Source organism: Vicia villosa, linkage group LG6 (genome assembly GCF_029867415.1).
Source record: "Vicia villosa cultivar HV-30 ecotype Madison, WI linkage group LG6, Vvil1.0, whole genome shotgun sequence".
Classification (NCBI taxonomy): domain Eukaryota; kingdom Viridiplantae; phylum Streptophyta; class Magnoliopsida; order Fabales; family Fabaceae; genus Vicia; species Vicia villosa.
In genome coordinates this window covers 23,054,487-23,126,575 of record NC_081185.1, presented here as the reverse complement: position 1 = coordinate 23,126,575, position 72,089 = coordinate 23,054,487, and the positions used below count along the sequence as shown (strand labels likewise).

General features: G+C 32.0%; 5 protein-coding genes across 7 annotated transcripts in view; 3 read left to right on the top strand and 2 right to left on the bottom strand.

The window, feature by feature from the left end:
• The window catches only part of LOC131608997 (fanconi-associated nuclease 1 homolog), a 6,403-nt gene extending 2,951 nt beyond the window's left edge, over positions 1-3,452 (bottom strand). The window contains exons 1-7 of one of the 2 annotated variants that reach the window (XM_058880612.1): positions 3,089-3,452; positions 2,621-3,015; positions 2,027-2,131; positions 1,283-1,538; positions 1,132-1,194; positions 949-1,023; positions 702-823 (exon numbers count right to left, since the gene is read on the bottom strand). In XM_058880612.1, coding sequence (XP_058736595.1) covers positions 702-823; positions 949-1,023; positions 1,132-1,194; positions 1,283-1,538; positions 2,027-2,131; positions 2,621-3,015; positions 3,089-3,314 — 1,242 coding nt within the window. In that variant the 5' untranslated portion in view covers positions 3,315-3,452. The remainder of the gene's footprint in view (positions 1-701; positions 824-948; positions 1,024-1,131; positions 1,195-1,282; positions 1,539-2,026; positions 2,132-2,620; positions 3,016-3,088) is intronic. The other variant, XM_058880611.1, reaches the window with a different exon arrangement.
• Positions 3,453-20,208: 16,756 nt separating this feature from the next.
• Positions 20,209-29,169, bottom strand: LOC131608996 (uncharacterized). Its single transcript, XM_058880610.1, has 14 exons — positions 28,901-29,169; positions 28,429-28,502; positions 27,080-27,157; positions 24,704-24,782; positions 24,433-24,491; positions 23,681-23,779; positions 21,734-21,823; positions 21,581-21,655; positions 21,467-21,499; positions 21,273-21,353; positions 21,088-21,141; positions 20,834-20,899; positions 20,671-20,742; positions 20,209-20,573 (listed from the first exon to the last, which is right to left on the bottom strand). The coding sequence occupies exons 1-14, from the start codon at positions 28,941-28,943 to the stop codon at positions 20,373-20,375; spliced, it is 1,104 nt and encodes a 367-aa protein (XP_058736593.1). The 5' UTR covers positions 28,944-29,169; the 3' UTR covers positions 20,209-20,372.
• An 11,335-nt stretch (positions 29,170-40,504) lies between these two features.
• On the top strand, positions 40,505-47,925 carry LOC131608995 (sphingosine-1-phosphate lyase-like). Of its 2 annotated transcripts, XM_058880608.1 has the most exons (15): positions 40,505-40,860; positions 40,957-41,002; positions 42,030-42,181; positions 42,322-42,381; positions 43,556-43,780; positions 43,864-44,005; positions 44,176-44,226; positions 44,325-44,416; positions 45,000-45,126; positions 46,514-46,529; positions 46,679-46,786; positions 46,898-46,952; positions 47,046-47,192; positions 47,295-47,373; positions 47,456-47,925. In XM_058880608.1, the coding sequence occupies exons 1-15, from the start codon at positions 40,658-40,660 to the stop codon at positions 47,576-47,578; spliced, it is 1,626 nt and encodes a 541-aa protein (XP_058736591.1). In that variant the 5' UTR covers positions 40,505-40,657; the 3' UTR covers positions 47,579-47,925. The 2 variants fall into 2 exon arrangements, with proteins under 2 accessions (XP_058736591.1, XP_058736592.1); XM_058880609.1 differs by lacking the exons at positions 40,505-40,860; positions 40,957-41,002 and having other exon boundaries at positions 42,032-42,174.
• Positions 47,926-56,369: 8,444 nt separating this feature from the next.
• LOC131613365 (furostanol glycoside 26-O-beta-glucosidase-like) lies at positions 56,370-59,332 on the top strand. The gene is made up of 14 exons (XM_058885040.1): positions 56,370-56,460; positions 56,562-56,638; positions 56,762-56,831; positions 56,981-57,039; positions 57,142-57,217; positions 57,318-57,395; positions 57,498-57,582; positions 57,678-57,915; positions 58,044-58,159; positions 58,310-58,527; positions 58,634-58,668; positions 58,767-58,869; positions 58,970-59,063; positions 59,149-59,332. The coding sequence occupies exons 1-14, from the start codon at positions 56,370-56,372 to the stop codon at positions 59,330-59,332; spliced, it is 1,524 nt and encodes a 507-aa protein (XP_058741023.1).
• An 8,472-nt stretch (positions 59,333-67,804) lies between these two features.
• On the top strand, positions 67,805-68,245 carry LOC131613364 (uncharacterized). The gene has a single exon (XM_058885039.1). It carries the CDS (start codon positions 67,805-67,807, stop codon positions 68,243-68,245), a length of 441 nt encoding a protein of 146 aa, XP_058741022.1.
• Positions 68,246-72,089: the final 3,844 nt, after the last annotated feature.

Genomic DNA, 72,089 nt, shown 5'->3' with positions numbered 1-72,089 from the left:
AAGATGGTAAAATGCATTTGACATGAAACATCCGAAATATTGACACGGTTCGCAATCGTGGAGCAAGAACAAAAAAGAATTAAAGAAACATGAAACAGCACTGATCAATTTGAGATTTGGATAGACCTATATGAAAGTTTCTTCTCCTTTCACTGTTTTTTTGAAAACCAATTCAGAAGACAGGGTATAAGCTTAAGGACAGTACAAACTAAAATGGCCAGGGGTGGGGGGAAGAAAAGAGAATAACTAGCTTGATAAGTTACTGAAAAGAACCTAATGTTTTTTCTTTTATTTGATAAGAAAAAAAGTAATAACACAATGGGTTTTACTCCTTTGATTCTTTATTTTCTGTTTTCAAAATTTCAGGATCCCATCAGTGTCTTGCCTCTCTGAAGGATCTGGGTTTTATTTTAGGGAATCAAATGGGAAAAGTCTTTCAATCTTTCTCTATCATAAATAATGTTATAGCTGGCAAATTTTCACTTTTCTCAGTCAATGTATATCAAAATTAGGGATAGAAATACTGAGATTATGAACTCAGAAAGCATGCAATTAATAAAGAGTAAGACCAACTGCTATACTACAGAAGAATTTTATCATTTGCGTAATCATGTAATTATTCACAGAATCGCTGAAATCTTTTCAGAACAGGTATGACATGAGAATATATTCTAGCTCAAAAACTAGTGATTGATTCCAACCTTTTTAAGCAAGAAACACAAAATTTCACGCAGCTCAGAGACAGTGAGCACATCTAATATATCATTCATGTCACTTTCACATAGTTGGTTTCCATCTTCAACAGTGCAAATGTATTCTTTCTCTGCAATAGGATCATCCCAAAGACACAGATCATTGAGGAGGCAATAAGAAGATTTACCAGTAGGAGAAAACCAATTATATTTGCAAGGAAAGATAAAAATAAACCTTACTATTTTATTAAATTACCCGCAAGTTCCTTGACTGCCTTTTGAATATCCAATATTTCAGGATACGATATACTAGACATGCGAAACCACGGTCCTACATAAGAGCACAATACAAAAAATATGTCAACTCCAAAACAAACCCCTTTATAAATATTGCAAACACTTGATATAAAAAATGATAAGTTTCAAATATTGCAATAACCTTTTCTAGTGTATATCCGAATAAAAAGCCTCTGACTGTCATTTGAGAGTGAAGTGAACGACTCTGTCAATGGATGAAACATTATTTAAATTATCTGATAAAAGAAAGTTCAAAGAAATAAAATTCACAAGTTTTATGTTAAAACTAATACCAATATAGGTTTTTTCATCTTCTGTTAAAAGGTGAATATTATTTTTTAAGGCCTCTTGTATAATAAGACAAAAATTCAGCTGGTACTTTACAGATGAAGGATTCTTGATAGCAGATTCAACAGCGTGCTGAGCATTTTTCCATAAACATTTAAAAGTCTCGTCTTTGGACTTGCTTTCACCATCTGGTGTTCTGTGGCACATAATCTGAATTGGAACTGCGTCACGAGAATGTTTAGGATCAGAAGTGACATGTCCCTGGAATAAACTCCAAAGAAAAAAAATAATGAGGACTTGAATCAAGTAGCTTAATCCATATTTTCTGGAGTAATTGCAGGAATCAAGTAATTTATTCGGAATAAATCACTAGCGGAATCTTTAAATATTGAAACCTGATAGTCTCTTGACCTCACTGTTTAAACCTAATAGGTGAATCTTCAAGTTTCTTCAAAACCCGTCAAATAAAAAATACTGCCCTTAATGTACCCATAAAAAATTAACCCTAAAAGGCTAAAAGTTAAAACCTTTTCCTATTGCCCGCAAATTCCTTTTACTCTCATGAACCCAATGAAACTTTAGTCAACAATTTTCACTGCTCAATTTAGCAACTCAACTATCATGTGCTTTCTATATAGATAATAATAATTCATTCTATAAAAGTAAAAAGTGACAGAGCAAAGGAGAATCGCGAAACAAAAGGGTACACAAATGCAGAGAGCAACTCATTCTCAAGCCAAACATCGTACCTGAAATACAATGTCATAGTTGTCAATTAGAGGAGATAGATACTGTGCCAACTCGCGAGGGAGATAACCTAGAAATTTAGAACACCCGGAATCTACAGAAACAACCTGAAACAATCAAGAGAGGCAACTAGTTCCTTAAAGTTTCACATTCAAAATCTGTCTCTCGTAACTTATTAGTTACAAGGCCATTTATCATGAAAAATAAAAAATAAAAATGGCAGTGTATTAGATGCATCAATCTATCCGTGTATGTTCCTAGATTAACTCTTTAGTTAACAATAGTTGAATCACTAAAATTATTTGAGTCCAACCATAGCTATCTTAAAAATCATACAAAGTGTAATTTGTGATTGGTTAATCAGTGAAAGTGTATTAAATTAATTTCATAAATGTGAGAAAGAATATACTTGAAAGAAAAATAAATGTACTCAATTATCAAGAAAAATAACCTATGTAGCACAGACACTTCAAATTGAAGTTGTGTCTAGTGTCAGACACCAACATACGACATAGACACTTCACATTGAAGTTGTGTTTAGTGGCCGGCACCAACATTCAACATATACAGATGAGTGAAGCTAGAAAAACAATAACCTTGATGGCATTTGGATCCTTAACATTTTGCGAATCTCTCAAAAGAGAGACCTTATCACCAGCACATATTTCCTCTTGATCAGCATATCTCCTACCAACAATCATAGTCTCAAGCTTTACTTCAAAAACATCACATTTATCATCAACATTATCAACAATATCATGATGGTTAGTATCAATAGGGGTGAATTCGGATGACAAAGGCGAAGATTCTGTTGTAATAATTACTGAATCCTTATCAGCAATGGGACTTTCAGTGAACTGTAGACATTTTTGGAGCGTGTGATCCGGCACGTGTGGATCAGGGCGAGTGAAGTTTAACTGAAGTAGAGTTTGCTGTGTGAGTTTTCGTTTTCGGTTTGTTCCGCTTAGTTTAGGTTGAGAGAGACACGAATCTGGAAACATAAATTGAAATTGAAATGAAATTTGAAATGAAATAAAACGGTGATGGTGATGATAGATGCATACCGAGATGAGTGTTGATGCGGTGGTTATCGGAGGGAAGTGTGAGGGAACAGATGGGACACTGTACGGCGTCGTTTTGGAGGTTGTCACCGGGTGTGGAAGGTTGTTGTTGTTCCGGTTGGTGGTTAGGGTTTGGAATGGGATCGGAGAGAATGGAAAGACGATTGGGAAGAAAACGGCGTCGTTTTCCGATTAATCGAATCAAACTTTCTCTGCCGGTGAGTACCATTTTCGGAGGCTGAGAAACGAAACCCTTCCATTTCCCGCCTCATTCTTCCTTTTTATACCAAAAAGTTTTTACTGGTTAGATTGGTTTTACCTTTCATCTTCATGTTTTTACCTTTCACCTTCATGTTTGTCTTCCATGTTTATGTTATTTAATATATCATGGATTTATTTATTTCAATCCTTCTCTCAATAATGTTATGGAAAGAAATATTATTGTTGTATTTTGATTTAAAAAATGAATTTTTCTTTACCCACCTCCCTATGGGGTCACCCCAGCGAAAACTCAAAACTGCCCTTGCTTCGGAGATGCATCTCCGAAGTTTTTTTTTTTTTGAATTTTTTTTTACTTCGGAAATGCATCTCCGAAAACACCAAAAAAGTGGTGTTTTCGGAGATACATTCCGAAGTCAAAAAAATTCAAAAACCGTGAATATTTTCGGAAGTTCATTTCCGAAAATATTGTTGCATATACAAATTTCCCTCCTTCACTATTTCATCATTTTTCTCCAAAACTTCCCCAAACCCTCTCCAAAACCCAATCAATCTCCATCTATTTTTCGTCCTAAAATCAAGTTTCAAACCGTTGATCACGTTAAAGGGAGCATAGAAAGCTACAATTTCAGGTAAACATCTCTCATTTCATCCCCTATTTCACTACATTGATTCAACAAATTTATGCTGAAACTGATATGGTCCGGAAGTTCATTTCCGAAATATATTACCTAACAAATTTCGGAAATGAACTTCCGAAATATGCCCTGGCAGTTAAAAAAAAACTGTTTTGGCCAACTTTTGCTAATTTTTTCATTTGTTAGGTATGGTGCATCCGGACAACATTGTGCAAGACGTTGACGCAATAGTTCCAGTAGTTGTCAGCGTTAATAACGATCCGATTATCGACGTTAATCATATGATCAATGCGGTTGATGTTCGGCAAGAATTTACAAATGATCGGAGCTTCGGTAGTCGCGAACAATTGATTGAGTGGGTTAGGAACGAAGCTAGTAAACTTGGATTTGGAATTGTTATTTTAAGGTCGGACAACGGAAATAGTAGGCGGAAAGCTTTTGTTGTTTTGAATGGTGAACAGGGTGGGAGTTATGTACAATCAAACCGGGTGCTAAAACACGACGACACGGGAACGAGAAAGTGCGGGTGCCCTTTTAAGTTGTGTGCTACTCGGAGGGTTGATGATTTGTGGCGGTTAACCGTAATTTGTGGAATTCATAATCATGCCTTGGATGTCAAGTTACACGGACATCCAATGGCGTGTCGTTTGTCCCGCGAAGAGAGGAATGTGATATCGGACTTAACGATAGTCAAAGTGGCGCCTCGCAACATACTTGCCGATTTGAAGCGTAAGAAACCGGATAGCGTTTCAAATATCAAACAAGTTTACAATGAACGACGCAATCTCAAAGTTTTGAATATGGGCCCTCGGTCGGAAATGCAACAACTTTTGAAACTACTAGGCGATAACAATTATGTTTCAAGCTTCCGAACCTCCGAGGACAAAGTTATGGTGCGTGATATTTTTTGGACTCATCCCGAAAGTATCAAATTATTCAACACATTTCCAACCGTTCTAGTCATGGATTCGACGTACAAGACAAACAAGTATAGGCTTCCTCTTCTAGAGATAGTCGGTGTGACCTCGACGGACAAGACTTATTCGGTCGGGTTTGCTTTTTTGGAGTGTGAAAAAGAAGACAACTTTACATGGGCCTTGGGAATTTGCAAGTCTTTGTTGGTTGATCAAGAGGTTATGCCAAACGTCATTGTCACCGACCGGGACAATGCTTTGATGAATGCGGTTGATACCGTATTCCCGACATCGACCGCGTTACTTTGTCGGTATCACATAACTTGCAACGTGAGAAGTAAGTTGAAACCCGCGGTTGGGACAAAAGATAGGCCGGATGAAAACGGTAAAGTTATCAAAGCCGGTGTTGTGGTTGAGAGGATAATGGCGGCATGGAGGGAAATTTTGGATGCACACTCCAAAGAGGTGTATACCGAGAAATTGGTACACTTTAGGTCTTTGTGTGGTTCCATTAAGACATTTTGTCATTACGTCGAATCCACCATTCTTGACAAAGTTAGAGAAAAAGTCGTGTGCGCTTGGACAAATCGAGTTAGACATCTTGGTTGCACCACGACTAACCGAGTTGAATCCGCACATGCGGTCTTCAAGAGGTGGTTGGGTGATAGCAAGGGAGATTTGTGTCGGGGATGGGACACCGTCAACCAAATGCTCCAAAATCAACACAATGAAATTCAAACATCGTTCGGTCGGAGCAAGACGGTTATGGAACACCGGTATAAGGGCCAAATTCTATTCACTCAATTGATTTACAACATATCCCGGACGGGTTTGAATTTTTTGTTTCATGAAGCGAAACGGTCGGAGACCACGGGCCCGAATAGTTCTTTATGTGGGTGTACCCTTAAAACTACATACGGCCTTCCATGTGCTTGTATACTTTCAAAAAAGAAGAAGTTGAATTCACCAATACGCATGGATGAGGTAGCCAACCATTGGAAGAAACTTCGTTTTGATGATTTTGACCCGCCGAAGGAAAATGACTCCAAAATCACCATCTCCGACGAGTTGGAAGTGATAATGGAGAAGTTTGCTAAAGCGGATGACACCACCAAAATGCACATAAAAGAACAATTGCGGAAAATTGCATTTCCGGAGACCACCGATTTGAAACCGCCATCTCAACCGGTTAAAACGAAAGGTGCACCAAAAAAGTCCAAAGTTACACAAGAAGACACATCAATAAAACGATCTCCATCCTACTTTGAACATGTTGATGCATCATTACCGGATTCACCGACACCGAAGTCCAAGTGTAGTGGTAACAAAGGAGCCCGTATTTCGAAAACATCGTTGATGTTTGCTCGGTAAAGGGGAAAATAATCACACTTTAGTCCGACGGCAATTGTTGATGTTGGAGGCGACGGCAATTGTTGATATCGGGCCGTTGCGGGTTTGCTCGGTAAAGGGGAAAATAATCACACTTTAGTCCGACGGGAACTCATTGCGGAGTTGACTTCGTATCGGGACATCTACGGCCGACTATATGAAAATCAAGAAAAGTTTGCGAAAATTCATGATGCACTTGTTCCATCACTTACCGGTATCGCTCTGGTTTCGAAGTGGATGTCATTCCCCGAGATAGGTCATCTAATAGCAAGTGTATATGATATGGTGTGCGTCGATTTGACGAGGTTTGGACTAAGTGAGATTTTCTTCCCACTTCATAGTCGACCGCCGTTGGACGCGTCGGGCCGCATCATATGCATCGGGTATCTACGATCGCGGCACTTCGTTCAAGTGTTTTTGAAACCGGGTTGTCTTATACCGGCTACTTCTTGTCAATGGACGGCACATCGTTCAAATGAGGCGGAGACTTGGCCGGATCCGTTCGTTTCGAGAATGGCAGAGTTTGAAGAAATGATGAGCAAAGAGCGCGAGCAAAATAGAGAGCGGTCGAAGAACGTACCTATTTTGGACTTAGGATCCACCGATTGGTTCGGTGAACTTTAGTTTGTTCCGGATCGTTTTTGTTTGTAATGATCATTTTTGTATGTATTGTTGTTAATCATGTAAAATCAGACCGATTCAATACATATATAATATAAGTATGTTTTATGTCATCATTGTGTAATTTAAGTCTATTTTGAATTCCATTTGTCCAATTTACACAAAACACTAAGCAATCAACAAAATGCAAAATTTATGTCTGTTTCTGCATAATTCGGAAATGAACTTCCGAAATATGCTTGTCTGCCTCCTATTTTCGGAAGTTCATTTCCGAAAAGTCCCCTGAGGCAGGATAAGGTTTGTTGGGCCATCATTGCTCCAATAAGTCTATAAATACAACACACTCTTCTTCATCCTCTTCACACCTAGAAACACAAATGACACAAACCTACCCCCCACCTAGCATTCGTCTACTTCACCACCGGCTACCCGATGCCGTTCCAATTTCGCTTCTCGCGCGACACGCCGTTTGCGGAGTTGATAACGTCGCTCAACACGCTTTTGCGCTATCCCGATAATCGAAAGGTTGTCAAGCTCGAGTACCGCTCGCCATCGCTTAACGACGAGGGAGCCATTGAATTCACACCTTTTGAGATCAAGAACGACGAAGATTTAGCGGTTATATGGACAATGTTCGACCGATTTTCTTCGATGGGCCCGATCGAGTTGGACGCGAAACTTCAAAGATCGGCGGACGACGTTATCAAAATGTTGACTCATCCCCACCTACCCGTGTTTAACAATATGTAACTTTAATCTTATGTAATGTGATCGATGTAATCTTCACCCAATTAAATAAAGTGAATGGTTCTTGTTTTTCATCTTTCTTCTGTCCAGACAATATTTCGGAAGTACATTTCCGAATTCCTCCAAGGGGGGTGAATTCGGAGATGAACTTCCGAAAACACCACATTTTCTGAAAAATAACTTTATTCCGGAGATGCATCTCTGAAATCAATATTTTATATTAAAAAAAACACTTTTTCGGAGATACATTTCCGAAAACAACTTTTTTTTCAAAAAAAGTACGTTTTCGGAAATGAACTTCCGAAAATAGGGGTATTGAGGTAAATTCACCAGAGGTGGCCAAGAAGGTTAGGAGGTGTGTGAAGAAATTTTCTAAAAAATTAGTTTTGAAAATGCCACCGAAGTAATTATTAGGGCGAGTTGTAGATTAAGTTGTTTTCTTTGAAATGTTTGCGACACTGTTTAAAATGTATAAGACATTTTATCAACTACAATATCTCTAACTCTAGAATAAAACAACTTAGTTCTTAATTGTATAACTACTATGTATGGTAAATAATCGATTTAAAAATATATGATGTATAATACAAAAATTACTCTAAATAATTTGTCATATGAGAAGAAATATAAAAATGATGTGTATATGGAGAATAATCCTGATACCTATTTTGAGTTCTGGAATATTTCAAAAACAAACATTTGATAACTCATGCACATAATTTATCGTGATAATAAAAGAGATCATGAACAAAACATGTAGAGTTGAACACACGAAGAAGGATAGCGTACAATGTGTCCTTATAAAACAATACTGAGTGAAAAATCTTATTATTCAGTGCAAAGAATGACAGATGGTTTATCCTATAACAAGTACTGAGAATAGCATCACCCAAAAATTTAAAAGGTGTGCGGATGTTGGTTAATCAGGTTCAAATTGAAGGTAGAGAAAAACACAAGAAAGGGAGGTTTGAATTGGGTTTTCTAAAAAAAATTCTTCTTAAAAAGATTATTCACAATAGTCAATAAGATGGTTAAGTGGGAGAAGAAAAAAACATGTTTGGTTATCCAGGTTCACCTTAGAAAAGGTTAATCTTGTCCACCCGCCAAGGTGATTTCGCCTTATAAAATGACTTAATTCACTAATATTTAAATATTACAAACAACCTCTAAGAGTCTAGTCACTTAAAGAATACAAATCTCAACAGATTTACAAATGATAATGTTTACAAGATATTGCTTCTAAAAAGCAGATTGAAACATAAACAGTTTAGTACAAATGTTAACATAATCTAATGAGCAACAATTCTTGTGTTTTAGATATTCTTAGAAACTATATTTATCACAATGGAGTGTTTAGTATAGTTTCTCTAAGATTTTTCTTTCTTTTTTTCTCTTTGAAGTTTATTTGTTGAGTTTGAAAATATAGCTTGAATAGCGTTGTGAATCGGCAGCGTCTTTAAATGAGAGTGTCTCTTATATATAGTCTCATGGAAAAGATGATCGTTGAGAGAGGACAAGACGTGGCTTTCCTTGAAGTAACGGCTCTAAAAAGTCGTGGGGAACAAAGAGCACACCTAATACGGAATCATACAATACGTCCTACAAAAGTGGAAAAGGTGATGTACTGTTGTACCATATTGCTTCTATTGCATATTTCTGATCATTCTTCTTTTGATATTTATTTCTTATCTAAAGTAGAGAGAGTAATGAAGAGATCATGTAACGTAGACGTTCCAAGAGAAAATATTCTTCAGAGCTAGAAAAAAATCTTTAGAGTTGTAAGCAGCAGCCTATCTGAACGACACATTCTAGTTTCTGAGATGGAGGCAAAAAGCATATCCGAGCTGAATTCTGATCTTGAGTAGTAGCTTAGCTTCAGAACATTTGTAAATCCTTTTTCTGATGAGTCATTCAACATTCTTCAAAATTGTTGATGTCACTTTAGAATTGAGACGAATAGTTCTTCTAATGTGTGATGACGTTGATTCTGATGATTTTCAGGACAACAATCCTAATCAACCAAAATAGTGAATTTGCACACTTAAGAAACTATTAGAGTACAAAATTGTTGCATACCAAATATATGTATTGTTATCTTCAAAACTTAAAGATTAAATGCAGAATCAAATCTTGTTCTGACACAAGTTATATCAACTAAATGATGATGTTTTATTTTAGCAATAGCATTTTGTAATAGTATGTGTATGTGGATAATTAGATTGATGTGTAATACCATGAGAAACTGTGAAAGAGTTGAATTGTGCAAAAAAAAATATTATTTTACGTTGTCACTTGGCAAAATTCGAATTACTTTTTCAAATCCGTTCTTTGTCTTAGAACAAAACGTCTAAAAGGCATCAAATAACTGCAAACGATTTTTCAATAAAATGGTCTAAGTGCATCTAAAATAACCATCAATTTAGTGATATAATATACGTATCTTAAAGGAAACAACACTCAACTAAAACCCTAAACATTAGAATGAACAAATTAAAGGGAGATGTGAATCTTTTGTTGGAGTTGCATGGATGTGGATCTTTTGTTGGAGTTGCATGGAAAATATGATCTGATATGTTTGCCAAGTTGACATGACTCACAATTTAGTGACTTTAAATATGAAAATTGAGGAACCAGCATCTTAAATTTATCTAAACTTGGATGACTCAAACAACAATGAATGATATCTGAAGATGCGGAAATGTATCAAAAGGTACATGGATCATTACAATGAAATATATATTTTCTAACAAATTTCACATCGATTATACATATGATTCAAGTGAAATCTTTAAAATTAGGGGTCTTCCTTTTTCTTATTTAGAAATTAAAAATAAATTACATTTCACCTCGGTTGACGTCTTTCTCTTTTTATTTGGAAATTAAAAATAAATTATATTTCACCTCAATTGGAAGGTCAAACCGGGAGAAAAAGATGAACAGGTCATGGGTTGGACTCGCAACACCTTTCTATTTTATTTTAAAATAAAAAATACATAACATTTCAATTTGTTTGCATCTCCCAGCCAAAAGAAAAAGCATAACAGATCATGGGTTCGCCTCCTAGCGACAATAATTATGTATTTTATTTATAAAATAGTGGTGTCTTCTTTTTTTAAATGAAAAATAAATCACATTCCTCTCTAATGAGACTCCTAACCGAAGGGGAAGTCAAGTTGTTTTGTTTTTTCAAGGTATATATAACGCTCTACATTCTTTAACATTTTCATTTTTATTAACAAAACCCTAGACGAACTTGTTTTCCTCTACCTCCAAACTTTATCTTCCATCAACCAAATCTTATTTTTGCACTAAACCAAACTTAAAAAATATCATTTAAAACATACACGAAACTCGAATATGAGATTGCATAGTTAGTATTGTTTATTTTGATGTTCTGTCAATTATTTGATCTCTGTTGTGTGTAATTTGATTTATCACGCTTGTATAATTTATTTGTAATCTTATCCGTCAATTGATTAGACATGTACCTTTGAGACATGTGTCGATTTAATATAATAGGATTGGATCCATAAAAATGTTTTTTTAGTCATTTGCAACTTGATATTAGTCAAAATAATAAGTGTAGCTTGAATCTCAAGTTAGAAGTCTTAAACCAAGTTTTTTTGTAAAAGCTCGATTCGAATCAGACAAGTTGTGATTCGAATCAAACAATTGCTTGGAAGTGAAAAATTTGTTTCTTCCAGTCTGACTCGAATAAGAGAAGTATGTGATTTGAATAACAATACTTCTTGAATCGAATCACATGAATGTTAATTTGAATCATGGTCATCATATTTTCCTTACAAAAATGTGTGATTCGAATCACATTTTGGTTGATTTGAATCACACGTCCAGGCATGATTAAAATCACAAATAACAAACCTTTTCACTTTACTATCTTGGATTCGAATTTTCCTCTCTTTGATCCAAATCACAAAACTTATGATTTGACTCGAATCACGTTCTTTTCCTATATTTTTTATTCCTTATCTCTAGTACATATTTAAACCATTTAGAAGTTGTTGAATTTTTATGTTCTAAAAACTCAAAATTCATCAAGAATTCAATCTTTCTTTGTCAAGAATCTTGAGAGAAACCATGAAAAGTTGTCTTCATTCATAAATACACTATATCCATGATTCAACCTTGTGAAAAACTTCCTAGAATGTCGAGCGTGCGAGAAGTTGTAGTTGTGTTATATGAGATCCTTTAGATAATATTCATCATCTTTAACCTTATACCAAGAAACCATTATTATGTTGTTTACCCGAGGTGATATAACTTCTGTGCAGATCATGATGAATGAGTTCCATCTGTTTTCTGAAGCTACAGGACTGTGTGCTAGTATGCCCAAGTGCAATGTGTATTATGGTGGGATCCCTGATCATGTTCAGCAGCAAATCCTGAGTGTCACTGGTTTCTCTGCTGGCACCATCCCTTTCAAATACTTGGGTGTACCCTTGTCCAGCAGAAAACTAACAATCTACCATTGCAGACCTCTTGTGGATCAGATTCTGAGTAAAATAAGGCATTGGACAGCTAAAATCCTAAGCTATGCTGGTAGGAGTCAGTTAATCAAAAGTGTATTATTTGGTGTCACTTCTTACTGGATGAATGTCTTCCCAATGCCAAAAGCAGTTACCAAACATATTGAAGCCATTTGTAGAGTTTTTCTGTGGAAGGGTACAACTGACATGAGTAGGAAATCTCTGGTGGCCTGGGATTTTGTATGCAATTCTAAGGAGACTAGGGGTTTAAGCATCACTTCTCTAAAGGAGTGGAACACTACAACTATGGGAAAGCTGTTATGGAACATTCAAGCCAAGGAAGACAAATTATGGGTTAAGTGGGTGCATATGTACTATCTGAAAAGGCATAGTGCGATGGATTGGCAACATAAGAATTGCTACTGGATCATTACTAATATCTTTAAGTGTAGGGACAAAGTGATGAACACTGAAGCATGGACAACTACGATTAATGCTAGGAGGTACAAAACTACTGCAATATACCGTGAGTTGCATGGTGATCGAGTCCAGGTGGAGTGGCATCATATTCTGGCCAGGAACTTTGCGAGACCTCGTTCCAGATTTGTTCTGTGGCTCAGCCTGTTAGGGAGGCTAAGTACAAAGGATAGGCTGCTTAAGATTGGTACTGTCATTGATTCAAAATGTGTTTTCTGCAATGGAAATGAGGACATGCATCATCTTTTTTTCGAATGTAAGACACCTAAGTATATTTGGAGAATGATTTTGCTGAGGATGAGATATGATAGAAATCCGTGTGGATGGACACTTGAGAAAAGCTGGATTATGGGGGAAACCAAGCGAAAAGGCTGGCGTAGGGATCTTTTAAAAATTGTTGTTGCTGAATGTGTGTATGGCATTTGGAAACATCGTAATGAAGTGATCTTCAGTCATGTTCCCATAGATCCACAAATTTGGAAGCTGATACTTTATGATATTTTTGTTAGGGGTGGTTTAAATAGGATAATTAGGAGTCATATTAATATAGATACCTTGTATATATCTCCTTAAGGATTGAGGATGCATAGTGCATCACCTGGATCTTCGGATCGGTTGTATCAACTGTTTTTGGTAATAATAATATCTTTATTCCAAAAAAAAACAGAAACCATTATTATGGTGCTCAAGTTTAAAGATTGAGTGTGAGAGGTGGATTAAAGAATCTAGTGTTTTTGTGTGAAGTTTTGTTGTTTGTATCAGGATAAAAGATCGCTTCTTGTTCACTCTGTTGGCTGGTGTTTATCAAGTAAGAGAATATTTTTTTTAATACTCTAAGGAAAACTTTAGTGGATCCTAGTAAAGGTTGTTGCATAACAAAGTTGGGAGTGGTCCTCATTCTTTGTTAGAAAAATCGCTCAAACAAGTCTTCGTCAGATTCGAGTAAAAGGTGTTGCATCAATATAAGAGATTATTGTTTTATATGTGTGTTGGCTAAGGCATTGAATTTTTAGTATTTGAATTAATAATATTTCGTTGTACCAAATACTTGTATCTTTAACTTTAATATAATGAAAAACGTTACTCCCTCCGTTTCTTTTTAATTGTCATTTTAACACAAAGCTCTTCAACCAAGATAGTGGATTGTTCGAGTTACTTTTCCTATTATACCTTTATTTATTTTTCTCTTTCCAAATAAATTTAATCATATACTCTCTTTTTTCAATAACTAATTGAAAAATGTGAGGTGAAGTTATTGAGAAAATAAGGTTATAATTGACAAATTACAACATTAAACTATAGAACGACACTTAAATAGGAACAAAAAAAATTCTTCTAAAACGACACTTAAAAATAAACGAAAGAAGTATCATTTTCGATGGTGAAAATCATCAAAGAGTAGAGTAGGAATAGTGAGGACAAATTGTCAAACCACTATATATCCGGCGAACTTTTACTCTCCTTATCTCTCTTTTTTTTTTGTGTGCATATTATCATATATGTGAGGTGTTGTCATTTAGAATTAGATCTTTTTGATAGTGTTTTATCATATAAATAGGTTTGTTGAACATTCATTCTTTGAATTAAGATGGTAGGATCTCTAAGTCGTTGGATTTAAATTACTTTTCAAAGCAACTTCAAGTCTTCTTAGTATTGATGATATTGATTAAATATTTGTTCCTATGATGACAAGAAAACATATAGTTTTTAAATTTATTTGTTACGCTTTTGCTTCCGCTTACTTATTTTGCTTCCGCAAAAGTAAATATTTTTGAAATTGAGTCAAAATACAATCATTGTTCAGGTTTAGCTCAATTGTTGTCCTCATGTATGAAGGGGAAGGCACAAGTGGGGTCAAAGATGTTCAGTATCTCTAACAACTGGAACGCAACTAGTAGAAAAATCATACCATTGTTCAACAAGAAACATACAAGAGTCTTAGTAATGTTCAAAATCAAACTGAACCTAAATAATTTGTCATATGAGAAGAAATATAAAAATGATGTGTATATGGAGAATAATCCTGATACCTATTTTGAGTTCTGGAATATTTCAAAAACAAACATTTGATAACTCATGCACATAATTTATCGTGATAATAAAAGAGATCATGAACAAAACATGTAGAGTTGAACACACGAAGAAGGACAGCGTACAATGTGTCCTTATAAAACAATACTGAGTGAAAAATCTTATTATTCAGTACAAAGAATGACAAATGGTTTATCCTATAACAAGTAGTGAGAATATCATCGCCCAAAAATTTAAAAGGTGTGCGGACGTTGGTCAATCAGGTTTAAATTGAAGGTAGAGAAAAATACAAGAAAGCGAGGTTTGAATTGGATTTTCTAAAAAATCTTCTTCTTAGAAATATTATTCACAATAGTCAATAAGATGGTTAAGCGAGAGAAGAAAAATAACACGTTTGGTTATCCAGGTTCACCTTAGAAAAGGTTAATCTTGTCCACCCGCCAAGGTGATTTCTCCTTAGAAAATGACTTAATTCACTAATCCTGAAAGATTACAAACAACATCTAAGAGTCTAGAAAGACACCTTAGTCCTCTCAAGTATGCAGACTAACAACCTAGTCACTTGAGGAATACAAATCTCAACAGATTTACAAATGGTAATATTTACAAGATATTGCTTCTAAAAAGCAGATTGAAACATAAATAGTTTAGCACAAATGTTAACACAATCTAATGAGCAACAACTCTTGTGTTTTAGATATTATTAGTAACTAGATTTATCACAATGGAGTGTTTAGTATAGTTTCTCTAAGATTTTTCTTTCTCTTTTTCTCTTTGAAGTTTATTTGTCGAGTTTGAAAATATAGCTTGAATAACGTTGTGAATCGGCAGCATCTTCAAATGAGAGTGTCTCTTATATATAGTCTCATGGAAAAGATGATCGCTGAGAGAGGACAAGACGTGGCTTTCCTTGATGTAACGGATCTAAAAAGTCGTGGGGAACAAAGAGCACACCTAATACGGAATCATACAATACGTCCTACAATAGTGGAAAAAGTGATGTATTGTTGTACCATATTGCTTCTATTGCACGTTTCTGATCATTCTTCTTTTGAGATTTATTTCTTATCTGAAGTAGAGAGAGTAGTGAAGAGATCATGTAACGTAGACGTTCCAAGAGAAAATATTCTTCAGTGCCAGAAAGAAGTCTTCAGAGTTGTAAGCAGCAGCCTATATGAACGAGACATCCTAATTTGTGAGTTGGAGGCAAAAAGCATATATGAGCTGAATTCTGATCTTGAATAGTAGCTTAGCTTCAGAACATTTGTAAATCCTTTTTTTGACGAGTCATTCAACATTCTTCAAAACTGCTAATGTCACTTCAGAATTGAGATGAATAGTTCTTCTAATGTGTGATGACGTTGATTCTGATGATTTTTAGGACAACAATCCTAATCAACCAAAATAGTGAATTTGCACACTTAAGAAACTATTAGAGTACAAAATTGTTGCATACCAAATATATGTATTGTTATCATCAAAACTTAAAGATTGAATGCATAATCAAATCTTGTTCTTACACAAGTTATATCAACTAAATGATGATGTTTTATTTTAGCAATAACATTTTGTAATAGTGTGTGTATGTGGACAATTAGGTTGATGTGTAATACCATGAGAAACTGTGAAAAAGTTGAATTGTGCAAAAAAAAATATTTTACGTTGTCACTTGGCAAAATTCGAATTACTTTTTCAAATCCGTTCTTTGTCTTAGAACAAAACATCTAAAAGGCATCAAATAATTGCAAACGATTTTTCAATAAAGTGATCTAAGTGCATCTAAAATAACCATCAATATAGTGATATAATATATGTATCTTAAAGGAAACAACACTCAACTAAAACCCTAAACATTAGAATGAACAATATCAAAGGAAGATGTGGATATTTTGTTGGAGTTGCATGGAAAATATGATCTGACATGTTTGCCAAGTTGACATGACTCACAATTTAGTGACTTTAAATATGAAAGTTAAGGAACCAGCATCCTTAATTTATCTAAACTTGGATTACCCAAACAACAATGAATGATATCCGAAGATGCGGAAATGTAGCAAAAGGTACATGGATCATTACAATGAAATATATATATTTTCTATTAAATTTCACATCAGTTATACATATGTTTGAAGTGAAATCTTTAAAATTAGGTATTTTCCTTTCTCTTATTTAGAAATTAAAAATAAATTATATTTCACCTCGAATCAGAAGTTAGAAGTCTTAAACCAAGTTTTTTTTGTAAAAGCTCGATTCGAATCAGACAAGTTGTGATTCGAATCAAACAATTGCTTGAAAGTGAAAATTTTATTTCTTTCAGTCTGACTCGAATTAGAGAAGTATGTGATTTGAATAACAATACTTCTTAAATCGAAACACATGAATGTTAATTTGAATCATGGTCATCATATTTTCCTTACAAAAATGTGTGATTCGAATCACACTTTGCTTGATCTGAATCACACATCCAGGCACGATTAAAATCACAAATAACAAACTTTTTCACTTTACTATCTTGGATTCGAATTTTCATCTTTTTGATCCAAATCACAAAACTCATGATTTGACTCGAATCACATTGTTATTTTCCTATATATTTTTATGCCTTATCTCTAGTACATATTTAAACCATTTAGAAGTTGTTGGATTTTTATGTTCTAAAAACTCAAAATTCACCAAGAATTTCAAGAATCTTGAGAGAAACCATGAAAAGTTGTCTTCATTCATAAATACACTATATCCATGATTCAACCTTGTGAAAAATTTCCTAGAATCTTGAGCGTGCGAGAAGTTGTAGTTGTGTTATATGAGATTCTTTAGATAATATTCATCATCTTTAACCTTATACCAAGAAACTATTATTATGGTGCTCAACTTTAAAGATTCAGTGTGAGAGGTGGATTAAAGAATCTAGTGTTTTGTGTGAAGTCTTGTTGTTTGTACCAGGATAAAAGATCGCTTCTTGTTCACTCTGTTGGTGGGTGCTTATCAAGTAAGAAAATATTTTTCTTAATACTCCAAGGAAGACTTTAGTGGATCCTAGTAAAGGTTGTTGCATAACAAAGTTGAAAGTGGTCCTCATCGTTGTTAGAAAAATCGCTCAAACAAGTCTTCGTCAAATTCGAGTAAAAAGTGTTGCATCAATATAAGAGATTATTGTTTTATATATGTGTTGGCTAAAGCATTGAATTGTTAGTATTTGGATTAATAATATTTCGTTGTACCAAATACTTGTACCTTTAACTTTAATATAATAGAAAACGTTACCATTTCCGATGGTGAAAATCATCAAAGAGTGGAATAAGGATAGTCAAACCACTATATATCAGATGAACTTTTTCTCTCCTTATTTCTCTTTTTTTTTTGTGTGCATATTATCATGTATGTCAGATATTTTTCATCACTAAAATGTCATTTAGAATTAAATCTTGTTTATAGTATTTTATCATATAAGTATAGATAGGTTTGTTAAACATTCATTCTTTAAATTAAGATTGTAGGATCTCTAACTCGTTGGATATAAATTATTTTTCAAAGCAACTTCAAGTTTTCTTAGTATTGATGACATTGATTGAATATTTGTTCCTATAATGACAAGAAAACATATAGTTTTTAAATCTATTTGTTACGCTTTTGCATCTGCTTACTTATTTGCTTTTGCATCTGCTTACTTATTTTACTTCCGCGCTTTTGATTTTGATTTCTTTTACTTATTTTGCTTCCGCGCTTTTGATTCTGATTTCTTAAAAGTAAATATTTTTGAAATTGAGTTGAAATACAATCATTATTCAGGTTTAGCTCAATTGTTGTCCTCATGCATGAAGGGGAAGGCACAAGTGGGGTCAAGGATGTTCAGTATCTCTAACACCTGGAACGCAACTAGTAGAAAAATCATACCATTGTTCAACAAGAAACATACAAGAGTCTTAGTAATGTTCAAAATCAAACTGAAACTGAAATTTGCCATTAATCATTTTAATATTTTCAAAAGTAACGCATCCATGTTGTACGGTCAATAATATCCTCATGTAAGAAAGTTTTTTGGTGCCCACTGAAATATAAGTAAGTCTCCCAATTTGAAACCCCTTTCCCTTGAAAGTCATGATCTTTCTTGAGGAAAATAAGTGAACTTTGTAGAAAATTTTGCATGATAGTTCTATACCTTCAACAAAATGTTACTAATTAGCAACAAATCAAGTAAGAATCATAGAATAACATCTTGAATTGTATCTATATCTTTAAAACTAATGTTGATTTTCTAAATGAATAGTTGAATGCCGAAGGCCACTTTTGATGAATACCAAAGACAAATTGACGCACTCGGAAGCCGCCCAAAGGAATAGCTTGCAAACCCTATAGATAAGTTCTAACTTTGGATTCTATTATAATAAAAGAGATAATCTTTATAGTCATGGCAAAGGTCTTTAAATACAGAAAATAAATAAACCCTATTGGGCCTTATGGGCCTTTAATCCAAAACAAAATTAAATAAACAAATAAAATAGAAATTACTTAAATATTAAAATTAAAATTGCTTAAATATTAAAATACTTTCCGACGTGCCATTTCTTTTTTGATATTCACAATCCTCCTACATCACAAATATTCACCAAACCTCTGACTTGGAGACACACAATCATAATATGTTTTGATTTCATCGATTGGAGGTACCATAAAGTGTTTCCACAACCATTAATTATATGTAAATTTGCTCTATCGTGTCTCTTATTAACATACTTGAATAAATACCTGCTAGCATTAAGTTGTTGCAATATTTAACATTGACACGAGATTGGTATCTCATTAAGATAAAAGATTGTAAGTGACAACACTTATATTGTCTAGTTGAACACTATTTTTAGTGACATAAACCTTATCATTAACTCTTTAATATAAAGATAGTCATCATTATCTTGTGGTATTTCTTTTGGGGGAAATTTTAAAACCTCTTGCATATCCCTATTGCATCTTTGAACATGTAATTTGGAGTAGCGGTAACTGAACCTGAAAGTATAACATGTTTTCCAACCATAGTTGCACCGTGTACAATCATGTCTCTTCCAATATCATAATGATCAAGATCATCAACAAATAATCCAGCTATTTCATCAACTATTGGCTGTCATGTATTCTTAAGTTGCAAGGACGGTTTGTAAACAACCCCAATGAAAATTTGAAAGACTTGGCATGATATGCATTCTTGAGTTGCGAGAATGGTTTCTTAACAACCTCAATGAAAATTACAAAGACTGACCATCAGCACAAATGTCATGTACTTAGGGAAAAAAAAAACAAAAAGAACCATCAGCACAAATGTCATGTAGTTTTACAAAAAGAATAACAATCGTCAAATGTGAGGTAATTTTTCAACAAATTTAAAAAAAAAAATTAAACTAAATATACTGTAATTTTTCAACAAAAGAATTCAAAGCCTCAAACATGTAAAATTCTTAACAATTTTGTGTTTCGTTCTTAATAATAAGGAGAATAAAGAGTTTACGACAATTCTGGGCTTTCTAGTTGTTAAATAATAGAGAAACTTTTATTTTAGTAACAATCTAAGGAAGTCGAAAAAATAGTCTGCAAAATTCACTGCTCAGTCGTTTCTCTAATAAGACTAAGACTGGCTTTGACATAACATACTTGTATGATGGTGCATACAATCTTGGAACAGCCACCGCTTATCAGTGAACACCATCCCCAAAAATATCTATTCGTTTATAATATACTGGAAATCAAAAAAGAAAAAATAGGTCTAGTGCTGTTATCAACTAGTTGGACGAGTTTGTTGTATTACTGAGTTGGTCGCACTGCGAGTTCTCAGCAATGGAGCATAGACGCTTGACAAGTTTATCCCAAAAAAGCCACCAGCACTAGATCCATTGGTTTTGTTTTCTGTGGGAGGAGTTTTCATAGAATTCACATCACTACTGGAGAAATTTCTCTGCTCTGATAGTTTACTGCTCTCCTGAAAAGACATGGCAATTCATCATGGTTTAAAATATATGAATATGAGAGGCCGGTCCTGTTTTATATGAATCAAGTAAATCAAAAATATTGCAAACCTGGTCAGATACAGCTGAATTTGATGGAGATGGTGATGGATCAGCTGACCTAATTGGAGGCATGGACCCGGTCTGATAAGAGAACGAATGACAGAAGGAATTAGAAACACATAATCGAAGCACGGTGGATAGGATGCAGGAAAAGCTTTCAATTGAAAGTTACCCTTGATATTACTGGTGTAATAGAAGGCTGCTCAAGATATAGCCTGGAAGGACCTGCCGGCAGAGCCTATATAATTAAGAATAACATAGCAATAAGTTACAAAAATGAAGAGGACTGAAGTATGAAGTCTAACTTTCGGAATGTGTAATCATTATTTGACTTATAATTAAATAAAATCTAAATAATATTATGTCTAAAGTGGAATACAGTTTTCTAAAAGGGCATAATAATGCCTGCAAAAGGAAAACGCTTACGCTGGAAGATGGTGAAACTGGTGGTAGCTCAAGGGCTGGCTTGGATGAGGGTCCCTATTTAATTTAAAAATATATTATGAATAAATAGCAAGTAAATAGAAAGAACATGATACAAAAATCTGATATTCAAATTATGAAGCCAAGCTACACCAAACAAAAATCCATTTGTAAATAAGCATCCATGCCTGAATAGACGCCTGTGCAGTGCCATTCTGCAAACCATCAGTAATTCGACATATTCCCTCGATTTTTAAATTTGTGGCAATCTAAGCAAACACAAAAAGTAAACCACTGGTATGATCAATATCAGACCCGTCAAATAACAAAAATGGTTATGATTAAATAAATGTAATAATGACGAGAGTTTGATTGAATATACCTGATTTCCTTCTATTTCACTGATTTTAGATTCCTGAAAAGAAAATCAGTCAGCTAAAGTTGGATATCCAGCAAATTTTTCAAAGAAATAATTGAATTCCTGAAAATGACTTACAATAACTCGAATAAAAGTATCAACACCGGTCATATCTCCACTTATTTTTTCTGTTTCGTTTCGTATTTTATTGATCTGTAACAGAAGTTATAATATTATTATTGAATAACAAAGAAGCCAAAAACAAAAATGCTTTGAAACATTTTTACTCACATCATCTTCGATAACTTCTACAATGACTGCAGATTCATCAATTATCTTTTCCACGCCATTAATTCTGGCAGATACATTCTTCTTGGCTTGCTGCAATCATAACAGATAAGTAAATCGCAAATCCTTAAGCAGTAACTTTGTTCACCAAGTCTTGAGAAAGTAAGAAGTAAGAAAAGTGAACTGAACAGAATGCAGAGATGAAAAGCAGCTCCTCACAAAATTAATTGTATCTTACAATGTAAATGACAACATGAGTAAAGCACTAAAATTTTCATGCAAATAGAATTAGAATTACACAAAAGCTTGCAGATAAATCAAGATGGAAGGTCAACTGGATGTGGTTATAAAAACAATAAAAATTAAGTCAACTGGTTTTTCTTGTGTATGTCAAATTAGAGTTCAACTGAATAGACTTTATTTAGTACTACCTCCGGTCCTATTTATAAGAAAATATTCTCTTTTTAGATACATTGAATAAATAATGTATCTGGACAATATATTGTCTAGATGCATTATTTATTCAATGTATCTAAAAAGTGAATCTTTTCTTATAAATAGGACCAGAGGTAGTATTTATTGAATGGTTAAAAAATAATTCACATTGTCATTGAAAAATATCCAACAACTACCATGACACATTTAGTATTTATAAAATGGTTAAATACGTCTAAATGTTATATTAACTTATTTAGTTTAAGCAATTTATATTGTTTCATAGAAATAACTTTATTATCTATTTCATTTTTATCTATTAGATTTGTTGCAATATTTTATAAACCATATAATTTACATATTATTAGTTTTTTAATAATAATTGTTTATTCATATACATATAGACTTGTCTAAATTCTTTTTTACATTAAAGCTTAGAGACAAGAAAGCAAACAGTTGAAAAGAAAAAATTGTTAAGACTTTTCCCTAGGTAGCAAAGGAGGATGCAGATTCCGGGAATCCCTCATTGACAAAGTTGGGGAAACACAAGCCATCCAATTCATCAAACTGTTCACATCCGTTCTTTTTCAGTTCCCAGTTATGCCATAAAATGGCGTTGACTAACTTAGAGAAAACCCACCTTCAAACACAAGATTTGGAGCCAGAAATCCAGAACACAACTTGTTTTGGTATTTTTCGTCCATCTTCAGTTTCGCACGGGCAGTTAGTTTTGCACACCATTTTCAAATCACTTGCTTTGGTTTGTTTCCTCCAAAACAGAAGCAGCTTTACAACATCAATTTTGTTTGTTTATTTTCTCTTAAGCCAAAATATGAACATCAATTCATGCGTTTGATACATACAATTTTATCTTTGACTGTCTGTTCGGTATGTAAAACGCAACTTCAAAAATAAAATATCTGAACCAACCTGAGAGAAGCTACAAGTGTATAGAAAGGCCTAAAAATTAAGATTAAATATCTGTTTCAAAAGGGGCTTGAGAGAGAACAAAATTATAACAAAATTTGGGATATCAACAAAACTGTCAAAAAGCTTTGTTCCACCGTGACTAAAAATGAATTAAAATAGGAAGAGAAAAACAAAACTAAAAGAGAATTGGACTTTCAAATGCGAAAATCATGTGGATAGAACAAATTTTGATAGGAATGTTGATTTAGTGAGCATCCCTCAGCTTCTCTGTGACCAAGACAGTGGCTTGGCGTCAAATGGAGTTTGACAAACGACGATAGAGAATGATGCAGTTAGGAATTTCTTTAGGTTTTCTTAATCTTAATCTCTTTGGATTATTTCAAAATACTAATATGACATGGCCAAAATATGAACATCTATTGGATGTCGGTGCAAAACTATTTTATGTGGACAGGGTAAATCCATCAAACTTCTTGATATATCGATGTCCTAGCTAACAAAAAGCTATCATTTAAGGTCAACAATAAGACAATATGTGAGGCTTATCGCAATCTAAGAAAAAAAACACCAATAAAATAAAATTACCTCGATTGATTCATAAACCTTCCCAAGCTGATTACCTATGCCTGTACAGGCATCATTTAAACTGCGCCTTGTTGCAAACATCATATTAGGAAGCCATCCCTGTATATATAGCAAGGCAGTATAACTCAATCATCTTCATAGAGAGAGGGGTCGACCTTCAAAGAAGTTATGATCATAATATATGTAACATGCACTGTTATGCCAGTAATTTTGGTGACTATCCACCATAGTTTTAAGAGTTATTTTTTATACTAAAAAGTTTATCCACAAATAAATTCATTGACTTGTGCTAACTAAATAATATCCAACTTCAAGTAACAAAAATATCATTACGCTCCAAATCACGATGAAAAATTAGTAGCAACTAGACTTGAGCTTAAAATGAATTGCATTAGACAATAAGAAAAGCCTACACTTGAAAAAGAATGGTCGATATAGTCCGGCTAGTCATATTGAATAATAGACAAATTAATCCAACCAGATAGATACCACAACAACTCAAACAGCCACAAATCACATTTAAACAAATCTCAATACAATTGAAAGAGAAACCCCTGGAAAAAAGTTCAGATATCTTGCATGATTTAATGAACATTCAAACACAACAATGATCATGTGATATATAGCACATAACGCTGTTAAAAGCACCAACATTTGAATTCAAATTTTGGCCACACAAACTTCCTACAGGGATGCATGGGTACAGCATCCCTTTACTCAAATCAACAATTCACAGAAGATAAAGGCAATACCTTCCACCAAAGGCATCCACATCCTACCCCAATAATGACCACTGTTACGTATTTTCTTCCTGATGTACATTGTCAAAAATGTCAGAAAATTACACAAAGATAAGGAAAAATTTTATAGCTCAGACAAAAATATGGACACCATCTTGCAAACAAGGCACAGTTTAAAATCCAGTGATTGAAAAGTCAGTAAGCAACATGTTAGCATTGATTAAATTCCTGAAGAATAATAGAAGGGCCCTATAATATGAGAAAGGGAGTAGATAAGCATAACCTGTTCCACTATTATTTAAAATAATGAATGGTTGTCTATCTCTTGCTAGAAGTTGTAATTCCTGCCGAAGACTATCAACCTGTAGATCACAAGTATAAGCAGAAATCTCAATTACCCTACAATACAACTAGCATTGGTAATAGTAACCAAATAAAACTTTAGTTTCTGCATAAACTATGAAACATGGTCATGCTTTTACCATCCATTAAAAGTGAGAAAAAAAAATGCAGCTAATATCTGAAGATCTGTGACTAGCATACCTCATCTTACCTCATTTCCAAATGATACATATCAAGTTTAATACGAAAAAACATGCCTCAAGTACAAAGGGAAGAATAGTAAGATACACAAATGTATATTTATTTCCATTTCCAATATCAACAAGTAAATTTACAATTCTTAACTTCTTAAAGATTATCAGATTTTCCACGTCGTACAAAAACTTTAATAATGAATATTAAAATTACTAGATATCAAAATTATTTTTTTAATTTATAACAAACGAATTTTAAATAACTTCTATTATTTTTCACGAAGTACTCATAAAAATCATTTTTGAAAATATCGATAAAACCACTTTTTTAATCTATACAAACAGGTCCTATATATATCAAAATAACTTATATGATACAAATTTAAAAAGTTCATATCTGATTAATCTAAATAACTAATGGAAAAAGCTAACATGTGCCCAATATTTTCTTGGAACACGTGCATTCAATGTATCGAAACTTTAAATATGACTTTATTACATTTAATTACATTTAACTTTTTCTAATTATAGTATGCTTAACATGTGCCCTAAGGGCACATGTTAGCCTGACCCATAACTAATACTACATGTCTTTAAATATTTTTATTTGTATGCTAAATACGAAAGTCAAGATATATACAAGTAATCATTTTGCTATTAGTAAATAGTATTGTTTGTATTTTTTTCTACTCAATAATATTATTTTTATTTGATCATATTACTGTTATTTATTATTTGTTTATCATTATAAACAAGTATTTCTTTTTTTAAAGACTCTGAGGTACTCAAGGCCTAACTTCTTTTAAGGATCCGGCACTTGCCTTCTCCCTTCTGCTTTAAACTTAGCAAAACATACATTGTCACGCCACATTGTCTTCTCCCTTCACATGGTGATTCTTCAGTTCTACTTCGCCCTCCCTCCTCCTTCTTCTAATGTGAAGATTCACTATTTCTCTGTCCAGATTAGCCTTTTCTGTTTTTCACTGTCACGGCCACTGTGTGTCATATTGTTCGAGTTATTAATCCCAGATAGCAGAGCATAGCATCACCCCAGAAATGAGATAGTGGAATAGTGGATAGCGGGACAACTGCTAGTTGACTATTTTTTTAACTAATTATATGAATAATCTATAAAAACATATATTTAATGTTATACCAAACAAAGAAGAGGAATAGAGTTATTGAATGACTATTACTCCAAAAAAACAGAGGTAATAAAAACCAGATGTAAAATCAGACCAGATTTATTTATTTTAAGGGTAAATTTGGGTTTCCGAGTTCAAAAAAGTTCAAACCCGCTAGGGCCGGGAAGCGCCCCGCTACCCGCTAAACATCAAATAACGGAGGGTCACCGCTCCGGGCAGCTATCCCGGGATAGCGCCGCTATCGATAACTTTGTATTGTTCTACACGTGCGCATGTGAGGCTGTCTAGGCGGTGATACACACGCATTTGGCATCATCGTAGCATCCAGCAGCTGCAGTGCCGAGATCACAAACCGTTGCCTGTTATTTTACCCATGCATGTTCGATAGTTGCGGGGCACTCTGCTACACCACTAAATTGTGCAATCTACAACGCTAGTTTAAATGGGGATTTATATTTTGACATGGACTGTGTTTTGCAAAACCCACTTAAAAATGGAGAAACCAAAGAATCAAGAATTTATATAAATACACATAGTACATTGATTTGTCCTGTGTCAATTTTTTCATTCATGCAAATGACACTATACACAGTTCCAACACAAGTACAGCTCAACAAGTTATACAACATTCAGTAGGTACCTTAGGATAAGTATATAACATATTCAAAATACAACTAAATGAGGTGTCAGCTAACCAGTAAGAGCTTGACTTTGTAAAATCCCCTAGGGATAGTTGTAAAATGGTTATTCAGGTCACTTTAATTATTTATAATTTCTCCCTTCCCCCCCTTTTTTTTAAAACATATACAACTATACAACAAGTCAAGATTATAGGCATATGCTCAATACTCAAGTCACATTTTAAATGCTCTAACTGATGAGTGGCGGATTGCATGAGATGAAATGAGACTTAATAATACTAAAAAAATATTCATAATTAAATTAAATCTAATCAATAATGAAAAACGTCATACGGACCTGAGCAAGCAAAGCATCATTATGTGGTTTTTTAACGGTTGGAGTAGGATCAGAGCTTTTAAGTTGCCTTAAAACAACCTGGTCAAAGAAAGAGTTCAAATCAATATAGAGCATGCAACATTAATTTTTAACAATGAATGACAACTCCCATACTCACAAATATGAATCGAATTTGGAGCTAGCAACAAACAAACAATAACAACACCAAGAACTTTGCCAAACTAAAGGTTTTTGATATGCAGCACAAAGTGAAGCGATGTTTACAATAACCAATAGTGAAAGCTGAAATCGGAAGCCTGAGGCATGAATCAGCAGACGTTGTTGGGTTCTATCAAAACAGCATATGCCACGTTTGAATAAACCTTTTATTTGTAGCTAATAGCACAAGCACTAGTGTGTAAGCTATTTTGTATAGCAAAAGGTACAACTAAACTTAAATGGTTTTCGTAACCTTACAAAAATCAGCTGAAAATAACTTATGAACGATGTCATAAGCAATTTTCATAAGTTCTCCCCAAAAGCTAAAATAAGCCAATTCAAGCATGCCTATAGTATTAAAACAACATAACCCTTGTTTGAATAAACCGTTTATTTGTAGCTAATAGCACAAGCACTAGTGTGTAAGCTATTTTGTATAGCAAAAGTTACAACTAAACTTAAATGGTTTTCGTAACCTTACAAAAATCAGCTGAAAATAACTTATGAACGATGTCATAAGCAATTTTCATAAGTTCTCCCCAAAAGCTAGAATAAGCCAATTCAAGCATGCCTATAGTATTAAAACAACATAACCCTCGTTTGAATAAACAGTTTATTTGTAGCTAATAGCACAAGCACTTGTGTATAAGCTATTTTGTATAGCAAAAGGTACAACTAAAGTTAAATGGTTTTCGTACAAGTTATGACCTCACAAAAATCAGCTGAAAATAACTTTCTAACAATGTCATGAGCTATTTTCATAACCTTACAAAAATCGGCTGAAAATAACTTATGAACAGTCATAAGCAATTTTCATAAGTTCTCCCCAAAAGCTAAAATAAGCCAATTCAAGCATGCCCTATAGTATTAAAACAACATACACCACGTTTGAATAAACAGTTTATTTGTAGCTTATAGCACAAGCACTTGTATGTAAGCTATTTTCCATAACAAGAGGTACAATTAAAGTCAAATGGTCTTCCTACAAGTTATAACCTAACAAAAATCAGCTGAAAATAACTTATGACATTAACAATGTCATAAGCTATTTTCACAAGTTCTCCCAAAAATCTCAAATAAGCCAATTCAAGCATGCCTATAGTCTCTATCTTAGTTTCCTATAACCTTCCCAGAAAATTACAAAAACTAACCTTGAAAGCACCAGATACAAGACCAGATACATCCGGCAATCGACCTTCTTTAGCCATTACTGAACCAACAAGACCTAAAACACAAACGATACTATTTCAGTGACTATTCCAGTAACGCATTTCAATTTTCATACCAAAGTTCACAAATAATACTTCATAATACTATTAAACAAGGTTCTAAAAACCAGTCCGCGTTCGCAAAAACCACAGAAAACCACAGTATTGTCAGGTGCCGATACCGATACAGTTATTCACCGTTTTTAGGTTAATTCACACATCGACAACTGCAATCAGTGTTACCGACCGAAATTGCGAAAGCCTTTACGCAATTAAAACCTTGATATAAAATTAAACACAATCATAATAACCTAGATTCCATTTTTTTTTTACGAATTCATACACCGTAACAAGGAATCAATGAAACAATGAAATTGAAGGAAGGAAAATCGAAGGTGGAGAAGAGTGTGTGTACCTGCACCAAGGATAATGGTGATCTTCCCGAGTGAAAGAGCCATGGTGTGTGGCCAGTGAACCTCCGGAACTAGAGGAACACTCTGATGCAGAGGATTTATGCCGTGAAAACGGTACCGTTTTAGGGTTCGGCGATGAGCGATTGTGGTGTTGAACGATGGTGGTTAGTGAAGAATGATCACCAAGAAAACCAAAAGATAATTTCACACCTGATGAAACCCTTGGAGGCTCGGGTCGCTACTATGTCGTTCTACCCTAGTTAATACAATGAAAAAATAATTTTTTTTTTTTAGGAAATAATGAGATATTATTAGTATATTCCTTGTGATGAAAAATATATAAAATTTAATAAATGGTTTTTGTTTATAAATATTTAAATTGAAATAAAAGTAGTTTTGAGTTAATATAAATATTGAAAATAATAAAACAATAAAATATACTTATTTTTTATTTGCGATGTAAGTGGCTCTAAGCCGAAATATGAAACTACAAGACAATAATATGAAACAAATTAGAAAATATTTCATGCATGGATCTCTTACACATCTACGGCAAGGTCTTAGCGCCACATTCTTCTGTAGATGCATCTACGAAAGTGTCTGATATAGCGCCACACCGACGTTGCCGATACGTGGTCAGACCGTTTTGTGGATAAGATGCACGATTTTGAAAAGTTGAATAACACCGAGAAGGAATCAAATGCCGAAAAGTCAAGATTAGAACTCCCAATAAATTTAGCCGGCGATAGCTCTTTTAATGTATTTATGTAGTTTCAAAGTGTAATATATACACTTTATAACATTGCAATATAATTTTTTTTGTCAAGTCTTACTTTATGTCTTTATGTGTTTATACATTTTTCCATTTGCAATCACTGCTAACTACTGCACTGTTTCTGCTGCAAAAACAAACAGCGAAACTTCCATAGATGCATCTACGGAAGGTGTTAATTTGAAAAATTATGGGTATTTACCGTAGATGCATCTACAGAAAGAGGAATTTTAAAACCCTTCCGTAGATATATCTACGGATCTTTATGTGGCAGAGATTGTGTGGTCCATAGTCTCCAAAGGCTTCTATAAATTTAGGGTTTCTAGGTTTACATTACACACAAACACAAACACAAACCCTAAACACAAACACAAAAATGTCTCGCATTAGGCCGGGTGGATGTCACTGAACATCAATGAAGCGTCCCGATACTAAACCGGAATACCGCATAAGGGAAGGGCATATCATTTTCTCTCCCGTCAAACCCTCAGTGCCAGTGAAGTTTTGGAATATCCATTCCTTCGACCAACTCAAGAGGACTATCATGTCTTTTTTAGAGGAGGAGTACGAACCCGAAGAAGAAATCAAAAAGATCTAGAGGCTTAGAACAAGTACCTCGTTTGCGACCGGAAAAATGAAACATTGGTGAGGCCAATGGAAATTGATGAGGCCATCATTGATGAACATTGGTCTCTTGTTATGCAATAAGAGTTAAAGTCATTTGGAAAAAATAGTGTTTGGGAACTTGTTCCTACGACTTCACTTATTCAAGTGATTCGGACCCGTTGGATCTTTTGCAACAAGCTTGATTAAAGTGAAAATATTTTGAGAAATAAATCATGACTTGTTGATAAAGGATGCAATTGATACGATGGTATAGATTTGGATGAAACATATGCTCATGTACTCAATTAGAGCCCATAAGAATGCTTGTAGCTTATTCTTGTATCATGAATTCTAAGTCATTCCTGTAAATAGTGTGTTCTTGAATTCTTACACCCTGAAGGGTATTTGTTGATCAACCTTTAGGTTTTATCAACCCAACCTTTCCAAATCATGTCTTCAAGGAATTGCTTCTTATTGTAGTATTGCATATTTACAAGCCCCACTATCGTCAATAAAATTTTATTTTCCACAAAAAGCTTTTCTCCATTGTGTTTTTCTTTTTACTGCTTGTTTGTATAATAACGATTATTTCTGATAAACATTGCATCAAAGTTGTATGGTCATAATAATAATAATAATAATTATAACAAGCATTGAAAACAGTAAGAAGGACTTGAACTGAAAGTAGTCAAGGGGACATTTATAGTTTTCCTAAATACTGCGCTCGGGGAACAAAACATCATGTCACTTCAAAGGTTACTTCGACCTAATCACATTGACACTGGTCGATGTAGACTGCCAAGATATAGCCTAAACAGAAGACGAAAAGATGACTCGCATGGGCTACATTTATTCAACTACAACAAAGATATGGGTGTCAGGAAGTCGACATCACGTAAGTTTAAGAATTCAAAGACGAACCACTATCAAAAGTTTCATTCATGCATCATGACACACATAACATATCCATGAGCACAAGGTGTTACATTCATTCACAACAAAAAAATCATAGTAAAACAAAACACATAACAAGACGAACATGCATACATGACATAAACTAAGGGTCAGGATACCTTTCATAAAAGTCCAATCCTCACTTAAAATGTCACAAATTATTTCCTGTTTATCTTATAAATCCCTTTGTTATGGTAAACTCTCTTTATCCTATCTTGTAAGTCCCTTGGCGGAGATAAATCTCTTTCCTATGTACCCTGTAAGTCCATTGGCGAAGGCAAAAACCTTTTTATTCTACCTCGTAAATCCTTGGTTGAGGCAAACCTTATCCATCTCGTCTCGTAAGTCCCCTGGCTGGAACGAATATTTTTCGGTGTACCTCGTAAGTCCCTTATCTAGGGTGAAATGTTTTCATTCTACCTTGTAAATCCTTAGGTTAAGGTAAAACGTATCTATTGAAGGTAAAAGAAACAATAGATGAGGGTTTGAATTGGATTGCACCAAATATAATCTTTTTGCAACTCAAATTACAAAGCTAACAAGTGAATAAAAATAAATGAACACAATTGTTTTTATCTTGCTTCACTATTAACAAAGTTACTCCTCTTCAAATGTGATTTTCCTTATCAACAACAACTTAATCCACTATAATCCTACGAATTATAGACAACCGCCATAAGCTTCTGATCAACCTTGTTGACAACCCCAACAAGTCCAGCCGATCCTTATCATGAAACCACAATGACCGCAACCATTGTCTTCTTAAGAATTTTGACTATCACTTAGTCCCTCGAGGCATCTATCAGCCATCGTTGATTATAAAGTTATGTATAGAAGTATGCTTCTAATAAGAAAATTACATGATATTTAAGTACAACAACACAAAAGTGTTGAAATCAAGATATGAACAAAAACTCCTTGCTAGAAATACAACTATACAAAGAATACCGATAACAGAGTTCTTGCAACTCTTTGGTGTAGTTTTGTAGAACTGATTAGTTGCATTCAAGTTCTACCAATGGCTTCCTTTATAGAGAATGATAGATCCGTTGAAGGGTAGAATAGGAAATATAAATACAGTTGTAAGGTCCCCAATGGTCATGGTGGGAATGATAGATAACAAGTGCAAATAGGATTGTTCTTACGCCACCCTATAAAAGTAGAAGACACTATTTACGTTAGTACTTTAATGCTCACCATCACACGCAAGCCATTTTTTATCTTCTAATTCTTCAGAGGCTTTTGATTGTATGTTGATTGAAGCATGTTATATAAGCATCAAAACTTGAGTCTTCAGAGCCTAAGTCTTTGAGTCTTCAGAATCTCTTCAGCATAACCTTGTCTCCAGCATCTTCATAACATAGGACACAAAAGCAATGTCTTCAGATCTTTAGAACTTTTTCAGCAGAACATTGTCTTCATCATCTTCAGAACATGCGACAGAGAAGCAAAGCTTTATAAGACCTCCAAAGCTTCCTTGCTAAAGTCGCAATCAAAATCTCTTGTACTAACATTCCTTAGAACCGCTGTAGAAGTAGCATCCAGAATATTGACTTCCTTTGTAACACGCGTAGGTATTCTTCCAGAGTGTTGAGTTCAGAATCTAATGACGTCACATGTCTTCTTACCAGAGTCAGAACCTATTTAGCAAAAGCTACAAACTAGACATAAACCATTAGAGAACATAATTGTTATTTAAGATAACATGTAAACTTATCATCAAAACTCAAGGCCAGATGCAGGACCAATCTTGTTCTTACATTTATCCTGTCTTATAAGTCCATTGGTGTAACACCCCACTTCCCTTTATTATTTAATTAGAAAAATCAGAGTGATAAAACAAAAATCAAGCAAGCAGGATGCCACATCCCATAATCTCAAACCATACAAGTTGATTTTTATCATAAAATAATCTTTTTGAATTTAAACAGCGGAATACAAAACAAAATCAAATCATGGCACCACGACCTCAAATCACAAATAAAAGTCCACTCTCAGTGGTCCAACATTAGATTCGAAACATGATATGTAACAAATTAGTTATTGTTTAAAAATGAATGTGAAATAAAATCCCCAACATCCCAATGTTATGTACCTGAGCGACTCCTACGAATCGATCCAAAAGAAACACAAGCTCCAGGAACTACTCAGGTACCAGATTATCTGAAGTCCCACAAGAAGTACAGACGCAACAACAGAAAAGGAGTGAGAATTACATTCAAATAAGTAACAGTGAATATCACATGCTAAGGAGTAGTAATTCACACACCAAACATCACATACATAATCGTATGGACACATATACACACATTTTATATAATCATCAAGCACTCCCACAATGCACCAATCACATTTTCAATTATGTATGCAAAGTAATCACATTATAACAAATCGATGCACGCGGTCCCAACACAACCAATACGGTTCATTTATTATGAACCTGATTCTCGTCGAAATTCGGACGATACTAGGCACCCATCATGGATTCCCACCTAGGCTCATCTCCACATGACATGACACAATGATGCATGACAAACCAAATATGCACAATTCATCTCAACATTATACACAGTACGATCCTCATTGATCACACGTGAGTCACATACTCACTATGTTCCACCCTTAGAAATCATTGCATTAAACCAAGCATATTCACATAATGCAATATATCATAGTCACAATCCATGAATCACAATTCATAGTTTAATCACGAGAATTCACCCGATTATGCTCACCTCATCCCATCCTAATTAACCTATTAATTAATTAATTCGTTTACACTCTCTTGAAACAGTACAAATTGCAATGCATTGTGATATCAAGAAAAGAATCGCAAAAATGCAAAACTACACACAACAGGCAAATACATGTATGATCCTTCCCCATACGCGTATTGCCTTTGCCTGCAGCCACCCATACGCGTATCACTAAAAAGGTGTTTTCCCTCAAGGTTTTCATCCCAGGCCCATACGCGTATCACTCCCCATACGCATATGGCCTCCCACCATACCCTTATCATACGCGTACCACCAGGACTCATTTTTCAACTACTAATCTTATGGGAACCCCATACGCGTATCGCCCTGCCCCATACGCGTTTGGCCAGACGAAACTGTTAAAGCCCAATTTTCCTGAATCAGTACGAATCCCTCTGAATTGATTCACTTCCACACTTCCTAACTCGGTTCCAGACTAGTTTCCAATTCATCTTCATTAACTTGTGATTATACTACATGAATCTATCTATCAACAACAGCAATTAACACTTCTATTCTCAAGAATAAAGGAAATTTCACTGATTTGTTCATAGTTTTAAAGCACACGAGAGTTTCCATCACAGATTGCATATATTCTGGAATTTATCATCAACAGATTCATACCCACAAAGTTCAGATTACGAATTTCATCATAAATCATACAAACACATAAGGATTTAGATCAATCTATGGAAAATAACCAAAAGTCCTAAGAGGGGAAGGAAACCTCACTAGCCTCTCATGTTTAATCACCTTTATTTGAATCCATTCAACCTCTTACCTCAATTCCAAGCTTGATTCTCTTTGACGATGGTGAAATTGGTTGTTTCCCTTTATTTGCCCTAGCTTTCCTCCTTCTTTTTTCACGTAGAAGTGTTTTCTAACTTCCCTGCTCTCTCCTTATATTCCCTAATTCTCATTACTCTATTTATTAGTTAATTATCTCAATAATACTAATAATATTAATATTAAAAATAATCCTAATAGTATTAATACTAATAATATTAGTAATAACAATAATATATTATTATTCACTATATTGTTATTGTAATATTATTCTAAGCTTTAAAATTTAAAGTTAATCCATTGAAACCAAGTCCTCGCACTCACCCTTACTGCATACCCTTTAATTACGTGCATATAATTCACAACAAAATAATTAAATAACACTTATAATATTCGGGGTGTTACAATTAGTCGGTACAATTTTCTTTCCTATTCACCTTATAAGTCATATGGCTGAGGTAAAATAGGTTCGTCATGTCTTGTCAGTCCCCTGGTTGAGAAAAATCCATTTTCAATCTACCTCATAAGTCCTTTGGCTGAAGTAAATCATGTCCATCTTGTCTTGTAAGTCCTTTGGCTTAGTCAAATCTTCTCAGTCTTCCTTGTAAGTCTCTTGGTTGAGGTGAACTACGTAAATCTATAGGTTAGGTAAAATGTATTTATCTTGTCTTGGAAGTCCATTGATTCAGACAAAACCCTTTCAGTCTACCTTGTAAATCCCTAGGTTGAGGTAAATTATATATATCTTGTCTTGTAAGTCCCTTGGCCGAGACAAATCCCTTTCCTATTTACCTTATAAGTCCATTGGTTGAGGTAAAGTAGGTCCATATTATCTTATAAGTCCCTTGGCCGAGACAACTCTCTTTATGTTTTACCTTATAAGTCTATTGGATGAGGTAAAATAAGTTTATCTCGTCTTATAATTCCCTTGGCTTAGACAAACATTTTTCAATCTATCTTGTAAGTCCATTGGCTAAGATAAGTTTTTTTCTATCTACCTTGTAAATCCTTCGATTGAGGTCAACTTTATTAATCTTGCCTTATAACTCTCGTGGCCAAGGTAAATCATTTCATGGCCCGCCTAGTTAATCCCCTATTTTAGGCACCTTCTTGCTATTGATTAAGACATTGCTTTTACAAATCCATTAGTTGGTCCGTCCAAAACACTTTGAATTCTATGACACATGGCTATGTTGCTCTCTCTGACGTCCTCGTTGCATCCAAGTAGGAGACCTACTTTAATCCAAGTACTCTCAGACAAAATCAAGACTCGAAGGCTCTAAAGTTATGGATAGATAATTACCCGCATATCCTTAGCCAGATAGTCATTCACTCAAACTGTCTCTTAAATGGAAAATTAAGGGTCCTCTGATATTTAATTATCCTCCACCACTGACGTGATCGAACTTCGTCTGTCGCACTCTCGAGGCAAAGGGTGATTAAGTAGGGACAACTATCATATCCGAAATTTGTCCACCCATTTCTTTTTACTCTACAATGTTCTGAACTTTTAAAGCTATCTAAGTCTTACAAGCCAGTGTCAACTCTTTTGATTCAAAAAGTCAAAGAGAACTTATTTTGACTTTTTTTGGGTCATTTCATTTCTAAATTGTTTCGTTTTCTTTTTATAAAAAATATATTAATTAAAATATTATTAGTATCATTACTTAACCATTATTAATATTGTTATCGTTATTAATGTTTTTTAATTTCGCTATATTATTTTTTAATTTTTAGTTAATGGAGTCAATAGACTGCTGAGTCAATTTATCATTTTTAGGGTCCGTTGTAATTACCAATTTATTAGCTTTTATTCCATTTTTTAGTCACATAGTTATTATCATTTTTACTTTAATTATTGGGTCGGGTTAGAGGAGTCCAAGGGGACAAATTTATTGAGAGAAGAACCCTAAGGTTATGTTTGCGAGTTTGGAGGGGGGAGGGGAGGGGAAGACTTCCGAAAACGAAAAATTAAGAAAATATAGGAAAATATTTGACATTTTTTGAAAAAATGATTTTGTTTAGAATGATAAAAGAGTCATTATCATTACTAAATTAATAATTTTCAGAATACTATAACAACCTAAAAGATATTTGAAAATTTTATGCAAGCCCTCCAAAATCCTCATTCAATATAATTTTTGAGTTCCCCCATTTTAGGAGGTTTTTGGTGTTATTAATAAAATCAAACCTTCCAAAATCCTCTTACTCAAAATATTTCTATTCTTTTCACCCAATCCTTCCTATTTTCTAAAGCTCTCCCCTCCATTTCTCTCCAAACTCGCAAACATAGCCTAAAAGTTGCTGCAACTCCCATCCCAATCAAATCCCTTAATCCACAAAGTGATTAGGGATTTACATTGAAACCCTAACTTCTTGAGCTCTACCACCTGCAACAAATTCTAGAAGGAAAATAGAGGGAGGAGAGGAAGATCGGTAAAGGAGAAACGTCCTAAAAGAAAAATAAAATCATTAGAGAATTAAAAATAGACTTAGTTTCTTGCCATCAGAGAAGACTCCTCTCTGTAGGTTAACGTTTAATCATGCTTGCAATCTCTTTGACTTCGATGCTTTAATTGTAATAATCCATGCATGTTTGTTTTTATGGTGTTTGACCTTAGATCCAAGGTAAGGTTAGGTTCAACGTTGGATTCTCATAATTTGGGGTTCATATTCGTAAAGAGAAAGGGTCAATCTATGCCATATGGTAAATTTCATGTTGACATGGGTAGTTATTTAGGAATTATGAAAAAATTGAGTAAGTGGTGGCCGGAGAAGACAAATGTTAATCTTCTTCGATGAGGTTCTCATGGTGGACTTAGGGTTAGGGTTCATTCCATTCTAGGGTTCTTAGGGAAATTGGGTTAGGGTTGAAGATCCCGGTTGAACTTCAGCTGGAATATGGGTTTCTAAGGTGGTTTTAACGGCGGAGGCAAGGCTTCCTAGGTGGAGGTTTGGAGAGGAGCGAAAGAGAGGTTGACTTGGAGAGATAAGAGAGTGGGAAAAATAAACTTTCTCTAAAGAAAAAAGGACTTATGATCCCTATAACATGCATGAGATCTTTGACACGTGTCCCCTTGAATGCCACGAGATTAGCGTACCTTGACCATTCATGTACCCACATGCTCACCATATTCCCTTCCCGATCTTCAATCATGGCCAACCATTTTGTCTACTTTGTTTAGTATACACATACAACGCCCATGAGGAGATCTGCTATGATCTCGTTGGATTAATCAAAAGTCCATAAGGGAGTCAACACTTTGACTCTCTCCATGAATGTGTAGACCAGCACCTGGGCCTTGAATCTCTCATGATTTTCTTTCTTCACTTCCTACGCCCCTATTCACTAGCCCAATATAATTAGCACCTCCTGTTTTTTTTTTATTTTATCTCTTCATATTTGGTTTCTTACTATTTATTTTAATCGTTTATTTTGTTTTATTTTAGTAATTTTGATAATTACTTAGGTTTTTATTAGGTTTGTTTGTTTCTTGCTCTTTTTTAACATTTGTTGAGAAAATTAGATTAATTTAATTTAACTAAACTAGGATAGCTTAGACCATTCTCTTAATTAATTTAGACCCCACAATACTTCTTCTTCTAGTTCCAAATTCCAATATCTCAAAATAACAAAAAATGCATCTTTTCCTTAATTTAAATTTATTTTCATTAACCCCTACAATAATAAAGAACATGCTTCCTCTTAGCTTAGGTTAAACTGTCTACCCAATTCAATTTTTTCACTACCTTATCAAAAAACTCAAGATCATTTTCAAAAAGGGTTTGCTCCATTCCCTTAAATGCAAACTAGAAACAAGCTATAAGTCTCCATCGTGTGAGCATACATATGTTTATCGCTCAAAGGCGACCCAACATCAATCCGTAAAAAACACTAACCTAACACCTACGAACTACGATAATTTTGATTCCTTAATACGTAGGCATAAGGTGCGATGCCTTAGTGAGTTCACTAACTCTTAATTGTACATATCCTATCCCTTGTGAATAAATGAATATAAGTAGAAACCTAGTCAAGCAAACATCCCTTAGCAAGCACACTTACCCTAGATCTATAGAAGGTTCCCTTGATTACAAGGGAGGCGAAGGGTACCTAACACCTTTCTCTTGCTTAATCGACTCCCAAACCCTTTAGTCTACGTCAATCGATTGACACCTTATCCCAATCGATTGGGAAAGTTCAAAAATGTATCATAAACGATAAGGACAACATCTTAATGATAGGTAACAACTATATTTCTTTCCTTACCATTTTTAACTTAGTAATCGATTAATTTGAAGGAAACCAATTGATTGGAGCATGTCACCAACCGATTGACAAGTCATAAATGGTCCTAAAATTTCTCCTTTTTTGTGCCAATCTCTAGCCTATAAATAGATGTCCCTTCCCACATTTTTTAACATCCATAAACGTGAGAATTTCATAGTTCACTCCTCACACCCTCTCTAAAATATTTCTTTTACTTTCTCTCTCTAAGTAGCACTTTCGAGAAAGTTGTTTTGCAAGTGAGGGGGGGTTATTTTTTTAGAAGGATAGATTTGTAAGTTCACCAAGGAATTTTTTTGTTTTTACCTTGGTTGAACTATTCATCCATTTGGAGATTGGTTTATTTCGAGTTCTAAGCTAAACCCATAAAAAGCTTGGTTTTTTGGGGATTTGGTAGTTAAATCACCGGTTCGCTTAGAAGGCTTATCTCGGGTAAAAATCTTCACTAGGTTGAATCTTATCTCGATGTTAAAAGCTTGGGAAGGTCCGAGATAAGCCCGATGTTAAAATCTCCAAGGTTCTTAGCTAGCCCGACATAAAATCAAGGTTCGGTTTGCGAGCAAAGCCCGATATTAAAATCTCCCTCAAGTTCAAGATTATCCCGTATAAAATTTTGGTTTAAAGCTTGAAGACTAACCACTCAAAGTTTCTGTTTGGAAAGAAGACTAACTGCTTCAATCCGTCATTTAGAAGAAAGAATCGTCGGTTCTATACTTCTTTGCTGTATGATTGGAAGTTAGTCGTAAAATTTATTTTCCTTGTATAAGGTGATTTAAGAGTTTAACCTACTAAAAACTCTTAAGTTTATTGGATACTATTGACGCAGTGAAGCGGCAAGCAAAAGATTGGAAGTATTCCGTGATGTATTGTATCTACAAAGAACCATGCGAGGAAAAGAATGTCACTCAATGATTTCTATGTTTATGAGCTTGGGTTTAAATGAACAAAATGTAAAAAAAAATATAAACTGTAAAATAAATACATTCTTCAAAAAGAAAAACTGATTAGACATAAATATACACTACTTATCACAAACTAAAATTCTATCGATTTGTACTCATGATAAAGTATCACACCATGTTAATTATCTCTATTCAAAACATTCAATTGAAAATATCTTATCATTTCAATTAAAGATCTATTCATTCTTTCTTATAAACCATCATCAGATTCAATTACCTTAAAAATGAAAAATCATCAATACACAAGATTCACTTTTTTACCAAAGAAAGCTACATTTTCAAGTTCAACTACTCCAACATGATATTTTTGGAAAAACAAACTTATAGATAACTTATAGGTACTTTTGGAAAACTCTCCGGCTTCATACACCGAACCACCTTATTTAGAAAGAATCCGCTTTATCAAATTAGTCACGGCTGCCCATAAACGAAGAAGTAGAAAAAACCATAACGCCCACGTGACAACGACACGCGACGAGCCACTAAGAAACAACTTGCACGCAACTCCAAAAAAAAGCGATTATCATTACTATTAATCATTCACAATAATCAACTTTTCTTATAAATCACTTTTTCCTTTTATCTATAATCTATCCATTCATTCTCTTCTTCTTCTTCATTGTTCTTTTCGCGTTATGGATTCTTCTGTGTTGACTTATCACTTTAATCACTTTCGAACCACCGCGAATTCGTTTCTATCTCAATACGAACCTCTTGCACTGATTCTCGTTCCGATTTTCACTCTCTTTGTCGCGAACGTAGTTCGTTCGTTTTTCGAAGTTTTTCGTGATAAAGGAGTCAAAGCTACTCTCCTAGGGTTCTTCATGAACTTCATCAAGTACTTAATATCATCGCATGCATTGTATAGTTTATGTTAACGATTATGATTAGTGCTAGTGATTTGAATTGAGATCTGTTTTTGTTTGATTTGCAGATTGATTCCTGGTGTGAAGAGTTATATAGATGCTGAAAAACAGAAGGTTAGATATAGTGTATAGTGTAGTAATTCTATTATACTGGATTGGTTTGGTTTGGATTGGATTGGATTGATTCAACTTCACGTGACTTTGTTGTTGTTGTGGATTGAGTTTTTGTGTTTTGGTTATTGGATTTGAATTTGATTTTGGTAGATATACTACTGCATGTGTTTGTTTATCAGATTAGTGGCTAGTTCAGTTTTTTGTGTTTTTGAACTCGTGTATGCAATTAATATAAGTTTTTAAATTTATTTTAATAAAGGTATATGCTATTTTTGGTTATGTATATGTTTGATTGTTCTAAAGTAGAATTGATTCTGCCTCAAGAATTGATTCTACGTGTAGCTAGAATTTTTAGCTTTTGAGTTTGAACGTGATTTTTATATTGAAATTTACTGTTCAACTCAATCAATTCACTCAAAATCAATTTTTTCCACAGCAAAATCCAACATATGCATTATTTGGCGACAAGGTCAAAAAATGCATATGTTGGATTTTGCGGTGGAAAACGAGGTAGTTTTGAATTGCATATTGTGGAATTGGAGCTTTTGATAGTTACATGTAATTAATGGCAGTTCCTCTAGGTCAAATATCTCCTTTTAGACATTTCAATTTATTTTTTTGTACTTTTTGTTTAGGTTATGTGATTGGTGTTATTTATTGCACTTGTACCTTCGAAATCGAGGGTTTTGTTTTTCTTATGAAGCCTGTCGCTTCGCCCTTACCCTTGGGGTCATTTTAGTATGGGGTTAAAAAGTGATGTAAGTGATTAATGAATGCTAAACTTAGGGTTTAGGAGGTGAAGAAGAGTTGGATTTTTTGAATTAAAATTGTAGGGTTCACTTTGTGGTATTGTTGCCGTTCCTTAAGTGGCAGGTGAATTCTTGGATATTAGAAATGTCAAGCTACAGTTGCATTATTATTTGTTAATAGCTGGGCGCGCTTGTTGCTTTAACAGTTTATTGGTTTCTTTAGGCCAGATTGTGGATGGTGACTAATTTTGTTTTTAATCTGGTCATTGTGAATACAGGTTGTGGATAAGTTGCAGTCGGATGGTAAATCTAAAAGAGATGGTTGGACGACAGAGTTGCCAAGCACGGGGTTGGGGACATCTGTGCTTGAGAAAATGAAAGAAGAGAAAAAAAATGATGCAGTTTGGCAAGGCAAATGCTCTGGTACAGTGTATGTTAGTAATTTGCATAGCATTAAATGCTAAATTTTGATCATTTCTGTTTGGGATGCTTTTATTTATTTGGAGGGGTCCATTTGGTTGTACATGGGACTGATGACATTTTTTCTTTTAAATTATTTATTTCTTGCAGCTACATTGGAGGAAGTGAGTCTAGTGAACATTTTTATGTCATAAATGAGGCCTGCTCAATGTTAGTAAGACCTGCAGAGTTTTCAGTTGAATTTTTATGTTTCTTTTAATAGTTTTTTTTTTACATACCGATGGATAATTATGATAGAACTCAAATTAAAGAGAAGAAGAAATTATGTTTTTTTTTTCTTGACATAGAAAGAAATTGTATTATTAATTGAAAAAAAACAACTATTACGGAAGATGAACCCTTGTGATCCCAGAGCAACATCATTGAAGAGAAGAGGCAAATCTCTCTCTGCCCAATCCATGAGGTTTTTAACTGAATAATATTCAACGACCCTCCGTTCTGTTTTCTCTCCATTATATTCTGTTATATATCCCACTACCTGCCACATAAGTAATACTGTGAATTCCCTGCTCAGTCTCTTTATTAGACTCTGGCCCAACCCCGTAACCTTAGTTTCTAAAGAATTATGTTCTTTAAGTTTGAAATATACACATAATTGAATTTTATTAGTTCAGTGGTTTTGAAACCAGATTAAATTTCATTATGCCTACTTCAGAGATTACCTACCCAAGCTTGTTTGCTTTTGACATTGGAGTTATTCCACTTTTAAGTAGAATTATTAGATTATGCATTTTGTCTCAACACTAATCTGGCTTCTGACATAGTCTGCCCATGAGTTATAGGAACTTGGGAAGTGCTTTCCTTATTGTTTGAGTTTGAAAATGTTCAACGCAAACCTGTGGTTATGACTTCTATCTAATTAGAAATTAAGTTGGCATCTTGTTGCTACTGAGATAGTGTTTGGAACATGAACAGAACGAAACAAAACAATCTGTTCCATTATGTACTCTTTGAGTTTGCCTTTTCAGTGAAACCAAAAGTTGTAACTTTTTTCACCTTTTTTTTGGAATAACAACTTTTTCCACCTTGTTCCATATTCTTCTGTGTACAATATGCACCAATCATGGAATAAAACTCATGTTATGTTCTGTCTTGTACTAACTTGTTCATCAAACGGTACATGGAATGTTAACTGTTAATAATCATAACCTGGGTTAGCTCTAATGTCTGCCCTTTTGGAACTGTTTCAAAATTAGACTTTGACATCAAATTTGTTGATAATATCGAGGCATCTGAATGACTGACAGTTTAGAGAATTTGACATCCTAAGGTCATTCCATGTTTATGCATTTGCATCCAGCCATTAATGTTAATAAAATTTCAGGTTTGCACATACCAACCCCTTGCATTTGGATGTATTCCAGAGTGTCGTACGCTTTGAGGCAGAAGTGGTTGCAATGACAGCGGCACTTCTCGGTAGTAAAGAAAAGGCATCTGGAGGACAAATATGTGGAAACATGACATCAGGAGGAACTGAAAGCATATTATTAGCTGTTAAATCATCTCGCGACTATATGAAGTCCAAAAAAGGAATTACAAAACCCGAAATGTATGGCACTGATAATTCAGTTTTATATCGTTGGTATATTATCTTCTTTTTGGTTTATTTGAAAATTAGTTTTTCGATTATAGGATAATTCCCGAGTCTGGTCACTCAGCATATGACAAAGCTGCACAGTATTTTAACATAAAACTATGGCGTGTTCCAGTTAACAAAGATTTTCAAGCAGACGTGAAAGCAATTCGGCGTTATATCAACAAAAATACCATTTTGGTATGAAGTTACTCAATCGTGCTATTTTATTATTCTATGATTTTTTCCGTTTAATAGAATATATTCTAAAAGATTGAAAATTCTTTGTATTGGATTTTATAAGATATGCAAACTCTTAATAGCTCTAATTTTTATTTTCAAGTGAAATTGACTATCATGTGATTATGCAGATTGTTGGATCTTCTCCCGGGTTTCCTCATGGGATAATAGACCCCATTGAAGTAAGTTCCCCCCGTTATCTACTGTTACAAAAATTGTATGAATTCAACTGGCTTGCTGAACTACTATAACATAGATAATTTGACAATTTCTCCTGTAGGAACTTGGTCAACTAGCATCAAGCTTTGGCATTTGTTTCCATGTGGACCTTTGCCTTGGTGGCTTTGTATTACCTTTCGCTCGTGAGCTTGGGTATAGCTGGCATTACTCATTTTATATTAGCGAACTGTTATTCGATATTGTTGTCAGTTTTGTTATACTTTTGTCTTTGATTTTTTCCTTGTTATTATTTTAGGCTCTATACTTTCATACTAAAATTTAACTTGTGGAGTAAAATCTGTTTGGATTTTTCATTTTAACCTGTGGAGTTAAAGATCTGTCGATGTTTGGATTTTTCTTCTCCATCTGACAACATATTCTAACTTATTTTTCAACTATCTAGACTGAACATCTTTCCAAGCATTAGAGGAACTACAACTATTTCACAAATACACACCTTTTTTTTTTTATTAAGTAAAATAATTTTCTATATCTCTAGTCTTACTGTTTGGGATTATGCATTTTGCATAGTATGTTTTTATGGTTGGTGTTTATACTAACCGAGTATAACACAGGCAATCATCCATCCAGCCCTATCGAAAATGGGAGTATATGATACAACCCTACACAAAATGGGAATAAACACACTGTTTTATTGAGCTTCATACATCGCTCTTAACTTTTCAATGAATGCCGTTTCCAGTTTAAATAATTCATGTTAACCTTTTCTTCCTAGGTACGATATTCCACCTTATGATTTTTCTGTTAAAGGGGTTACTTCAATATCAGTGGATGTGCATAAATATGGGTTAGCTCCCAAAGGAACAAGTATCGTTCTATATAGGAACCATGAAATCAGAAAGGTAAATAATTGGTTTGCTCAATAATTATATTGCATTAGGACATCATCATTGAAGATGGGAGCTTTTATTTTCTAAGTACAATAATAGAAACAGGAGATAGAAGAGGAACTATATAATGTGGCGAGTAAATGGCTACCAAAATCACAATTTAAATAGTAAATCGTGTTGGGAAACTTCTTAAGTAAACAAAATTATATTGGTAGTTCTCAAATATATAATATATAGACTGATAGTACACTAGATAACTGTATTATTCAGCCTTATAGAATTAACTATGATTCCCAGAGCTTTGCCTTGGGAGCCATATAAAATGATTGTATGAAGCGTATGTTTGTAGGAACAAAAACTTAGCAGTTTTATATCCAAACAAGGTGCATTGGAAGAATAAAAACAGAGCAGTGAAACAGCCAATTAGGATGCATTGAGTGAACTAGTGACTGTGAAGCTCCTGTGGTTAAGAATAGTCCAATAGGGTGCATTTAGACCTTAAGTTCTTTTTCACTTACCAATTTAAGTTTATTTGAGTTTTCAATATATTTGAGAGAAGTCTCAAAGGAAAGAAAAAGGAGGAAAAATAGCATATTGTTGCACCGACACCGTACATCTCACATTATTGATATGGAATTGCACCAATGTCCGCATGTATTGCAATTCAAAATCATTTGAAATTCATATCTATGACATGGAATTGTATGTTTCAAATGCAAAATACTGTGATTTTAATATCTATCCTTGAGCCCCTTAATGATGAATATACAATCAATAGGTGAATTATAAAAGTGCACAATTATTTTTTACATGCCCATTCCCTAACATTACCCCTATTTCAGTGCATTTCATATGAAACTCTCAAAAAGTTACTAGAATAGAAAGGGACAATCAAAATTCAACCAATGACAAACATTTGGAATTTCATTTAGAAACAGTAACTAGTTAAAACTTTTGGTGATGGATCGTTTTAAAGCTCGTTTAAGAAGAATTCGCCATCTTTGTGGTATTTTTAATGGGGGTTCAGCCTCTACTTTGCAGCAGTTTTTTATGACATGTGCTAATGTTTTGGTAAAAATGAAGTGATTAAAATTATGGCTGTGTTTATTAAATTAGAATCTAGACTTTCATTTTCTATTTTCCTTATTTATTGTATCTAGAACTTACTCATTCCCTATTTTTGTTTTCCATCTTTTCTATCCAATAAAATATCTTTTCGTTCAAAAAAATGAATACTATAAATATAGGTTCTCTTTTATCTTCCTCCCCTCGGTTTATGATTCTATTTTATGGATTAACTTCTTTGCATCCCGCCTTCCACTGTTTTTTGGAAATTAGTTGTTGACTTACTTGCAGCTGATTACTAACGTATTTTCTTTGTGGCTTCTGGACTCTACAGAATCAATTTGTTGCAGGTAAGACTACAATTTATGTAATGTCTTGGATAATTTTCTATTGCACTTATATATTGAGAAGGACATATACAATTCCTAGTAGTATACCTCTGTACTTGTCTGTTATGGGATTAATTCCGTTGTCGTTTTCTTTGTGATTCATTTGTCAGTTACCGAGTGGTCTGGTGGGTTGTATGTATCTCCAACCATAGCTGGAAGTAGACCTGGAAGCCTTATTGCTGGTGCATGGGCAGCAATGATGTCTCTAGGGAAAGAAGGTACCTCTCCACGAATTTTGAACTAAATAATTTGCTTTCCATTTCTGTAAACTCTAATGAGGTTTCTAATGTGTGATGTAAGGCTTATTGATGGTCCAATTCATTATACAGGTTACTTGGAACATACCAAAGCAGTTATGGAAGGATCAAAAAGACTACAAAAAGGGTACAGATACTCTGTCTCTTTCTGTATCTATTTCTTGTGCTGTACGTTGTATATGTTTTTTGAATGTAAGGGTTATGATTATGCTATATGCAGCGTAGAGGAGATTCCTGAGTTGTTTATCATTGGACGACCAGATATGACAATCATAGCTTTTGGATCCAAAGTTCTGGATATATTTGAGGTCAACGATATCATGTCATCCAAAGGTTGGCATTTGAATGCATTGCAGAGACCCAACAGGTTGGACCTTGGAGTATCATATTTTCTAGTTTACAATTCTGATCATTTCAGGATTATGGTTTTACTTTTAATAAACTAAATTTTCTTCTCTGCATGAATCAGCATCCATATCTGCGTGACACTGCAACATGTACCAATTGTTGATGACTTTATAAGGGATTTAAAGGAATCTGTGGAAACTGTAAGTTGTTCTTCTGTATAGAATACTAATCATAATTTGATCTGTACTTTCTATTTAGCTTTTCTGTGTGTGTGAATTTCAGGTGAAACAAAATCCGGGTCCAATAAGTGGAGGACTGGCACCTATATATGGTGCGGCCGGGAAGATGCCCGATAGAGGAACGGTTCAGGAATTGCTGGTGGATTATATGGATGGTACATGCTAGCTGCGTTCGTAAAAAACTGTTGCATCTAATATTTCTGGGGGAACACGTTTGCACCAGACTCCTACCAATTGATAATATTTGATTTCACCTTAAATTCTTTCATTCAAATGATAAGAGAAGGAATTAGAACATTGGCAGGGGATCTTATCTCATAAGAATATGTATTATTTATATACTAGTACTCTATTGGGGAGAAAAATAAAATACTGTTTCTTGAATATTAACATATTCATTGTAAACTATAAAGTGGGTTTGATTTTCTTTTACATAATAATAAATGATTATTTACTGTTGAAATATAATTATATAAATTTTAGTTAAATAAGATGAATTTAATATATTTTTTAGTTTGGAGTGATCAAATATTTATTAAACATTCATTATAAATGAGTTGTACATGGCCATTATGTTTTAACAAGATTTTTTTTTTTTAATTTTTAAAAATGATTTTTAAATCTTAGGGTCATCCATAAGATTTTCAACAACATCGGGATTACTCACATTAACTTCCCCAATATAAATCATATCCCGACATGTTTCATATCTACACGAGTGGGATAAGGCCCCATATCACTAGGACTGAGTACAACCAATTTGGTACTAGAACCAACATTGCTAAGTTCTACAAAGGGGATACCTAAACCTAGATTTCTTGGATTCTCCATATGCCAACAAGATTGAAAACTAAAAAATGAACAAGGGAAGAAAAACAAAATGCCTTGTGTTTTAATGCAGGTTGTCTAAAGAAATCAAGTGAAAATGTAGGAAGTTCGAGCGAAGCAATCCGAAATTTAGAACTCTCAACAGTAAAAAAGAAGTGACTAACATAACGCTATCTCAAAGAACCTTGAAGAAAAGAGGATTGCGAAAAGTGAAGTGACTAACATAACGCTATCTCAAAACACCTTGAAGAAAAGAGGATTGCAAAAAGTGAAAATGATTTTCAAGTTCTCGCATTATAGGCACAACAAACGCCAAATTCAATGGTCACGTTAGAAGATCAAAACACACATCCAACAACTCTAATGAGTTCTCAAAACAGTAACTACACTTGAGTGAGGCTAGGCGTGTCACCTTCCTCACCTACGGGCTTGGGGCACGTTGATCCCATAGGCGCAACAACGCTTCATATGCACAAAGTGCATTTAAAGCGCACATAGAAGCCTTTTTATAGTAGTCATTATCAACCTATCGCCAAATCTTTGTTTCAATACGGTAAATTGTATTTAGAGTCCGACATGTTTCAAGTGTAATTTACTTTGAGTATAAGTTAATTACTATTCATAATTCTTTTTTCTTTTTGGTCAGATATACAATAATTCTATGTTAATAATAGTTGCCATTTGTTAGACTTTGCTACTACCATTACCAACATATGAATCTCTAAGTCAAACTATTATATTTCCCTATCCAATAATTAGTAGCTAGTCCTATTATTTCTGATAGCAATATATATGTTGAGTTGAAGGGTTACTCGCTGATTTGATGACAGAAAGGGTCAAAGACATGCATTACAATTTAGAACAATTAGGAATGGTGATGTACTTTCAATGATGTACTGAACTAGGAACATCATATATATGGCAACATTCCTAATTAACGATTGATGCAACACATTGTGGACCCTTTTTTGATTGACTAGTGCCACAATGTTACTATATCTTAATCAATCTACGACATGCTTCTGTTGCATTTCCACTTTCCACTTTTCTAGATACACTTGCTTACTAATGAATCTCACTAGTCAAATTAAAACACTTCCAAAAAGCCAACTGTAATTTATCAAAACCATGTCCACACTTTGCATGAGAAAGGTTTTTGTACTTTTAGTTTTGTTGATAAAGTAAAAGTATTGGATAATCTTTGTGTAACACGGTTTGGTAATGTTGCTAGCGACACATATTACATTCCATATTCCTTTTAGAGTGGGAAGGGGATGCATGACCTACCATTTTGAGAAGTTAATGAATGACTATTTTGAGACAGAAGTTACAGTAGAAATTGTTGTCAAGTGTTCCAACTTGTTAGTAGTTGTTGCAAAGTGTGCCAGCTTGTTTACCTACTTTTTGAAGCATTATTTTGAAGTTTTTTCTAAGTGGTAAAAGAGCGCCTAGGTACGTGGAACACGTGATCTCTCATTCTTCTAAGAATTGTGATTTTTGTTTTTTACCGTCTGCTTATATTCAATAGCTATGTGCACAACGTGTTTCATCTCATGCTGCCGGTTTTTAATCGCTCTCACTAAAAAAGAAAACGGTGACATTTCCGATATTCAAATTCATTCTCACTCTCAGATTACTCTTTATTCTCTTATTGACTTGTGCGCTGAAGCGCTAACTTTGCAAATCAACCAATTCTCTGCTTCATCGGAAGAACAAATTCACCGCAACAAAACATTACTTCGTCATTTCACCTATCATTTCTAATTGAGTCGAACAAAATTTATTACATCGGTGAGGTTGAAAACTATCTAAAATGAATTTTGAAATAGATGGTTTGTTTACTTGTTTAAAATTAGAAAAATAAAAATTATATTATTTTTCATCAACTTTTTTCATTGGTTAAACATTTAACCGATATAAAAATGATTTTGTACACATGTCACTTTTAAAATTATTTTTTCATATTAATGTGGAAAAATATCGTGGTATATATTACACTTGTCTTCTTAGATTTTTGAATTTAACCTAACTTATATCTACAAAACTGGATTGGACGGTGAAAATGACACACTTATAAAAATATGACCAATCTATATATTGTCATATATGAAACTCTTAACACACTCCCTCGCGTTGTCATGCAGTATTCAGCTAGATGCATGGATATAAACATTGGGTGGCTTGATAGCAAGAACTTGATTGCAAGTGATCAAATAGATCTTGAAATAAGCTTTGACACTATCTTAGATTTTTGAGTTAGACCTAACTCATCCCTACAAAATCGACGTGTTATATGAGGATTGCACTCACTTATAAACATATGTTTCAGTCATATAATTTTAGATGTGATACTCTTAACACACTCGTTCACGTCCATCACTATTAGACTTGATATATCGATATAAATGATGGGTGACTCGATAGAAAAAACTTGATATCAGGTAGCCTAGTTGATCTTGAACTAAGCTTTCGTACCATCTTAGTCTTTTGAGTTTGACTTATCACATCTCTAAAAAATCGGCTAGTAAGATGATGATTTCCCTCACCTATAATTCCATATAATAATAAATATGAGACTCTTAACACACTTCATCACACTCAACACTATTGGATTTGGTTCGTGTGTATATATATATATATATATATATATATATATATATATATATATATATATATATATATATATATATATATATATATATATATATATATATATATATATATATATATATATATATATATATATATAATGGGTGTTTCGATAGCAAAAATGTGATAACAAGTGAACTTACGAATCTTGAACTATGTTTTGATACCATCTTAGATTTCTGAGTTTGACCTATCCCATCTATATAAAATCAACTTATAAAATAATGATTTCCCTCACTTATAAACACATGTTCATATATGCTCTTAACATGTTCGAGGTGTTTCCTAGAACCCTATACTATTATGCATATTTTTCTTGATTGTGATGAAGCTAAAGAAACATATTTTAGTATTTTTAAGTGGATTTAAAGAAACATGTATTCCAAAATAATGTTAACAAGATTTCTCTTTATCTTTAAGGGAAAGAAAATAGGATGATCCCAAATTTACTTAACTTTGTTGTAAAAAAAATGTATAAAAGATTTAAAAAGAATGTACCAAGTGTGGTGGAAAATTTATGAACTCACTTAATTAATCAAAAAAATTATGGCAGTTGAAATAAGATAAATATGATGAACACATCCAATCTTAAGGTATAAGAGTTGAGAAGCATTGCTCCAACTGAATTGTAGCTGATTTAGAGTTTGAGAAAAATAAAGAGTGATTGAATCTCTCATTGTATTTATGATAAAAAATAAAGAGTCGTGATATTCAGTAAAAAAACTCACCAACATTGCTTTGAAGAAATGGAAAAGTATTTATTGAGAAAGGGAGGGAGTTGCCTGCATACGCAGTGGCAAAGGGAATGAGTGTTAGTTCTATTGCAATAAGGTTTCATGGAAAAGGTTTGATTGGTAATTTCTCTCATTTTTCATTCTAGTAAATAAATGTCCACATCTCGTTTTTCTTACAGAAATAAATGTTTCTAGTGAACCACCTAACATTTACATTATTAGCTATGAATAGAGCTCTAAAATGGACCGCCCGACCCAATCCGCTTTGGCCCGAAGGGTCATAACATATAATGGGACTAAAGTGGATCGGCCTGACTACTTAATGGGCTGCAAAAAATATTCTGATCCAATTTCTAATTAGTCCTTGTGGTCCGATAGGCCAGTCAGTCTCTTATTTTAATATTATAGTTTTAAATTTATAAAAAAAATGTAATGGATAAAAACTACATAACATAAGTAGAGAGTAATCATAAATTTAGTTAAGTGATATTTAAAATATTCATCAAATCAACATTCATATATATGAATATCACGAAGATATCTATGTAAAAGTATAAAGGAACTGAATATTATCTCCAATACTTATCAAACTTTTTCTTCATTTCACAACCATTTCTTTAATCACATCATCTTAAAAACATAATTCATCCTCTTTAACTTTTATTTTTCACTTGAAATACACTTATGCAATCATATCTTAGCTTAATCTTTTTTCTCCAAAATTAACTAAAATTATTTGATAAATTTATTTTTAATGGGGTAGCCCAAAGTCCGCTTGACCAGCCCAGTCCAAGCGAACTTCTTGCAGTCCGACCAACGATAAAATATAGGGCTCGTGGGTTGGTCCGATAGGCCGGGTCCATTTTGACAGTTCTAACTATGATACACGCATGTGCTATATGGACATTGAAAACACAATATCATTTAACGATTCCCGATCGTATGATCAATCAGATGCACATGATCAAGCCACGTGTTCAACCTTTATATTTATATAAATAATTTATAGTGAATAACTTGGATAACTTTATTGTACTTATGACTTCGATAACTTTACTTAATATGATGAATAAATGAATAATCAATGTATATTATATTGATATGAGAAAATGATTTTTTAACGAAAGTTACCGAAATTATGCTAATACAAAGTCACTTAAACTTGTCCTAATTTACATGTCATTAATGTACTAGTAAAGCTTCATAAAGCTATGAGGATAGATTTTAAATGTAAGATATGAACATCCCAACAAAATGCATTCCTAATCATATAGATCCTCATTTTCCATTCATGGTTGTAAATGGAATAATTTAGTGATGTAATTGGACCTTTTGATTTAAAATATTTATAGTTTTTATAAATTCAAAAATATAAGGTATATTTGTTTCAAGATTTGTAATTAGGTTTGTTAAGAATTATGTTTTAATAAATACATTTGAAAATTGATCCTTAAATATGATAATAGCAATAATAATATCTCAAAATGTAACTATAAGGTATATTTGTTTCAAGACTTAAAATTACTTTTTTTTAAGAATTATGTTTTAATAATTACATTTAAAAATTGCCTCTTAACGAAAGTTGTTACTGGAGTCACACTACATGAAAGGATCTACCAGTCAAACATTTAATTAACACTACAGTTGCAACATAAAGAACAATTTACTTATCACATTATGTGGTCTCCTCCTAAGGAGAATTGGATACGCCTCAGTATGCATGGAGTTTTCAAGGGTAATATGTAAGTAGGTTGTGGAGGGGTGCAAAGGGATTATAATGGAGTTTTGTGTGGTGGAGTTTAAAACAACATATGAGCTGATTGTTAGTGTAAGCCCTAGAAGTCAATACTTTTTGGCACTTGTATCGAATTATTTATTAATAATAAAAGGCATTTCTTAACTATGTTTTGTTTTTCCAAAATAATAAAGTCCCTAGAATAGTTAGTTTATTTAATGAAATGTTAAGTGCAACTTAATCATGAGAACCCATTAAACATAGGGTTAAGTATGTTTTTGGTCCCTATAAATATTTCAAATTTTATTTTTAGTCCCTACGAAAAAAAAATATTTTAGTCCTTCCAAAATGTATATGCATGCAATTTTAGTCCTTGTTATTTTTTAAAATTTTAAAAACTGTTTAATTACCCTTAAAATTTTAAATTTTAGAATAATTTTTTTCATACTTGTTTAGAATACTATAAAATATTTCTTTACTAATTTATAGAATTTTTGAAAATTAGAAGAATTAAATATGAATTTTTTAAATTTCAAAAGATAAAGATAAAATTAATGCATATTTCGACTTAGAAATAAAATTTTGAGTTTCTTTTTTTTTTGAGGGACTTTTTATAAAATTCTAAACAAGTTTGTAAAATAATTATTTAAAAATAAACATCGGTCTAACAACATGGACTGAAATTACGTGCATAATAATTTTGTGGGGGACCAAAACCTGTCATTTTTTTAATAGGGACTAAAAACAAATTTTCATAATTTTATAGGTACCAAAAACTTATTTAACCCTTAAACATAAGGACATTATTCTTAAAGTATACATAGTCGAGCTTATTTTGAAGCGGGATAATATTAAAGCATCGAGACTATTATGAAGATAGACTGATGATCACATCTCATGGATCATGGATAAGGAGTTATCAAGTCTTGACATAGGTATAAATATTAGGAGTAATATTTATACTGGATTGACCCGCTATGAAAATACTACAAAGAATGTTATGCAAAGTGTCATATGTTCTTCTCATGGTGATAAGTGGTGTATACCATCCTTCGATCAGAAACCATTATGAACCCTAGATGTAGAGTCAAGTGTTTTATTGTTGATCAAACATTGTCCGTAATTGGATGACCATAAAGACAGATAATGGGTACTTCACAAAGCATGCTGAGGGACATGAGTGACATAGATGGAATTTGCCCATCCTGCATAATAGGATAAATGTCTAAGAGTCTAATATTGAACTGGACAAGGGTGACATGGTCTATGCCTTGTGTTTAATATAGACATAAGGGCAAAAGGGTAATTGTACACACAAGCATTGTCATGGAAAGGTTTTTGTCAGATCACATGACATTTTCGTGACTTGGGTAGCAGTGATGTATTTCTAGATACTCTTCTCACTGTTTATTATGTTAAATGTGTGATTTAATACAATTTCCAACATCACGAAAAACTACTAGGTCACACACATAAGGACAAGTTGATAAGATACAGAGTAAATAAGGAACACCGTAAGGTACACTGCACTTAAGTGAATTCGGAATGTGGTAAGGTACCATGCGCTTAAGTGATATATGGCTTAATTGGGCTTTTAGCTTGCAGCCTTAATTGGGCTTTTATCTTGTAGCCCACACAAGTGGTTCTATAATAGAACCACTGTGCTGAAGCATTTCACTTGATGAAAATTTGGTCAGAGAAATCCTAGGCGTATTTTCTTTTCTCTCACTCAAAGCCTTCATTCGTATCAGCTAGCACTGAGACTGAAGGGATCTGTTCCTGTGGACTGAGTAGAGGCTTTGTTCTTCATCAACGCTCGTGATCACTCCTTCGATTCGACATCAAAGGTTTCAATCGCCACAAGAGGTAACTGTTTTTATCACTGATCATGCCCATTCATAAGGATCACTAAAGGAAATTTTTTAATTTCCGTTGCGTATTATATCGCGATTTTCCTTCACTGATAATGTTGACATAGCAAAACTGCAGGGAATCAAAGAAGGCTTGAACATGGCATATGAAAGAAGCCATATAAAGGTGGAGCTACATATTGATAACAAGGGAATTTTTTATACAATCAACAAAAATGCATCTAAAATGAACACTGGAAAAATCTCGCTTCAACAGATAAGAAACATTCTGGACCGTGATTGGGAGGTGAGGATCAAACATATTTATAAAGAAGCCAATAGATGTGTCGTGTGCGTATGCTTTGGCTAACATGAACTTACAACATGATTCAAGCTCAAAATATTATGAATATTGTCTCCTAGAAGTTCTTTCAATGTATATCTCGGATTCCTCAGGCTAGTCAACTCCTCTTATAATTCATTATTAGTTTTTCCTTCTTTAGAGTTCTATAGCCTTCTCTTGTATTAAAAAAAATCAATGTAGTTACCAGTAGTTTATGAAGAGTAATTTTTAACACATTCACTTTTAAAAACCGTATTATTCATATGAACCTTTTTAATTTATGTAAAATCCATGAATTATATAAACTTATTTGCACGATTTCAATGTTTCTCAATGCAATAAAAATATGTTTTTACAATACTTATTCAACTAAAATGATAATTATGTTGTGGTCTCTCTTAAACAAATAAACATGTTTTTTGTTGACATAATTAAATTAAAAGTATCCTTACTTATTTTGGCCTAACAAAAGTAATTTTAAATAACAAATAATTATTAGCTTTTTCTATATATAAATTATCATTTGTCATTCTCAACTAATTTCTATGTACTCAATTACGTTGTATTTTTGTTGTTTCTATCAAGTTTTTTTTTTAAGAGAAGCTTCAATTAAGTTTTAAACAATAATAGAACCGATTTTTTGTGTGTGGAAAATGCCTCTTTTATTCTAAGAAATAGAAAATCGCATAAGTACAGGATGTAATAACCTCTCTCCATTGACTATTCACCTTTATATATCTCACACGAATTTTCATCTTTTCATATAATTAAAACTATTTCCACATCAAATTTAAATTCTTTTATTCTTCTTATCCACAATGAAGGCGACTTCATCTCCAAGAATTCACAAAACTCTTGCGGCAATTTTCTTCATTATTTTCTTTTCCCATAATCCAGTGGAGGGTCGAGGTTTTTTATATGCATTACTTTTTTTTTGCCCTAATCCTTATTTTTTGTTATATACATTTATATTCCAATGATTAAAATTAAAAATTCTTATATAATTACAGGAAAAGCACCACAAGTGGTAAACAGAAACTCGTTTCCACAAGATTTTTTGTTTGGTGTTGGAACATCTGCTCTACAGGTGAAAATATATTATCGAATATCTCAATCATAATATATATATATATATATATATATATATATATACATATATAATTTAATTTCCCTATGTCTCTCGTTTACATGTTATTATTATTGAATATAGATAGAAGGATCAGCTCATGAAGGAGGGAGAGGACCAAGTGTTTGGGATTCAATATTTATGAGTGAAAAAGGTTGAAAATAAATTTATTAATTCATTTGGATATTCTAGGGTTATTTTACAAATTTCTAAGATATTATTTAAAGAATCAAGTATTTATCAGTGAATTAACACTTTAAAATGTTAATTAACTTTGTGTATACTAACTTTTTTTAGCAGCAGCAACGATTAAGGATATTGATAAGTGCGGTACAATGATAGACCATTATAAGCGATATAGCGTAAGAACAAAAATTATCGTGATTTATTCTAGAAGGTTTTATATTTAGGGAAGGAGGTAATAATTTCATTCATTTATTTATATTTTTGGAATAATTTTGCAGGAGGATGTGAAACTTTTAAAGAAACTTGGTATAAACTCTTACCGATTTTCCATTGCATGGAGTAGAATATTTCCCGGTAATTTATTTTATTTTATTTGTATTTAAATAAAATAATATAGCTAAATTAATTAATTAATTAATTGCTAATTTTTCACTTTATTTTTAAAACCATCTAGATGGAACCTTAGAAGGAGGTATAAATCAAGAAGGCATAGACTTCTATAACAAGTTGATCGATGAATTACTTGCTAATGGTATGAATTTATAAATCACATTAAAAATAAATTCACAAATTCATTTTTTCTTATTATGATAACATCATATTAATTCTAAAATTTTGATGTATTTGTATGTAGGCATCACACCTTTTGTTACAATTTTGCACTTTGATTATCCACTAAGTCTTTTTACTAAAGGAGGCTTCTTGAATCCATCTATCATGTAAGGAAATTTCACTATTATGCTTAACAAAAATATTATAAAATTTACATTATTCTCATATTGATTATTTGATTTTTTTTATAAAAAAAATTCAGAAAACATTTCAAGGATTATAGTGATGTTTTATTCAAGGCTTATGGAGATCGTGTAAAACATTGGACTACATTCAACGAGTTAGAAATCACGGCGATATTTAATTATATGCATGGTTTTGATATTCCTATTCCAGAAAATTGCCAAATTACTAAAGAATGCAGAGATGTTTATACTTTGATGCATATATGCCTCATTTCCCATGGTGAATCTGTTAAGTTATACAGAGAAAAATATCAGGTATAATTTCTTTTTTCTTACACTAATTTATTAGTATTATTATTGTCTCATAAAAAAATAATAGCATCCAATTTAATGAAAAAATGGATAAATTAAATTCTTATTAATTATTTTATAAAATATTGAAGGCAAAACAAGGTGGAGAAATTGGAATTGTTTTATCCATTGAAGATTATATTCCATTCAGTAGAAAACCAGAGGATGTAGCTGCAACTGTAAGGCTTAGGGATTTTTCTACAGGATGGTTAGTAATATATTTAATTTATATACACTGATAATATAAAATAATTTTATACATATTATAATTAAATTCATAATTTATTCCATATACTCTATTAATTTTTCTTTTTTAATATTTATTATATGCACTTAATTTTTTTTAATATAACAACAGGATTTTGGATCCATTATTTAATGGTGATTATCCTACAAGCATGAAGGAGCTAGTGAGAGATAGGCTTCCAAAATTCACTGAAGAGGAAAAGAGATTAATCAAAGGAAGTTTAGATTTTATTGGAATAAATTATTATAGATCTTTTTTTGGTAAAGATGAACCAAACAAATTTCTTATTAAGGGTTTGGACAATTACGATTCTTTGGCAATAAAACAAGGCAGGTCTTATTTTTCACAATAAATTTTAATTTAATTAAAATATTCTCAATAAAAATACCAATATTATTTTACTAATTTATTTTTTTTATCTATTTTGTATTTCAGTATTTAATGACGAGGGAATAATATTGGGTATACGGGTGAGATAACTAATTGATTTAAGAAGGTTTTACACAAATTATTATTACTATTATTATTATGGTTATATTTTTTATAATTAATGTTTTAAAATTTGTAGGATAATGCAACAATGAGCTTTGTAAATCCACAAGGATTATACAATGTCTTAGTATTCTTGAAGAAAACATATAATAATCCTAAGATCTACATTACTGAAAATGGTTAGGGCATATTCTTAATAAATTATAAAGAATACATTTTTAATTAATTAAGTTTGATTAATCTAACTAATATTGTTTGAAATTCTCTTTAATATCATAGGTATTGCTTCAGGAACAATTTCACAGCCATTGAAAGACAAACATCGCATGGATTATATTGCAACACATATAAATTATGTGAAACGAGCACTTGAGTAAGTTATTATTTTTACTACATCGTATGATTTATGTGTTAAAAGATCGAAATTATTTTACTTATTTTTTTTTATAAATTTACAGTGCTGGAGTAAATGTTAAAGGATTCTTTGTATGGTCTGCATTTGATACTTTTGAATTTCATCAAGGTTTTTCTGACAAATGGGGGCTCATATATATTGATTTTGCTGATAATCTCAAACGTGTGCCAAAACAATCTGCTAGATGGTACAGATGGTTTCTCACAGGAAATAGAAACTTTGTTTAGTTGTAAAGTCAGAATTCATAAACACCATTGTTAGATGAAGTCTCATGATCGGAAAAGAAAATTTTGAAAATGTTATTTGGAATGTATTTTATTAATTATTTATAGAAAAATAGAGCCACTTTCATTCAATAAAATTTATTATCGTTATTTTGGAGTTCTTGAAGTTTATTAATAATACTTTTCATTGTAAAATTTACTATTTGAATGTAATTGTATTTTTATTAAGATAGTGTGATGAGCTCATACATAAGTACACAAAAATAAAAATAAATAAAGGAATGAGAGATATTGTTTTATAAGTTTAATGGAAGATTTTGGCAAGCTCATGTTAAAATTCCTTATGAAAGATTAAATTGATGATACCACGATCAAATTTAATTTTTGTTTTGTTTTACTAACATAATTTTTTTAAAAGATAATAAAAATAATATAATAGTATATATGTCCTTCAAATATTTTTTTACAATGTTGAGGATGTTAATGAACTAAGATTTACCGGTGATACTCACTTCATATATGATATGTATGGTTGGCTTACTAGCTGCTCTATTTGTAGTAAATAAATAAGCAAACTTTCAAATGAATATATCTGTGAAAACTAATTGAGTTTATTGTGTTTCCTAATTCATTCATAATTTAGAGTTTAATATGATACATCAGACATGTGAATTGGGGCCATTTCGTATGAATGATATTTTAACAATGTATAAAAATATATAATTTCATTGACTTTTGAAGTTAAATAATCCTTCGTAGTAAGAATTGTTAAAAAAATTATAAATGCATGTTATCATAAATAGTACTAGTATGTTGTTTTAAAATCAAAATGATTTTTTACATTATGTATTAAAACTTAATTTCATTAAATTTCAATGTAAATAATCATTTATAATAGAAAAAACTTAATATCACTTTCAAAGAGAAATATTAAACTCTAGGTTTTATTTATATTTTCATTACAATGTTCATATCTTCATTTATATTTATAAACAAATTAAATTTTTTTTTTTACTCGGGTTTGATTAAAGAAATATTATGTTTTTTAAGTGGATTTAAAGAAACATGTATTCCAAAATAATGTTAACAAGATTTCTCTTTATCTTTAAGGGAAAGAAAATAGGATGATCCAAAATTTACTTAACTTTGTTGTAAAATAAATGTATAAAAGATTTAAAAAGAATGTACCTAGTATGGTGGAAAATTTATGAACTCACTTAATTAATCAAAAAAATTATGGCAGTTGAAATAAGATAAATATGATGAACACATCCAATCTTAAGGTATAAGAGTTGGAGAAGCATTGCTCCAACTGAATTGTAGTTGATTTAGAGTTTGAGAAAAATAAAGAGTGATTGAATCTCTCATTGTATTTATGATAAAAAATAAAGAGTCGTGATATTGAGTAAAAAAAACTCACCAACATTGCTTCGAAGAAAGTATTTATTGAGAAAGAGAGGGAGTTGCCTACATACGCAGTGGCAAAGGGAATGAGTGTTAGTTCTATTGCAATAAGGTTTCATGGAAAAAGTTTGATTGGTAATTTCTCTCATTTTCCATTCTAGTAAATAAATGTCCACATCTCAATAGAGCTCTCAAATGGGCCGCCCGACCCAACCCGCTTTTCATTCTAACGTTTACATTTTTATAAATTTAAAAATATAAGGTATATTTGTTTCAAGATTTGAAATTATGTTTTAATAAATACATTTGAAAATTGATCCTTAAATATGATAATAACAATAATAATATCTCAAAATATAACTATAAGGTATATTTGTTTCAAGACTTAAAATTACGTTTTTTAAGAATTATGTTTTAATAATTATATTTAAAAATTGCCTCTTAACGGAAGTTGTTACTGGAGTCACACTACATGAAAGGATCTCTGAACTTCATATTCTCTGAAGTGTTTTATTTTGTTTATGAATTCATTCCTCATGGCAATATAGATTTTGGAAGTGCAATCTAAATCAATTACTGAGATTGTTTAAAATCAATTTACAAACTATGTAATTATAACTTTATGATTCGAAATCCACAATCGAGGTTAACTATGTGTGGAGCTTTTGTTTAGATGCATCATTCTAACTTGGTTTGTTGCATTGTACCTGATTGTATTTTTTTCAAAGAGTCTCTTGCGGGAAAATTATACCCTGTCCATCGACTAATCTGAGTTGTGTATCGACAAATCCAAAGTCATCATCTTTTGATTTTTTTTGATGACTCAAGAAAATTCACTGGATAATGCTATTCAAGTTTCTAAACTATTACTTAGAACTAAAAAAGTACCTTTGCATTTGAGTTATGATTGTTTATAATTATTTTTTATGGTTTTTATTTTTTAGAGATTACATGAGTCTATTATAGAGACTCACACGATGGTATATTTGGTTGTGATTTTCAGTTTGTTTGTGTTTCATTGGGTCAAGTTGAATCTTTTTTTTAAGAGATTGGTAACACTAAGCTTGTGGTCCTTTAAGTTTAGCCTTTTTTTTAGTTCCAGATTGCTACTTTGTGGAGAGTACTCTAATTTCAGAGCATGTTTAGTCCAAAGAAAAAGTACTCTTTTAATTTTATTTTTATCAATTTATTATTGTGTTTAAATTTTGACAGGTAGAATCCAGACTTCTTGTAAATTTTGACAGGTAGAATCCAGACTTTCTGTAGAAGGAAGACTTTCATTAGAAGAAAGGGACAAACTACATTTAATATTTAGGAAATGTTATTGAAAATTGTAAGAATACGGTATTTAAATTTCATTAAATTGTGTTTTTATTAATTTTCTTTTAATTTTGATTAAAATAATTTTAAGATAGATTTAAGTTTAATCAATATTTTATATAATTTTATTTTTATACAAAAAATGAAATATAATTTTTTTAATGAAAAAAATGTTAAAATAGTCTAAATTATTAAACATGAAAGTTGAATAAAATTTAATTAAAAATATTAAAAATTTTAAAATGAAAAAAAAATCAAATGGTTTAAGTTTGGCTATAATTTCAAACATGTCCAATAATATACATTAAATTGTGTTTTTATAATTTTCTCAATCAAATATTTACACAAATTATATATATATATATATATATATATATATATATATATATATATATATATATATATATATATATATATATATATATATATATATATATATATATATATATATATATATATATATCCTAATGAATACAATGATTTATTGTGTTCATTAATTTATTCCATTTATGCTATTGAAAGCTTATTATACAATTTTGATTGGTCATGAATAAAATGCGCATACTTTAATACAATAAAAATATGGAACAATTAAGAAACCTTTTATAAACAATATCCATAAAATCCATTTTAGTAATTATAATTAGTCTGCTTTAAGAGAATTCTGAGATTGACTCATGATGATGGCAAAGTCATAACAGACACACATGGCTTGGGTGATACTGTTAGGAGTTATTTTGAAGAACTGTTCATGTGTAGAAACAATAGCGAGTACGCACCAGTGATGAGTAAAATCCCGTAGAGAATATCGGATGAGGAAAACAGCAAGTTGATTTCTCCCTTTCTAAAGCCGAACTGTATGCGGCGTTGGTTGATATGCACCCAGATAAATCTTCGGGGCCAGACGGTTTTAACCCCGGTTTTTATCAACATTTTTGAGAAGGTCTGCGGTAATGATATTTTCGAGGCTGCATCGTTGTGGCTTAAAAGAGGTTAAATCGTTCAACGATACGAACATATGCTTGATTCCAAAGTGTGGCCAACCCAATAGAATTCAAGATTTTCGACCGATATTGCTTTGTAACGTCATTTATAAGGTAGTGGCTAAAGCTCTGGCTAACAGATTAAAGTCGTTACTAAATAAGTGTATCTCGGAGGAGCAATCTGCTTTTGTGGAGGGTTGGTCCATTTTGCATAATGCTATGATAGCTACCGAGATTATCCATACTCTTAAGAGAAAGACGATAGGGAGGATAACTCATTTAGCCCTCAAGATCGACATTAGTAAAGCATATGATAGGGTGGATTGGGGGTTTCTGAGAGCTATGTTGTTGAAGATGGGTTTTTCTGAGAGGTGGACTCATTGGATTATGATGTGTGTTACTTCGGTTCACTATTCTGTACTAGTTAATTCGAACAATGTTGGACCTATCGTACCAGGAAGAGGACTTATACAAGGCGACCCACTGTCGCCTTATCTTTTCATACTCATATCTGAAGGACTATCGGCCCTTATCAAGGGGTCTGTGGCTAATGGGGATATCCACGGTATCCAAGTCTGTAGAGAGGCACCTAGTGTGTCGCATCTGCTTTTTGCTGACAATTGTTTTTTGTTTTGCAGTGCTAATGTGGAGGAAGTCTCACATCTCGTGGAGATTCTGGATACTTATGCTAAAGCATCCGGTCAGGAGATCAATTTGAATAAATCTGAGGTCTTTTTTAGTCGTAATCTGAGTTTTCCAGCCCAAGAGGATCTAGCAAATATCATGGGAGTTCGTCATGCCTTAGGGATCGGAAAGTACTTAGGTTTGTCTTCCATGATTGGGAGGAGTAAAAAGGCTACATTCGCGTTCATCAAAGATCATATATGGCAAAGGATAAATTCTTGGAAAGGTCGGTCTTTGTCTAAAGCTGGGAAAAAAGTCATGATTAAGTCGGTCCTTCAAGCAATTCTGGCATATGTGATGAGTATCTTTATCTTGCCTGAAGTGGTGATTAATGATATTGAGAAGATGGTGAATGCCTTCTGGTGGTGTGGAGGTTCTAATAGTAAGGGTATCCGTTGGATGGCTTGGGACAGGTTAGCTTGTTCTAAGTCAGAGGGGGGTCTTGGTTTTAGAGATTTTCGAGCTTTTAATATGGCTATGGTTGCAAAGCAAGGATGGTTCATCATGAATCAACCACAAGCCTTGGTGTCCAGATTCTTTAAAGCAAGGTATTTCCCTCGAACTTCTTTCTTTGAAGCAAATCTTGGTTATAATCCTAGTTTTGTTTGGAAGAGCATTTGGAAAGCCAAAGAGGTTCTAATGATTTGGGTGTAGGTGGAGTATAGGTGATGTTAGCCAGATAAATGTGATGAATGAACCTTGGATTCGGAGAAGAGGCGAAGGTTGTGTGCAAGGGCCGCAACAACAAGGTGCTTATATATCTATCTAATCAATTTTAGTGCATTAACAAAATATTATTTTTCTCTCACATAGATAATCAATTCTATATATATATTTACAAATGAATTTAATTATTTTTTAATTAAAATATCACTACTAAAATTTTTATCAATTAACGGTATTATTCATATTATTACTAGAAATTTACTAGCAAAGTTAATGGAAAAAAATTCTTTTTTTAATTCTTACACAAATTTCTAATTATTTTCTTCTATTTTATTTAAATTAAATTTTAATTCTATCCATTTTAACTAAATGATAAATTAATTCTATCCATATATATATACCATTAGATTTTGAATAAATCAAAGGTTATAAATGAGTGTAATACTTGGTGTAACTAATTATATATATATATATATATATATATATATATATATATATATATATATATATATATATATATATATATATATATATATATATATATATATATATATATATATATATATATATATATATATATATATATAGAGGAGGGATCAAATTACACCAACATGTTATACTAAGTTTTACACTCTTTTATAATCATTGATTGTACTTAAATCTAACGGTTATTATATGATTTTTTGTTTTACTTAAATAAAGTAATATTTTATTTAATTAAACTACACTATATAATTTATAAGTTTTTAAATATGTTAGAAAATTCTATTAAAAATATTCAAGAAAAAATTAAAATAACAAGTAATGTGTACATAATAATTATGTTGTAAATCCAAAAATATATACATAAAGTGATAATCTTATGAAAATTCATTTGATATTAAAATCAAATTTTTTATATATCATTTTGAAAATAATAAGAAACTATTTTTTTATTAAGAATCCAGAAAAATATTTGAGAATTCAGATTTTTTTTAAAGAAATATTAAAAAGAATCATGTATTTATTTATTATCAAAAGTGGAGGAATTTATTTTTAGTAATAATCATGTGAATCAAAAAGTCATTTAATAACCGTTAAATTAAAATAAAATCAAAGGTCATAAAGGAGTGTAACTATTAGTGTAACTTAAGAGTGTAATATGATCCCTCCTCATATATAGGAGGGATCAAATTACACCAACAAGTTATACTAAGTTTTACACTCTTTTATAATCATTGATTGTACTTAAATCTAACGGTTATTATATGATCTCTTTTTGAGTCATTATTCACACGAGTCTTTCTAAAGATAGTTTTTTCTATTTTTGGTAATAAATAACAATATGATTTTTTTAATATTTAATAAATAAAAATATTAGAATTCTTAAATACTTCTAAAGAATTATTAATAAAAACTAATTTTTTCTTATTTTTAAAATAATCTTAACTTTTGTATTTTCTTTATATTAACTTTTATTATATTCAACTATAGTAAATAATAAATTATAATTTTAAATATTTCTTAAAAATCATAATTGTTAATAAAAAAAATTATTCTTAATTTTAAACCAACTTATCTTTTATTTAATTTCTTTTATGTTTTTAATACGATTTTGTACATTGTATAATGTACATTTTCCTATAGTAAATGATAATTTTTTCGACTACAACATAATTATTATGTACATTTTATTCACTATTTTATTTTTTATTTAATATTTTCTAATATAATTTTGTAATTTATTTTAAAACTTATAAATTTCATTGTGTATTTTAAGTGGGTAAATATTGTTTTATATAATAAAAATTAAAAAATATTTTTTAAAATGGATAAGAAATTAAAAAAAAAACGTGCATTTTAATATTTAATAATATTTTCAAAATAAAACAAAATTTTATTCATGTTTTTCTTTAAATTAAGTAAATTTATATATAAATGCAACTAATACTTTTTAAACCAATAGTATGCAATATTATAAAATAAATTAAATAATATTTTTTAAGTGGATAAAACTAAAAAAAATTAAATTTTAATATTTATTAATTTTTCTAAGTTAAACAAAATTTTATTCACTTTAAGCACACTATGAAATCTATAAATTTTTAAATAGATTATGAAATCGTATTAAAAATATTAAAGAAACTCATTTAAAATAAAAAAAAAGCTGTTTTTATTAAAAATTATGATTTTTTAAGAAATATTTAGAATCATAATTCATTATTTTCTTTAGTTGAATATAATAAAAGTTAATATAAAGAAAATACAAAAAAGTGAGATTATTTTAAATATAAAAAGAAATTATTTTTTATTAAGAATCAATAATTTTTCAAAAGTATTTAAAAATTCATATTTTTTGGCTTATTTAATATTTAAAAATTCATGTTTTTATTTATTACCAAAAATAGAGGAAACTATCTTTAGAAAGAATCAGGTAAATGATGAGTCCAAAAGAGGTTATTTAATTACCGTTAGATTAAAGTACAATCAATGGTTACAAAATAGTGTAATAAAAATAAAAATTTGTTTAAAATTGAGAGGCAAGAAATTTTTTATTAAAAATAAAAATTATTATTAATAAATATTAAAACAAATTTTTCAGATATTAAAAAGAATTACTTTTTTATTTATTACGAGATAAAATTAGTCTTCTCTCACTTTTGATAAATTTGGTTTATTATTTTCATTAAATTAATATAATTCATATATTTTAAACAAATTTAAAAAATTAAATTTATGTAAAAAAAAGGAGGATTTTTTTTCTTTAAATTATATTACATGAATTTTAATAAAATGGTCACTTTATAAAATAATTAAAGTGATCATTTTATAAAAATTCATTTTATATTTTTTTATCTATTTTATTCAAAACTAAATTATTATACACTCTTTACTTGTTATTTAATTTTTTTCACATAATTTGAATATTATTTTGTAAACAATAATGAAACTAGTACTTATTTATTAATAATAATTTTTATTTTTAATAAAAAATTTCTTTCCTCTCAATTTTAAACAAATTTTTTTATTTTTTTGTTTTACTTAAATAAAGTAATATTTTATTTAATTAAACTACACTATAAAATTTATAAGTTTTTAAATATATTAGAAAATTCTATTAAAAATATTCAAGGAAAAATTAAAATAACAAGTAATGTGTACATAATAATTATGTTGTAAATCCAAAAATATATACATAAAGTGATAATCTTATGAAAATTAGTTTGATATTAAAATCAAAATTTTTATATATTATTTTGAAAATAATAAGAAACTATTTTTTATTAAGAATCCAGAAAAATATTTGAGAATTCTGATTTTTTTTTAAGAAATATTAAAAAGAATCATGTATTTATTTATTAAAAAGAAATATTAAAAATAATCTCATGTTAGTTGGAGGAAAATATTTCGTCATAACGTTGCTAGACCGAGGGCCCTGATGACTATGTGGCTTGCTTGTCATGGTAGATTGGCTACGAGACAACGTCTCTTTCGGTTTGGGATGGTTTCTGATAACAGGTGTTGTCTTTGTAAGAGTGATGAGGAGTCTATTAACCATCTACTTTTTGTTTGTCCTGATACAGTTTGTATTTGGGCCAAAATTCTTGCTTGGATTCAGGTTAGTCATACTCCGCAATCTTGGGATGCAGAAATTTTATGGTTGAGCAAGAATACTAATGGTAAAGGGTGGAGAGCATCCATCCTGAAGTTAGCTGCTGCAGAGACTATTTATAGCGTATGGAAATATCGTAACGATATTTGTTTTGGTAATGCAGTTGATAAGGCTAAAATCGTGGATAATATTATAGATATAATTGTGTATAGGGGTTGGTATAGCAAAAATCTTAGGCCACATATAGCAAAGTTGATGGCTTTTTAGCTTTTATCTTCTTTTTGTCTTTCTTGGGGGCTGGATCCGAGCGATCACCTTGTATTCCATTGCTTTTGAATTAATTCAATCTTCATTTGATTCAAAAAAAAAGTGGAGGAATTTAATTTTAGTAATAATCATGTGAGTCAAAAAGTCATTTAATAACCGTTAGATTAAAATAAAATCAAAGGTCATAAAGGAGTGTAACTATTAGTGTAACTTAAGAGTGTAATTTGATCCCTCCTCATATATTAGTGTAACTTAAGAGTGTAATTTGATCCCTCATATATATATATATATATATATATATATATATATATATATATATATATATATATATATATATATATATATATATATATATATATATATATATATATATATATATATATATATATATATATATATATATATATATATATATATGATCTTTGGATATCTTGATCGTATAGTAAATCATTATAGATTAAGCTCAAACTTTATAGGTATGATCTATATGATATTATGTTTCAATCCAACGGTTGAATTTAAAAAATATTAATTCGAAATGTAGTTATTGAACGAGTGTAACTCGTGGTGTAACTCTTCGGGTGTAATTTGATCCCTCCTCATATATATGAGGAGGGATCAAATTACACTCCAAGAGTTACACCACGAGTTACACTCGTTCAATAACTACATTTCGAATTAATATTTTTTAAATTCAACCGTTGGATTGAAACATAATATCATATAGATCATACCTATAAAGTTTGAGCTTAATCTATAATGATTTACTATACGATCAAGATATCCAAAGATTAACGTCAAAATGAGCTTTCATATAACGTTAATTTTGATGTAATTCAATGACATAGTAAATCATTATAGATTAAGCTCAAACTTTATAGGTATGATCTATATGATATTATGTTTCAATCCAACGGTTGAATTTAAAAAATATTAATTCGAAATGTAGTTATTGAACGAGTGTAACTCGTGGTGTAACTCTTCGGGTGTAATTTGATCCCTCCTCATATATATGAGGAGGGATCAAATTACACCCGAAGAGTTACACCACGAGTTACACTCGTTCAATAACTACATTTCGAATTAATATTTTTTAAATTCAACCGTTGGATTGAAACATAATATCATATAGATCATACCTATAAAGTTTGAGCTTAATCTATAATGATTTACTATACGATCAAGATATCCAAAGATTAACGTCAAAATGAGCTTTCATATAACGTTAATTTTGATGTAATTCAATGACATAGTAAATCATTATAGATTAAGCTCAAACTTTATAGGTATGATCTATATGATATTATGTTTCAATCCAACGGTTGAATTTAAAAAATATTAATTCGAAATGTAGTTATTGAACGAGTGTAACTCGTGGTGTAACTCTTCGGGTGTAATTTGATCCCTCCTCTATATATATATATATATATATATATATATATATATATATATATACGACTCAAGTGAGAACACTTGGTTATTATGAGAAATGAGAACAATGAATCACTACCATTAAATTTTAATTTGTTGATTTTAATGGACTTGATTGGTTTCTCGTTCTTTCTATGATCCTTAATATTTATTTTAAATCAACATAGAAAGAGAAACCAATCCAGTTCATTAAAATCAACAAATCAAAATTTAATGGTCGTGATTCGTTGTTCTCATTTATCATAATAACCAAGTGCACTTGAGTCGTCCCCTATATATATATATATATATATATATATATATATATATATATATATATATATATATATATATATATATATATATATATATATATATATATATATATATATATATCATATGAGAATGACATTTTTATATGAGAATGAATCTGAACCATTAGATTTTAAAATAAATGGAGGATATTAAATGTCAATATTTTTTTCTCTTTCCTCCATCATTTATTTTAATAAGTGAGGAGAGAGAAAAACACTATTCTAATTTAATCTCCACTATTTATTTTAAAATTTAATGGTATAGATTCATTCTCACATTCTCATATAAATTACTCATTCTCACTAGATATGCCCTAAAGTTCTCATTTCTCACTATAACTAAAGCAAATGCATATCATTAGCCTATATTTATAACTATGTGAGAATGTGAGAATAAAAGTTCTCATACTTATAATAAAAGTTCTCAATTCTAAGTATGAATCAATGCTTAAAAAGCAAATGCATATCATTAGCCTATATTTATAACTATGTGAATGTAAACCACTTGAAAAATGAATCGATACTTTATAAATGATGGTCTGATAGACCTGTTATATGAACTCAGACGGGACCCGTGCGATAGCACGGATTTTTTACTAGTTTATAGTGAATAACTTGGATAACTTTATTGTACTTATGACTTTGATAACTTTACTTAATATGATAAATAAATGAATAATTAAAGTATATTATATTGATATGAGAAAATGATTTTTAAACGAAAGTTACCAAAATTATGCTAATACAAAGTCACTCAAACTTGTCCTAATTTACATGTCATTAATGTACTAGTAAAGCCTCATAAAGCTATAAGGAGAGATTTTAAATGTATGATATGAACATCCAACAAAATGCACTCTGGTCAATTTTATTTTAAAATAAAATTAATTGTTATTTATTAATTGTGAGAATTTCGAAAGTTGGAAGACTCTGGTCGAAAATCAAACTGGCAGAAAGGTCAAGAGGTTGAGAACCGATAGTGGCCTTGAATTTTGCAATGAGGCATTCGACAGCTTTTATGCTACCTCTAAGCATTGTGGCTTGAACGCTTTGCAAAGGAGCAGAAATTTCAATGTCGAGGTATCACTGTTAAATGTGATAGTCAGAGTGTTATACACCTGTTGAAGAACTCAACATATCATGAGCGAGCCAAGCACATCGATCTGAGGTTTCATTTCATCAAAGGAGTAATCGAGCGTGGGGAAGTCCAAGTGCTGAAGGTTTCAACAGATCACAATGTTGCTGATATGATCACCAAGACATTGCCGAGCTGCAAGTTTTTCCACAGTATGCAGTTGATAAAGTTGCATGAAGAAAGCTAGTTTGGTCTTTGATACTATAGAGTTTGTTCCAAGGTGGAGATTTGTGAGAATTGGATTGAACTCTATTATGTTGAAGGGTAGCTTCTAGTTCGATAGAGAATAAGATGATTGATGCAACTGAATTAAGAGGTGGACTTTACATTCTCAATCATCCTCATGTTGCGGTACCATACACACCACCTTACCACTCTGATGCATTAATTAATTCTCTCATTTTGAAGTAAAATTCATGTGCCAACTTTGTTAATCAATCTACTTTTACACATGACAATAATTGTAACATTTGGTACTTAAGACTTGGTCATCCTTCATATAACAAGTTACTTGAAATAAAGAAAATCTTTCCTTTTGTTCAAATTATGCAAACTGATATGCCTTGTGATGTTTTCTTCTATGCCAAGCAAAAGAGATTACCCTTTCCTCACAGTACTCACAGGTTTGTTGCTATTATTGACCTAGTCACAAATATTTTCTTACAGTGGTGGATGATAAAAGTAGATTTACATGGATATTTCTCATGAAGTTTATGCATGAGGTCGGATAATGGCAATGAATTTCTCCTTAGAGATTTCTATATAGAATCTAGCATTATACACCATACTTCATGTGTTGGAACACCTAAACAAAATGGGATAATTGAGAGAAAACACCAACACATTCTTGGCTTTACTAGAGCTCTTCTATTTTAAGCTCAATTACCTAATATTTTTTGGTCATATGCAATAAGTCATGCTATTCATATCATAAATAGACTCCCTACACCTTTCTTGCAAAACATGTCATTTTTTCATGTTTTAC

Excerpts from the sequence above, each read along its gene's own strand:
- LOC131608996 (XM_058880610.1), bottom strand. The coding sequence starts at position 28,943 with ATGGCTCTTTCACTCGGGAAGATCACCATTATCCTTGGTGCAG. Across the intron at positions 23,780-24,432 it reads GTGGATGCCTTTGGTGGAAG|GGATGGCTTCCTAATATGAT; the intron begins GTATTGCCTTTA and ends CTATATATACAG. Across the intron at positions 21,142-21,272 it reads CTGCACAGGCGTCTATTCAG|GGACCCTCATCCAAGCCAGC; the intron begins GCATGGATGCTT and ends TAAATTAAATAG.
- LOC131608995 (XM_058880608.1), top strand. The coding sequence starts at position 40,658 with ATGGATTCTTCTGTGTTGACTTATCACTTTAATCACTTTCGAACCACC. Across the intron at positions 44,227-44,324 it reads GGATAATAGACCCCATTGAA|GAACTTGGTCAACTAGCATC; the intron begins GTAAGTTCCCCC and ends TTTCTCCTGTAG. Across the intron at positions 47,374-47,455 it reads TAAAGGAATCTGTGGAAACT|GTGAAACAAAATCCGGGTCC; the intron begins GTAAGTTGTTCT and ends TGTGAATTTCAG.
- LOC131613365 (XM_058885040.1), top strand. The coding sequence starts at position 56,370 with ATGAAGGCGACTTCATCTCCAAGAATTCACAAAACTCTTGCGGCAATT. Across the intron at positions 56,639-56,761 it reads TTGGAACATCTGCTCTACAG|ATAGAAGGATCAGCTCATGA; the intron begins GTGAAAATATAT and ends TATTGAATATAG. Across the intron at positions 58,528-58,633 it reads TTCTTTGGCAATAAAACAAG|TATTTAATGACGAGGGAATA; the intron begins GCAGGTCTTATT and ends TTTGTATTTCAG.
- LOC131613364 (XM_058885039.1), top strand. The coding sequence starts at position 67,805 with ATGACTATGTGGCTTGCTTGTCATGGTAGATTGGCTACGAGACAACGT.